At 49.2% G+C, this 72,089-nt stretch overlaps 1 protein-coding gene across 1 annotated transcript; it reads left to right on the forward strand.

Moving 5' to 3' along the window:
• Positions 1-23,607: 23,607 nt before the first annotated feature.
• On the forward strand, positions 23,608-40,346 carry LOC122548349 (uncharacterized; the record flags this gene model as incomplete). Its single annotated transcript, XM_043686886.2, has 22 exons — positions 23,608-23,671; positions 26,429-26,521; positions 26,955-27,082; positions 27,842-27,991; positions 28,512-28,589; positions 29,388-29,567; positions 31,191-31,287; positions 31,442-31,662; positions 32,392-32,542; positions 32,973-33,187; positions 34,038-34,155; positions 34,844-35,049; positions 35,147-35,270; positions 35,571-35,740; positions 36,411-36,508; positions 36,645-36,766; positions 36,846-36,890; positions 37,644-37,830; positions 38,853-38,988; positions 39,074-39,161; positions 39,857-39,958; positions 40,213-40,346. Coding segments are annotated over 22 exons (2,883 nt in total), but the record flags the coding sequence as incomplete, so codon positions are not given.
• Positions 40,347-72,089: the final 31,743 nt, after the last annotated feature.

Here is a 72,089-nt window from a genome sequence, read left to right on the forward strand (position 1 = left end):
TCACATCCCCACACCCTCACACCTCCACACCCCCACACCCTCACCCTCACACCCCCACACCCCGACACCCTCACACCCCCACACCCCCACACCCTCTCACCCCCACACCCTCACACCCCCCCACGCCCTCACACCCACACACCCTCACACCCCCACACCCCACACCCACACACACCCACACCCTCACACCCCGACACCCTCACACCCTCACCCCTCCTACACCCCCACACCCCCACACCCTCACACCCTCACACCCCCACACCCTCACACCCTCACACCCCTACACCCTCACACCCCCACACTCCCACACCCCCACACCCCCACCCCCTCACACCCCCACACCCTCACACCCCCACACCCCCACACCCCCACACCCCCACACTCTCACACCCACACCCCCACACCCCCACGCCCCCACACCCACACCCCCCACGCCCTCACACCCACACACCCTCACACCCCCACACCCTCACACCCCCACACCCCCACACCCCCACACCCCCACACTCTCACACCCACACCCCCACACCCCCACACCCTCACACCCTCACACCCCTACACCCTCACACCCCCACACTCCCACACCCCCACACCCCCACCCCCTCACACCCCCACACCCTCACACCCCCACACCCCCACACCCCCACACCCCCACACTCTCACACCCACACCCCCACACCCCCACGCCCCCACACCCACACCCCCCACGCCCTCACACCCTCACACCCTCACATCCCCACACCCTCACACCCCCACACCCTCACCCTCACACCCCCACACCCCGACACCCTCACACCCCCACACCCCCACACCCTCTCACCCCCACACCCTCACACCCCCACACCCTCACACCCTCACACCCCCACACCCCACACCCACACACACCCACACCCTCACACCCCCACACCCTCACACCCTCACCCCTCCTACACCCCCACACCCTCACACCCTCACACCTCCACACCCTCACACCCCCCCACGCCCTCACACCCACACACCCTCACACCCCCACACCCCACACCCCCACACCCCCACACCCTCACACCCCCCACGCCCTCACACCCACACACCCTCACACCCTCACACCCCCACACCCCACACCCCCACACCTCCACACCCTCACACCCCCCACGCCCTCACACACCCACACCCTCACACCCCCACACCCCCACACCCTCACCCCTCCTACACCCCCACACCCTCACACCCTCACACCCCCACACCCTCACACCCTCACACCCCCACACCCCCACACCCTCACACCCCCACACCCTCACACCCTCACACCCCCACACCCTCACACCCTCACATCCCCACACCCTCACACCCTCACACCCCTACACCCTCACACCCCCACATCCCCACGCCCTCAAACTCCCACACCCCACACCCTCACACCTCCACACCTCCACACCTCTACACCCGCACACGCTCATACCCACACACCCCCACACCCCCACACCCTCACACCCACACCCCCCCACACCCTCACACTCATACACCCCCACACCCACACACCCCCACACTCACACCCCAAACCCTCACACCCCCACACCCCCACACCCACACACCCCCACACTCACCCCAAACCCTCACACTCCCACACCCTCACCCCCACAACCTCACACCCCCACACCCACACACCCCCACACTCACACCCCAAACCCTCACACTCCCACACCCTCACCCCCACAATCTCACACCCCCACACCCCCCACACACACACACACCCACACCCTCACACCCCCACACCCCCACACCCCCACACCCTCACACCCTCACACCCCCACACCCTCACACCCTCACACCCCTACACCCTCACACCCCCACACCCCCACACCCCCACACCCTCACACCCCCACACCCCCACACCCCCACACCCTCACACCCCCACACCCCACACCCGCACACACCCACACCCTCACACCCCCCCACGCCCTCACAACCACACACCCTCACACCCTCACACCCCCTCACCCCACACCCACACACACCCACACCCTCACACCCCCACACCCTCACACCCTCACCCCTCCTACACCCCCACACCCCCACACCCTCACACCCTCACACCCCCACACCCTCACACCCTCACACCCCTACACCCTCACACCCCCACACCCCCACACCCCCACACCCTCACACCCCCACACCCCACACCCACACACACCCACACCCTCACACCCCCACACCCCCACACCCCCACACCCTCACACCCTCACACCCCCACACCCTCACACCCTCACACCCCTACACCCTCACACCCCCACACCCCCACACCCCCACACCCTCACACCCCCACACCCCCACACCCCCACACCCTCACACCCCCACACCCCACACCCACACACACCCACACCCTCACACCCACACACCCTCACACCCTCACCCCTCCTACACCCCCACACCCCCACACCCTCACACCCTCACACCCCCACACCCTCACACCCTCACACCCCTACACCCTCACACCCCCACACCCCCACACCCCCACCCCCTCACACCCCCACACCCTCACACCCCCACACCCCCACACCCCCACACCCACACACTCTCACACCCACACCCCCACACCCCCACGCCCCCACACCCACACCCCCCACGCCCTCACACCCACACACCCTCACACCCTCACATCCCCACACCCTCACACCCCCACACCCTCACCCTCACACCCCCACACCCCGACACCCTCACACCCCCACACCCCCACACCCTCTCACCCCCACACCCTCACACCCCCACACCCTCACAACCTCACACCCCCACACCCCACACCCACACACACCCACACCCTCACACCCCCACACCCTCACATCCTCACCCCTCCTACACCCCCACACCCTCACACCCTCACACCTCCACACCCTCACACCCCCCCACGCCCTCACACCCACACACCCTCACACCCTCACACCCCCACACCCCACACCCCCACACCCCCACACCCTCACACCCCCCACGCCCTCACACCCACACACCCTCACACCCTCACACCCCCACACCCCACACCCCCACACCTCCACACCCTCACACCCCCCCACGCCCTCACACACCCACACCCTCACACCCCCACACCCCCACACCCTCACCCCTCCTACACCCCCACACCCTCACACCCTCACACCCCCACACCCTCACACCCTCACACCCCCACACCCTCACACCCTCACACCCCCACACCCTCACACCCTCACATCCCCACACCCTCACACCCTCACACCCCTACACCCTCACACCCCCACATCCCCACGCTCTCAAACTCCCACACCCCACACCCTCACACCTCCACACCTCTACACCCGCACACGCTCATACCCACACACCCCCACACCCCCACACCCTCACACCCACACCCCCCCACACCCTCACACTCTCACACCCCCACACCCACACACCCCCACACTCACACCCCAAACCCTCACACCCCTACACCCCCACACCCACACACCCCCACACTCACCCCAAACCCTCACACTCCCACACCCTCACCCCCACAACCTCACACCCCCACACCCACACACCCCCACACTCACACCCCAAACCCTCACACTCCCACACCCTCACCCCCACAATCTCACACCCCCACACCCCCACACCCACACACCCCCACACTCACACCCCAAATCCCCACACACTCACACCTTCACACCTCCACACCCCCACACCTCCACACCGCCACTCCCTCACATCCCCACCCCCAACCGCCCACACCCCCACACCTCCACACCCTTACAGCCCCACACCCTCACATCCCCACACCTCCACACCGCACACCCTCACAACCCAACACACCCACACCCTCAATTCCTCACAACCCCACACCCCCACACACTCACATCCCCATCCTCCCAACCCCCACACTCCACGCCCTCACACCCCCACACCCTCACACCCTCACATCCCCACACCCCACACCCTCACATTCCCACATTCTCACACCTTCAAACTCCCATATCCTCACACCTCCACACCTCCACACCGCCACACCCTCACATCCTCGACCCCCATCCCCAACACCCCCACACTCCACACCCCCACACACTCACATCCCCACCCTCCCATCCCCCCATCCCCAACACCCCCACACTCCACACCTCCACACCCTCACAACCCCACACCCCCACACCCTCATACCCTCACACCCCCACACCCTCACACCCCCACACCCCCACACCCTCACACCCCCACACCCCCACACCCTCACACCCCCACACCCCCACACCCTCACACCCCCACACCCCCACACCCTCACACCCCCACACCCCCACACCCCCACACCCTCACACCCCCACACCCTCACACCCCCACACCCCCACACCCCCACACCCCCACACCCCCACATCCTCACACCCTCACACCCCCACACCCTCACACCCCCACACCCTCACACCCTCACACCCTCACATCCCCACACCCTCACACCTCCACACCCCCACACCCTCACCCTCACACCCCCACACCCCGACACCCTCACACCCCCACACCCCCACACCCTCTCACCCCCACACCCTCACACCCCCCCACGCCCTCACACCCACACACCCTCACACCCCCACACCCCACACCCACACACACCCACACCCTCACACCCCCACACCCTCACACCCTCACCCCTCCTACACCCCCACACCCCCACACCCTCACACCCTCACACCCCCACACCCTCACACCCTCACACCCCTACACCCTCACACCCCCACACTCCCACACCCCCACACCCCCACCCCCTCACACCCCCACACCCTCACACCCCCACACCCCCACACCCCCACACCCCCACACTCTCACACCCACACCCCCACACCCCCACGCCCCCACACCCACACCCCCCACGCCCTCACACCCACACACCCTCACACCCCCACACCCTCACACCCCCACACCCCCACACCCCCACACCCCCACACTCTCACACCCACACCCCCACACCCCCACACCCTCACACCCTCACACCCCTACACCCTCACACCCCCACACTCCCACACCCCCACACCCCCACCCCCTCACACTCCCACACCCTCACACCCCCACACCCCCACACCCCCACACCCCCACACTCTCACACCCACACCCCCACACCCCCACGCCCCCACACCCACACCCCCCACGCCCTCACACCCTCACACCCTCACATCCCCACACCCTCACCCTCACACCCCCACACCCCGACACCCTCACACCCCCACACCCCCACACCCTCTCACCCCCACACCCTCACACCCCCACACCCTCACACCCTCACACTCCCACACCCCACACCCACACACACCCACACCCTCACACCCCCACACCCTCACACCCTCACCCCTCCTACACCCCCACACCCTCACACCCTCACACCTCCACACCCTCACACCCCCCCACGCCCTCACACCCACACACCCTCACACCCTCACACCCCCCACACCCCACACCCCCACACCCCCACACCCTCACACCCCCCACGCCCTCACACCCACACACCCTCACACCCTCACACCCCCACACCCCACACCCCCACACCTCCACACCCTCACACCCCCCACGCCCTCACACACCCACACCCTCACACCCCCACACCCCCACACCCTCACCCCTCCTACACCCCCACACCCTCACACCCTCACACCCCCACACCCTCACACCCTCACACCCCCACACCCTCACACCCTCACACCCCCACACCCTCACACCCTCACATCCCCACACCCTCACACCCTCACACCCCTACACCCTCACACCCCCACATCCCCACGCCCTCAAACTCCCACACCCCACACCCTCACACCTCCACACCTCCACACCTCTACACCCGCACACGCTCATACCCACACACCCCCACACCCCCACACCCTCACACCCACACCCCCCCACACCCTCACACTCTCACACCCCCACACCCACACACCCCCACACTCACACCCCAAACCCTCACACCCCCACACCCCCACACCCACACACCCCCACACTCACCCCAAACCCTCACACTCCCACACCCTCACCCCCACAACCTCACACCCCCACACCCACACACCCCCACACTCACACCCCAAACCCTCACACTCCCACACCCTCACCCCCACAATCTCACACCCCCACACCCCCACACCCACACACCCCCACACTCACCCCAAATCCCCACACACTCACACCCTCACACCTCCACACCCCCACACCTCCACACCGCCACTCCCTCACATCCCCACCCCCAACCGCCCACACCCCCACACCTCCACACCCTTACAGCCCCACACCCTCACATCCCCACACCTCCACACCGCACACCCTCACAACCCAACACACCCACACCCTCAATTCCTCACAACCCCACACCCCCACACACTCACATCCCCATCCTCCCAACCCCCACACTCCACGCCCTCACACCCCACACCCTCACACCCTCACATCCCCACACCCCACACCCTCACATTCCCACATTCTCACACCTTCAAACTCCCATACCCTCACACCTCCACACCTCCACACCGCCACACCCTCACATCCTCGACCCCCATCCCCAACACCCCCACACTCCACACCCCCACACACTCACATCCCCACCCTCCCATCCCCCCATCCCCAACACCCCACACTCCACACCTCCACACCCTTACAGCCCCACACCCTCACATCCCCACACCTCCACACCGCACACCCTCACAACCCAACACACCCACACCCTCAATTCCTCACATCCCCACCCCCCATCCCCCCATCCCCTACACCCCCACACTCCACACCCCCACACCCTCACATCCACACCCACACACCTCCACACCCCCACACCCTCACATCCCCCACCCCACACACCCCCCACACGTCCACGCCCCCACACCCTCACATCAACACCCTCCCACCCCCCCACGCCCCCCACACTCCACACCCTCATACTCCACACCCTCACATCCCCACACCCTCACATTCCCACACCCTCACCCCCACAATCTCACCCCCCCAAATCCCCACACCTCCACACTCCACACCCTCACAGCCCACACCCTCACATCCCCACCCCCCCACACCCTCACAACCCCACACTCCCACACCCTCAATTCCTCACACCCCCACACCCACCACACCCTCACACTCCACACCCTCACACCTCACATCCTCACACCCCCACACACTCACACCCCCACACCCTCACAACCCTAAGTCCTCATTCCTCCATAACCCCACACCCCTACACCCTCACACCCTCACCACTCTCACACTCTCACACCCTCAAACTCCCACACCCTCACATCCCCACACCCCCACACCCTCACACCTTCACACCCCCACACTCCACACCCTCACACCCCCACACCCTCACATCCCCACCCTCCCAACCCCCACACCCCCACACTCCATGCCCTCTCACCCCCACAACTTCACATTCCCACCACCCAATCCTCACACCCCACACCCCCACACTCACACCCCCAAACCCTCACACTCCCACACCCTCACCCCCACAACCTCACACCCCCACACCCCCACACCCTCATACCCTCACACTCCCACACCCTCACCCCCACAACCTCACACCCCCACATCCCCACACCCCCACACCCCCATACCCTCACACCCCCACACTCTCACACCCCCACACCTCCACACCCCCACACTCCATGCCCTCACACCCCCACACCCTCACATTCCTACCCCCCCAATCCCCCACACTCCACACCCTCATACCCCACACCCCCACACCCTCACATCCCCACCCTCCCAACCCCCACACCCCCACACTCCATGCCCTCTCACCCCCACAACTTCACATTCCCACCACCCAATCCTCACACCCCACACCCCCACACCCTCACACCCACACACCCCCACACTCACACCCCCAAACCCTCACACTCCCACACCCTCACCCCCACAACCTCACACCCCCACACCCCCACACCCTCATACCCTCACACTCCCACACCCTCACCCCCACAACCTCACACCCCCACATCCCCACACCCCCACACCCCCATACCCCCACACCCCCACACTCCAAACCCTCACATCCCCACCCCCCCACACCCCCACACTCCACACCCTCACACCCCCACACTCCCACACCCTCACATCCCCACCCCCCCAAACCCCCACACTCCACACCCTCACACCCCCACACCACCACACCCTCACATTCCTAGCCCCCCCCACACCCCCACACTCCACACCCTCACACCCCCACACCCCCACAACCTCACATCCCCACCCCCCCAACCCCCAACACCCCCACACCCCCTCACCTCCACACCCTCACACTAATTGCTGGCGAAACTCAGCGGGTTCTTACAATCTCTGTGGAGAGAGAAAACAGAGTTAGTGTTTCGAGTCCGGTGATGGTTCAATTTCAGGTGGTCTCTGGTGAGACTTTGATGTGGACAAGCTGCCCTTTCCCATTCCCATTCCCATTCCCATTCCCATTCACCGGCCGCCTTCCTGGTGTTCCAGGCGAATCCCACCACGGAGTGCTGCGCAAACTGTGGAGCGAGAAACCGTGTGAACACCTTGAGTCCAAAAACTCTTGTTCAGTTCGGAAGGAGAGTCATCCCAGACTCAAAATGCTATCTCTCTCTCTCTCTCTCCCCCACACATGCTGCCAGACCTGCTGAGTTTCTCCAGGACGGTCTATATTTGAACAGAGCAAAAGACACACAGAGCAGTAATAAGGAGAGATCTATGTGCGAAATAGGTGTGAATAGTCAGAGTGAGAAAATACATCAGCTTTACCGAGAGCAAACCCATGCCACAGATACTGTGATTGGGGTTTGGCAGTGGGGTGTTGGGGGCTTTGGGATAGGGGTGGGGGTCTGGCAGGAGGAAGAAGGAAATGGGATGTAATCCAGTTGGAATGGAATCTGCTCAACCTGCCCAATTTCCCCAGCAACTTCAGTGTTAATTTCAGTTCACCATGTACAGGAACTGACCCTGAGAGAGGCACACACACACACAAACACACACACAAACCCTCTCACACACACACACACACACCCTCACTCACACTCACACACACGCACGCACACACACACACACACACACCCTCACTCACACCCTCACACACACACCCTCACTCACACCCTCACGCATACACACCCCCTCACACACAAAATCACTCATTCACATACACACACACACACACACCCATACACATACACACCCATATACGCACACACAAACCCTCACACACACCCTCACACGCACACACCCTCACGCACACACCCTCACTCACACCTTCACACACACACACCCTCACACACACATACCCACACACAAAATCACTCATTCACATATTCACACGCATGCGCGCGCACACACACACCCTCACTCACAGACACACACACACCCTCACTCACACATCCTCACACACACACACAATCACTCATTCACACACACACACCCACACACACACCCACACACACACCCTCACTCAGACACACACACACACCCATACACACACACCCACACACACACAATCACTCATTCACACACACACACCCACACACACACACCCACACACAAAATCACTCATTCACACCCACACACACACTCACACACACACAATCACTCATTCACACACACACATACGCGCACACACCCACACACACAGAATCACTCATTCACACCCACACACACATATCCCTCGTTAATAAAATAATAGCTGCTTTGTGACACTAAAAGCAACATTGGCCAACTCAGTGAGAAAGTGTAAGTGAGGACTGCAGACGCTGGAGCTCAGAGTCGAGAGGGTGGGGCAGGAAAAGCACAGCAGCTCAGGCAGCATCCGAGGAGCAGGAGAGTCGACGTTTCAGGCAAAGAGCCCTTCAGCAGGTAACATAATGAGAAAGCTGGCCAACTCATCGGCATGCTGGGAAGGGATCTATAGCCAGGAAGTTGGCAGAATTTGCTGCCAAATGTATTTTTACAGGTTTTTTATTCAGCCTATTTTTCTGGTCGACCGGTTCAGAGATGTTATTACCCATGTCCGGATTAGGCGGTAATTTAAACCTGACCTAGCAGCCCAGGCGTGAGGACTCTGCAACAGCATCACATTGGATCAGGCCAGAGAGATATACAAGGCAGTTACCTGGGTATTGAATAGGTGTGGTTGGGACAATGCTGTCAGGTTTCCATGCAACAATAGTTCCGTCAGTAAAGTTATTTGAGATGCCTGACACCTATGGTCAACTCATTCAGTGAGGAACTTACAATATCCAATGTTGCCTTTTGTAACACCTCCCCCGGGGACTGGAAACCTGGTGTAACTGTGTTCTGTTATTAAAATTCCTGGATCAAACTGCTGTAACCACAAGGGATGGCATGTTGGTTACCATGCTGACGTTGTAAACAGTAGTAAGTCGCAGTACTTTGGCATGACCTGGAGGAATCAGAGGGGATGGCACTCCAGAGACAGTGAGTTTGAGAGTGTGGTGCTGGAAACGCACAGCATCCGAGGAGCAGGAGAGTCGATTTTTCCGGCATAAACCCTTCATCAGCTGTGGACTGGGGTTGTATAAACTCCTTCACTGGCTTGGGTTTCCAAAGCAGCTTTTAACCCAGTGTGAGAAAGTGTAAGGTAACTTGGGAAAGCAGAGGGAAAGATGGGTTTTGTGGAATTACGTGTCTGCATCTTGTGTTTCAGTGATAACAAACCATGTCTCTTGATAAACCTTGTCTTATTATTGGTGTAAAGTGAGTCCCATTCAGTAAGCGAGTAAATCAGACACACATGAAAACAAAGCTTGCCACTCACACAGGGCTGTACTGTACCAGACAGGACCGAATCATTCCCTTTCACCTGCTGTGAAATCTGTAGACATGCACATTGCCTCTTTGAGGAATTTATACCCCAAAACATCCCTGTTCCCACTATGACATCCCCTGCCTAACATGAACTGAGGCGAATTGCAGCATCGCAACCCAGTCTGAACCAGACCTCCACGCTCATTGAGTGAGTGTTGAGTTGGTTATGTTTTAGAAACTAGCCACTGGGGCCAAACGTTGTTACAGAGGGAAAGAATAGATTGTGAGAACTTTTACAGATGTAGCTTTCCTTTTCTCCAATCAATGACACCCCACTAAGTTGGATTGGGATTGGGTGATGAACCAACCACCCTCATGGTGTACTTCCTCCCATGAATGGTCAGCAAGTGGAATATGGGGTCAGACAATAGGGGATGAAGCCTGAGTCATACAGGCATAGAGTCATAGAGATGTACAGCACGGAAACAGACCCTTCGGTCCAACCCGTCCATGCCGACCAGATATCCCAACCCAATCTAGTCCCACCCGCCAGCACCCAGCCCATATCCCTCCAAACCCTTCCTATTCATATACCCATCTAGATGCCTTAAGGTCCCACAGGCAGCACTGGGACAATGCATCAGACCATCTGCTTATAGTGGTGTTGTTTGAGAGATAGATATTGGCCCAGGACAGACTGGCTGTGTGGAGTTTGCACGTTCTCCCTGTGTCTGTGTGACCTTCCTCCCACAGTCCGAAGGTGTGCAGGTTAGGCGGACTGGCCATGGGAAATGCGGGGGTTACAGGGATAGGTTAGGGAAGTGGAGCTGGCTGGGGTCCTCTGCAGAGGGTCAGTGCAGGCTCTAGGGGCTGAATGGCCTGCCTCCACTCTGTCGGGATTCTAGGATCCAGGGAAAACGCAGGAAAGTGGACGCGAGGAACGCTGGGATTAGCCAAGTGTTATGAAGATGTTCGTGTGAGAGAGAGGAAGCTAGCAAAGACGTTAAGTAGTGACCTCTGGGTTAGTTCTATGACTCTTGAAATGTAGCAGATTATGGCGCAAGGTGAGCTTTTCTGTGTGTCGGGTTTAAATTAGCAAAGGGGTTTACCCCGTGTCGTAACAGTTTGGGGGCTCGTCGCCAGGATTTGAAAAGTCTGCATCTCAGATTTGCGATTTGAACTGGTTTAAACAGATCCAGTTTGGATCTTGGACAGATTTGAATAGATTCAGGGTACGAGAAAAGCCCAGTAGATTTTAACACTCGCCAGTTGGTGTCCGAGATCTTTAAATAAAACATAGCAGACAACTTATTTAGTTTCAGTTACTTGTGGTTGGTTAAATTAAAAGGGAGAGAAATGGCTCTTAAAATTGCTAAAGAGATTCTGCGGTTTGAAGATGATTCTCAAATTTGCCCAGAAAATTTAGAAAGACAGCAAAAGACCATGCTTTGAGAGTTAGCAAAGAGGTTAGATTTGGGTTTAGCCAAGGGTAAAAGTAAAGCTGAAATTGTAGGAGAGTTACTCAAACACTTTGGTGAGTCAGAGAAATGGACAAGCGCAGTGGGGGTAGAAAAACTTAAATTATAATTGAGGAAAATGAAGTTCAAAGATAAACAACAAGAGAGAGAGAGGAAAATGAGAGAGAGAAGGTTCTTAGCTGAGCAAAGAGAGGGAGAAGAAAGGAAGAGAGAAAAAGAGAGAGAAGGGGGGGAAGAGAAAGAGAGTGAAGATTCTTTGCTGAGCAAAAAGAGAGAATTTGAACGTGAGAAATTGTGATTTAATCAGCAAAGTCAACTTAACAGGATGGAGATTAAGAGAGAAGGTAGATATATATATATAAATATGTCAAAACTCTGCCACATTTTGATGAGAAAGATGTTGAAGCCCTTCTTTATTTCATTTGAAAAATTGGCGAGGCAGATGGAGTAGTCTGGGGATTTATGGGTAATACTAAAACCGGTAGGCAGAGCTCATGAGGTATCTGCCGTGCTGTCAGATGAGGGGTCACGGGATTATGAAAAGGTTAAACAGGCGATTTGAAGTGCTTATGAGTTGGTACCAGAAGCGTATAGACAGCGGTTCAGAAACACAAAGAAGGAACCAGGTCTGACTTATGCTGGGTTTGAAAGAATTGAACATTTTGAGGCGTGGGTGTGGGTCTTAAAGATAGCAATGAGGCACTCAGAGAGATTATTCTGCAGGAGGTGTTTAAAAATTCACTTCCAGACATGGTAAGAATTCGTGTGGAGGATCAGAAAGTTCAGGAAGTGAGAAGAGCAGCAGAATTAGCAGATGAGTCGGTGTTGGTGCATAAGACAAGCTTCCAGCCAGAGGTCCATCCTGTGAGGGATAGAAATTGGGAGAAGGGGAGATCCTACACTATGAAACCAACTGTAAAGGACACTGATAAGGGTTTACCACAGGATAAAGACGAAGGCCAAGAGGGTGGAAAAGAGGTAACAGCCTCAGGTGTTTCCACTGCGGTAAAGTGGGACACGTAAAGAAAGGCATTGTGGGAAAAGATGTGGTAACAGAGACTAAGCCAGTGGCCTTAGTGAAGGTAGTAAAGAAGACCCAGAGAAGAGCCGAGGAGCTGCAGGAGAGTGCACAGCCGAGGGAGGGACTGGGGATGGAGTCAGTACCTGATCTCTACAAAGAATTCGCCTCTGTGGGTAAAGTTTACTCAGAAAGAACAGGGGGAGAAGGACAAGAAGTTATAGTTTGAGAGATACAGGATCTAACCAGTCGCTGATAGTAAGGGATGAGTGAATATGCACTCTTTCTGATCTGTTACCCGTGAGTGTGATAATTTGTGGGATAGATGGACAGAAATTTAGCTTTCCCACATGTAAGATCAGGTTGGAGTGCCGACTCACGACTGGGGAGGTTACAGTGGGAGTGATTGACAGACTGTCAGTTCCAGGAATCCAGTTTGTTCTTGGGAATTATTTGGTAGGATCTAAGGTGGGAGTGACACCCCTTTGTTGTGGAGAAGCCCAAGGAAGACCAAGAAACTGAGGAGTTAAATCAGAAATATCCTGGTATTATCCCAGACTGTGTGGTAAACAGATCCCACTCTCATAAAACACAGCACAAAGCAAAAAGTAAAGAGAAAGATGAAGGAGTTGAGGTTCAGTTAGCTGACACCCTGCTTGACGTAATGGTGCAGGGAAAAGCTGACCAGGCAGAGGGTCAGACGGAAGTGTTTAGTCTCGAAAGGCTAAGGGACTTGCAACAGCAAGGCAAGACAATAAAAGATATATGTGTGGATGCGTATTCCGAAAAGGAGGCAGAGAATATTCCGGAGGGTTATTATCTAAAAGATAGAATCCTCAGATGGAAATGGAGACCCCAGCGGGTTAGTGCAGAGGGGAAAAGGGCCAAAGTGCTCCAGATTGTGTTGCCGGTAGCATACAGACAGGAGGTGTTACAGGTAGCACATGAACTACCTGTAAGAGGTCACCTAGGGGTATGAAAGACTCAGGCTAAGGTACAGAAATGGATAGCTTAGGTATACAACACTTTAAATCCAGTGCATATCATCCTGAATCCCAGGGAGCTTTGGAAAGGTGGCATCAGGCCCTGAACATTGCGTTGAGAGCGTACTGTCGAGAGTGAGGTGCTGGAAAAGCACAGCAGGTCAGGCAGTATCCGAGGAGCAGGAGAGTTGACATTTCAGGCCGGAGTCCTTCATCTGTCAGGATTACCCGAACATTAGAGATGCCCCAAATGAATCTACTCGGTTTATTCCCTTTGAGTTAATGTTCGGGCATGAAGTGAGAGGCCCTTTGAAATTAATCGAAGAGAGATTGACAGGACCAAAGCCGGAGATCTCACACTTAGACTAAGTATTGGAGGTGAGGGAGAGACTAAACTGAGTAGGTGAGTTAGCTAAACAGCATCTAAAGAGGGCACAATATAGAATGAAGCAGGTGGCAGATAAAAGCTCTGAGACATGGACATTTTCCTGAGGGGATAATGCGTTAGTACTTGTTACCAGTGATAGGAGATCCCTTCGAAGCCAGGTTTCGTGGTCCCTGTCAAACTGAGAAAAAGTTGAGTCAGGTGGACTATCTAGTAAAGATGCAGTTAGAAAAACACTGTATCGGGTATGTCATGTGAACGTGCTGAAACCGTATTACACTAGAGAGAACGGATTGGAGAACCAGGTGTTAGTTACTGTCCCGCAGAGTGAGGAATCAAATCCAGAGGATGTGGATTTCGGTGTGCCTCAAAATATGAAGAAGTCCTTCAGGAGTGGGATGGGTTTGTAAGGTCTCTGTCTCAGGAGCACAGAATGCAGCTGAAAGATTTGTTACTGCAGTATAAGGGCAAATGTAGGAATCAGATTGGGAGGACAAATGTTATTGTACATGAAGTAGACGAAGGGAATACTGCTCTGATAAAACAACCCCCCCTATCGGCTTAATCCTTTCAAAGCCAGACAGGTCCTGATGGAGGCCATGCTCAATGAGGACATCATCAAACCAAGCCACAGCGAGTGGATTTCGTCGATTGTGGTGCTGGAAAAGCGCAGCAGGCCAGGCCGCATCTCAGTCCCAACCCCCCCGGATTCAGCACCGCCCTCTTGACCTGCAATCTTCTTCCCGACCTCTCCGCCCCCACCCCCTCTCCGGCCTATCACCCTCACCCTCACTTCCTTCCACCTATCGTATTCCCAGCGCCCACCCCACCCCCTCCCCCAAATCCCCTCCCCCCCTACCTTCTATCTCAGCCCGCCTGGCACACCAGCCTCATTCCTGAAGAAGGGCTTATGCCTGAAACGTTGATTCTCCTGCTCCTTGGACGCTGCCTGACCTGCTGCGCTTTTCCAGCGCCACAAAGCCAATTACATCACCAAGTTGGACTTAATGCGTGGTGACTGACAGGTACCTCTATCAGAGACGGCAAAAGGAATTTCTGCGTTTGTAACCCCAAGTGGGCTATATCAATTTAAAGTGATGCCCTTTGGAATGAAGAACGTGCCCATCACCATTCCAAAGACTCATGAACAGAGCTGTGGCTGGGTTAACAAACCGTGCAGTCTAGTTGGACGATGTAGTGATCTTTAGTAAGTCCTGGAAAGATCACTTGGTACATTTGGCAGGTCCTTTCGAACGACTAGGAGACGCAAAACTGGTGATAAACAAAACTGAATTCGCGAAAGCAGAGGGGACGTTCTTGGGACATCACATCGGTCATGGAAGGTTGACCCCGCGGAACACATAGGCAAAGGCCCTCCAGGAATGTCCATGACCAACCTCAAAGAAAGAAGTGCTTCGATTCTTGGGACTCAGCCGACTCTATCGGAAGTTTTTTTTAATAAACATTTTTATTGAAAAGGAAAAGGTTTTTTTTTTACCAAATTACAAAACTAATAGAAAGTATTGTAACCATTTTACAATATAATAACAGCATTGATATACATTAAGAAAACTAACTACTAATTGTGGGCAGCACGGTGACACAGTGGTTAGCACTGCTGCCTCACAGCGCCAGAGACCCGGGTTCAATTCCCGCCTCAGGCGACTGCCTGTGTGGAGTTTGCACATTCTCCCCGTGTCTGCGTGGGTTTCCTCCGGGTGCTCCGGTTTCCTCCCACAGTCACAAAGATGTGCAGGTCAGGTGAATTGGCCATTCTAATTTGCCTGTAGTGTTAGGTAAGGGGTAAGTGTAGGGGTATGGGTGGGTTGCGCTTCGGCGGGGCGGTGTGGACTTGTTGGGCCGAAGGGCCTGTTTCCACACTGTAATGTAATCTAAATCTAATCTAATCTACTCCACAGACTATAGAAACACAAAGAAGACTCTATATATTAAAAAATGGACTAAGTATAGTACATAACTAAACAACAAAAAAGTAAATAAATAAATAAGCATTCAAAATAAAATTATATCAAGTCATAACAAGATCCGTGTTTATACGGGATCCTTCCTCCCAGGGGCCCCTGAACCAACAAACATCATCCTCACGGCTAAACAAAGACCCGAGACAGTATGGCTGATACGTCTGCATCGGTGTAGTCCAAAAAGGGCCGCCGTGTTCTATAAAATAATTCCGTTTTTTTGGTGCACCATGTTCGTAAGGAAGTCCAGGGGGATATGCTCCATAACTATCCTCTGCCAATTCGAACGACCTGAGGGACTTTCCGATGCCCAGCTCGCTAAAAGGAGAGGATAGTGAACAGTTTCTTCCTGAAGGAAGGTTTGGTAAGCCCAAAAGGAGAGACACTGGGTCCAATCCAATCTCCGTTCCCAAAATCTTTGCCAAGGCATTCGCTACTCTGTCCCAATATCTACGCATCTCATGGCATGCCCACAAACAATGAGTGAGGGTACCAACTTCGATTTTACATTTAGGGCACATTGGGGGGGGTGCTCCTGCCTTAACGTTTGGAAGCTGCTCTGGTGCTATATGAGCACTATGAAGTACCCTCAGTTGAGTAGCTTGAGTCCTATTACAGATCGAGATCTTCCTGGCATTTTCCCAGATATCTTCCCACATCTCTAAGGAGATTTCCATCCCTAATTCTTGAGTCCAGGTTTTATATAACCGTTTATATTACCTAGCGAGTGATAGAGTACTGACCGAGGGTGCACCCACCCGCAGAAGCGCTCTCCTTTCCAGATCTGATTTGTAAGGATTAGTCATCAATGTGGTCTTTTTTTGTATGAAGTCCTGTACTTGAAAATATCGAAAGAGATCCTTGCCAGGCATCCAGAACTATCGGACGTTTATTCCAAACTTCAGCAGCGTGGTGGCATCATTAACCGATTTGCTGAAGAACAACACCAAGGTTTGGTGGGCAGAACATCGCCAGGAAGCATTTGACCATTGAAAAGCGATACTAACCACCAAACCAGTCTTAGCTGCACTAAACTCTTCAAAACCTTTCAAAGTTGCCATCGATGTTAGTGACATCGGAGTTGGAGCTGTGCTCCTGCAGGAAGGTGAGGATGGGATTAAACTGCCAGTTGGTTACTTTTCGAAGAAACTCAACATCCACCACAGGAAATACTCCACGATCGAAAAAGAACTATTGAGTTTGGTACTGGCCCTACAACATTTTAATGTGCATGTCACAAACAATGTGTCAGAGATGGTTGTGTACATAGATCACAATCCTCTAATCAGAACGAAGGACCCGATACCCAACATGAGCAAGACGAATGTAGTGTACAAAATCCCATGCAAGGACTGCACTAAACACTATATAGGACAAACAGGAAGACAGCTAACAATCCGCATACATGAACATCAACTAGCCACGAAACGACACGACCAGCTATCCTTAGTAGCCACACACGCAGACAACAAGCAACATGAATTCGACTGGGACAACACTACTATCATAGGGCAAGCCAGACAGAGAACAGCCAGGGAATTCCTAGAGGCATGGCATTCATCCACAAACTCCATCAACAAACCTGGACCCAATATACCAACCACTACAGCAGACAGCTGAAACTGACAACCGGAAGCGGCAGGGACAGACCACTATAAACACTGGAGGAAACATCAAAGAAGCGCTTCGCAGGAGGCTCCCAAGCACTCCTAAGTAGGGCGGCACGGTGGCACAGTGGTTAGCACTGCTGCCTCACAGCGCCAGAGACCCGGGTTCAATTCCCGCCTCAGGCGACTGACTGTGAGGAGTTTGCACATTCTCCCCGTGTCTGCGTGGGTTTCCTCCGGGTGCTCCGGTTTCCTCCCACAGTCACAAAGATGTGCAGGTCAGGTGAATTGGCCATGCTAAATTGCCCGTAGTGTTAGGTAAGGGGTAAATGTAGGGGTATGGGTGGGTTACGCTTCGGTGGGTCGGTGTGGACTTGTTGGGCCGAAGGGCCTGTTTCCACACTGTAATGTAACCTAATCTAATCATGTAATCTAATCTAATCCAATCACTGATGATGTTGCCTAGCCAGGGGACGAAACGTTTGCAACAAAAACTTCCAGCTCGGCGAACAGAACCACAACAAACACAATCCTCTAACATTCTTAGAACACTTTAAAGACAAGAATATGAGACTATTTCATTGGAGTCTTATTTTACAGACATTAATTTACAAATTGTACATGTTGTGGGTCGTAAGAATGAAACGCAGATGCGTTATCGTGAATTTAACCGATAAACCGATGAGATTGATATCTATTCAATGTTATATTTATGTAGGAAGAAGTTATTATGAACTTTGATTAAAGTCATACGTATGTCATGATATTGTGGTTAAGGAATAGAGACAAGAAAAGAAGTCATCTTTTCATTGTGACGGTTTATTTTTTCTTAAGAGGGGAGGTGTTATGAAGGTGTAAGTATGTACTGTACCTTTAAGAGAGAGAGAGGAAGCTAGCAAGGACTGACTCAAAACACAGAGTGTGCTGAACAACTTCAAAATGTAACACTTGGTTAAAACAAATCTGCATTGCCATGGAACAAAACCAAATTCAAGTTCGGCCTTTGGGAAAGGATCTGCCGCCCTGCCAACCCACACTAGGCCCACAAAAGCAAAATTGGCCAAACTGCACCAAAGCACCCAGAATGCCTCAGCAGGGACCGAGCAGACTGACAAGTGAAACCAGACAGTGCTCGCAGACAAGGGAATATTTCAAGCTCCCGCTAACAACGTCAGAGCACCACAGCTACCCCAAAGCCCCGAGGGCAGTTGCACAACCCAGCAATACCAAAGCCACACAGAACAGATCAGACAGTGAAGTCCCAGCAAAGAGCATTGTTCCCAGGACAGGACAATGGAAGCACCTCACCGCTTCAGAGGAGACATTAGCACCGACCTGGGAAGAGGATGGGAAGCTCCTGACCCATTGATACCGTCAGGATGTTGCTTTGTGTAGGGAATTAGGACATTCCTCCGATAACTGGTTTCCAATTAGCATCATTGTAAATAGATTACCTCATTTCTTGATATATTGTATTTTCCCCATTTTTAATTAGCCTCATTGTACAGGATTATTATAAACACTGGTCTCATTCTCAGCTCTGGGAAGAGAAATTCTGATCTACCTGCACAGACTCTCAGTTCTATGTCAGCCTGGTCAATTTCTCTTCCAGCAATATTGCTTGTAATAAACAGCTTGTCAATTTCACCCGAACTGGTTTGTGTGGTCACTGCTTTATTGGGCAAATTTCTCAGGCGCGGCCAATCAGTTTAAATTATGCCCCAGAGACTAAAGTCCAATCAAATTTGAAGTTAATGTTTTGATGACATCAAAACAATGAAATGGCCTGATGTTTTGGGGTGTAAAACCGGACAATTTGAACAGGTGAGGGGAGAACTGCCAAGAATATCAACAAGGATAGACTGCTAGCTGAAGAGCTCTCTGGAAGATCTCTGCCCGATAGGGTTGTTAAGAAGGCATACTGTGTGTTAGCTTTGATTGGAAGCGGGATTGAGTTTCGGAGCCAAGAGGTCACGATGCAGCTGTACAAAACTCTGGTGTGGCCGCACTTGGAGTATTGTGTACAGTTCTGGTCACCGCATTATAGGAAGGAAGTGGAAGTGTTGGAAAGGGTACAGAGGTGATTTATTAGGATGTTGCCTGGTATGGAGGGAAGGTCTTATGAAGAAAGGCTGAGGGACTTGAGGCTTGTTTTCATTAGAGAGAAGAAGGTTGAGAGGTGACTTAATTGAGACACTTAAGATAATCAGAGGGTTAGAAAGGGTGGGCAGGGAGAGCCTTTTTCCTCGGATGGTGATGGCTAGCACGAGGGGACATAGCTTTAAATTGAGGGGTGATAGATATAGGACAGATGTCAGAGGTAGTTTCTTTACTCAGAGAGTAGTAGGGGCATGGAATGCACTGCCTACAACAGTAGTAGACTCGCCAACCTTTAGGGTATTTAACTGGGCATTGGATAGACATATGGATGAGAATGGAATAGTGTAGGTTAGATGGGCTTCAGATTGGTTCCACAGGTCGGCGCGACATCGTACTGCACTGGGATGTTCTGTGTTCTATGTTCTAAATTTGTGCAGCACAACACCGAAGCCAACCTCGAGAAAAGTCTACAGAGGAAGATCTACCAAGGAGAATCGACAAAGCTGACTGACTTTGAAACATATTTTTTGTAAATCTCAATGGGGTTTTTTAAAAAAATTAGACCAGTATTGCAGAGTGGGAGGTAAAAGACAGGTTTAAGAGAAAGGAATTGTAAATTGTTCTTTAATGTTCTCTTTTGGATTTCAAGAATAAAATAGTTAATTTTTAATTTAAATAGTGACCTCTGCGATAGCTAGTTGCCTCTCAAAATCTAACAGGTTACGCCGTGAGGTGGGCTTCTCTGTGTTTCAGGTTTAAGATAGCAGAGAGGTTTTACACCATGTCATAATACAAGCCATAGAGTCATACAGCACGGAAATAGACCCATCCGTCCAAACAGTCCGCACCGACCATGTTCCCAACTAAACTAGTCCCACCTGCACACGCTTGGCCCATATCCTTCCCAAACCTTTCCAATTCATGATCTTATCCTTTAATACCTTTTAAATATTGGAACTCTAATCGCACCTGCCACTTCCCCTGGCAATTCGTTCCACGCACAAAGCACACTCTGTGTCAATAAAAAAATTCCCCTCATGGCCTTATTAAATTTTTCTGACCTCTCACCTTAAAGAATGCTCCCTCCCACCCGCAGTTTTAAACTCCCAACCCTCGGGAAAAGACCTTTGTCATTCACCTCATCTAATGCCCCTCATGACTTACAGAAGAGGCCTCACCAATGTCCTGTACAACCTCAATGTGATGTCCTAACTCCGACACTAAAGGTCTGAGCAATGAAGCCAACACCTTCTTAACCACCCTGACTACTTGTGATGCAAGTTTCAATGATTTATGTGCCTGAACCCCTTGGTCTCTCTGTTCTACAACGCTACCCAATTGTATAAGATCAGTGTGGTGCTGGAAAAGCACAGCAGGTAAGGCAGCATCCGAGGAGCAGGAAAATCGACGTCTCGGGCAGGAGCCCTTCATCAAGAATGAGGCTGGGAGCCTCGGGCATGGAGAGATAAATGGGATGGATTGGGGGAGGGGGGTGGGGTGGGTAGCTGAGAGTGCAATAGGTGGATGGAGGTGGGGGTAAAGGTGATAGCTCTTGACTCTAATCTCCAGCATCTGCAGTCCTCACTTTCATCTATTAACTGTCTAAGCCCTGCCCTTATTTGTATTATCAAAATGCGAGATGTCTCATTGATCCAAATTAATCTCCATCTGTCATTCCTCAGCCCATTGACCCAATTGATCAAGGTCTTTTTGTAATCTTAGACAAACTTCCTCACTGTCCACTATAGCACCAATTTTGGTATCACCTGCAAACTTACTAAATATGCCTTCCATATGCCTGGCACCGATCCCCGTGGAACACCTTTGGTCACAGACCTCCAGTCTGAAAATCAATCCTGCACCTCCACCCTCTGCCTCCTACCATACGCCAATTTTGTATCCAATTGATAAGCTCACCCTGCATCGCATTAGTCCACCATGCAGGACCTTGTCAAAGCCTTTATGGAAGTCCATGTAAACAAAGTTAAAAATCACACAACACCAGGTTATAGTCCAATGGGTTTAACTGGAAGCACACTAGCTTTAGGAGCGACGCTCCTTCATCAGGCGATTGTCACCTGATGAAGGAGCGTCGCTCCGAAAGCTAGCGCTTCCAATTAAACCTGTTGGACTATAACCTGGTGTTGTGTGATTTTTAACTTTGTATACCCCAGTCCAACACCGGCACCTCCAAATCGTGTAAACAATGTCTACTGCTCTGCCCTTATCAGTCGTTACGGTTGCTTTCGTGAAGAAACTTACTCAAGTTTGTGAGATGCAGAGCCATGCTGACTATCCCAAATCAGTCCTTGCCTCTCCAAATGGATGTAAATCCTATCTTTCAGTATTACCTCCAATAACTTCCCCACCACCGATGTCAGACTCACAAGTGTATTAGATTAGATTAGATTCTCTACAGTGTGGAAACAGGCCCTTCGGCCCAACAAGCCCATACTGACCCTCCGAAGAGTAACCCACCCAGACCCATTATCCCCTGACTAATGCAGCTTACACTACGGGGCAATTTAGCACGGCCAATTCACCCTGCCCTGCACATCTTTGTGACTGTGGGAGGAAACCGGAGCACCCGGAGGAAACCCACGCAGACCCGGGGAGAGTGTGCAAACTCCACACAGACAGTTGCCCGAGGCTGGAATCGAACCCGGGTCCCTGGTGCTGTGAGGCAGCAGTGCTAACCACTGAGCCACCCTGAAAATATATTAATAACGAGAGAAAACTCTGAGAGTAGCAGGGAGACATGTACTGCAGATTCTAAACCCAGGTTTGAGACCCCAGCAAACTGAAAAACTAAAACTGAACATTCCTGGATCTATCGGGGAGCTTGACCCCACACTGCTTCTACTGTTCTAGCTTCTAAAATTAAAGCCCCAACAATCTGTTTATTTTATTGGATTCATACAGACAGCTTGCCACCTCGGTCTTAAAACGGGTCCTCGGAAAAAATAACCCAGGACAAAATACACCTCTGAAAGCCACAGTATCATCACAATTGCTCCAGTTGAGTTTGGCCAATGAATGAAGCTTACATTGAAGGCCTGTTACCCAGCACCAATTGGGGGGAGCTAGTCATGTGCTTAATTGGAGGCAAATGGGTTTAAATGACAGAGGAGCTGCTCAGTAAGATTGTGCTTTCTTGGCTGGCTTTTCCTGTGCTGGGCAGTGGTGGTGCATGTGGGGGCTAACTGGTCTGGTTGTGTTTTCTAGGAAGATCAGTGCCATGGATTCTCACCTTTTAGGGTAAGTGGTTTATTCAGGTTGATCTCAGCTTTGGCCTCTGCTGTGCTATGAGCTAATTTGTCTTTTTTTTTTCCCCTCTCTCTAATTTTGTTAGAGTGATATTGCTCCTGGCAGTGTTTACCACACAAGTGAAAACAGACCCACCCCCTGGTAAGCTGGATCTTGCTCTGAATACTTTAACCTCCCAAAAGGAATCTCAGTAAAGCTGAGTGTCTGGGTCAAGGCATCTTCAGGGGCTAGTGACTTCTCAATCATATCATTGTTTTTGTAAAAACGTTTTTAAACTGTGTGCACTTTAATCCACAAGTTTACTTTTATCTAACTCCTTTTTTTTTCATGGTCACTTACTTGTATACTATATCTTTCTCCATATCTAAAATCCCATGGAATCATTATTTTCTAGGCAATCTCAGTTCTGCCCCTAAATTAACCTAACACCCCCCCCCCCCCCCCCCCCTGCCTCCATAGCTTCTAACTCTCCACCCCTCAAATACTCAAGCTAAACTTGTGTCAAGCACTCAATTCTGAGCTGATCTGGTTGTGTCCTCTAGTTTAAAATAGAGCCATGTGATTGCCTGAACAAGTGAAGTGGCCATCAATTAGGTCATGACCTGTCAATTAAACTGACAGTGACTCTCTCATCCCTTAATTTGCTTTTTTTTCCCCTCAAGGAACTTTTATGGCTTGGCCATATCCAACTGACTTCCCAAATCCTCGGGTATAAAGTTACGCTGCCCTGAGTGAAGAAACTCCTCTCAGGCAAAAATGGCCTGTTGTTTGTTTGAGGTAATCCTCTGGTTCTCCCTCTTGCCTGCCCAGCCCACCCCCACCAAAACAGCCTGGAAGACGTTACCCTTTCAACAAACTACCTCTCCAACTCTCGGGGGGGGGGGGGGGGGGGGGGGATTGAAAATGTGGATCCGAAATCTAACCTGGAATGGCAGACCAATCTAATGAACTCTATTGTAATCCCCTTTTTTCTATTGCATAGGAATCAAAACTACACACTAGGTGCATGGGTCAGGACTATCTAACTACAAGACACCTTGTTCCTGCTTTCTAACCCCCTTGTGGTGAATGCTGACCTGCTGGGCTTGCTAATCTGTAGCAAGATGTCTTCAAACAAGCTCACAGACATGCTCTTTAAAAGCTTTTTTTTCCCCAACCCCTTAGAACTTTTTTCCCCTGTCTAATGGCTTTTTAAAAATATCCACATGGGGGCAGAATGTGGCAGCTGGAATGCATTCCATGTCCTTGTGGAAACTGCTTTTTGGCTGGTCTGGGGAAGACCTCCAGAAAGCTGGAAGAGCACAGCAGGCCAGGCAGCATCAGGGGGTGAAGTCACTGGTTAGGTGTAAACTTAGGGGAGCAGCAGAACCTAGTGGGCTTCCTTTGGAAGGGACTCTGCAGGGGAACAAACTTGGTTTGAGACCAACTGCAGATGAAGTTTCTTTTTTTGTCTTGGTATTCCTTGACTTGCATTTCCTACTGACTTTCCCCATTTGGGGAACTATTAAAATTGCCCCTGCAAGTAACTTGGATGACCAACAATATTGTGGCCTCCACAATGTGGACATCCCTTACCTTGAGGTTGAGGGAGTATGCCACCCTACCTTGCAGAGTGCAACCCCAACCTAAACATGACACCATCCCAGAGAAAGCACTAACTGGCACTTGTCCAGTTTCAACTGTGCCACTGGTGGCAGTTGTATACCACTTGAATTTTCTTTACCAAGGCTCTTTCAACCAGCCTAGGTGAAATTCTTGCATTCTCCTTCCCAACCCTATTCCATCTTTCTGACTTGGAGCTACAATATCACCCCTTGACCAGTGAGTTAAAATTCTGACTCTCCCTCTGCTTCAGTCACCATGCAAACATGTAGCTTACCCTTCATCTGAGGGTGGTGGTACCAACTATTTGTACTCTGGCAAGCCTGCCATTGAGAGTGACCAGTTTGCTCTGCCCTTTATCTTGTATTCCATATTGCTGCTGTTAAAAATGGCCCACTTTCAGGGTGGTACTAACTTGGCCATTAGCACTGGTTCCTTACAAGACCAGGAACCCAAGTTTGATTCCAGCCTCTGGCTTGAATTAGTATGCACCCCCATGCCTACACCAGCTGCTGCTTGGTCTGGCTTTATCTCCCCAGCTAAATTACAAGTGGATTTAGATCCCCTTACAATAAGGGGTGGGGGTCAGGGTTGGATTGTCTGTGCTGTTCAGACACACACTTTTCCACTAAGAGCACTGGGTTGTCATAGGAATTTTGTTGCTCCTCTGCAAGTTCAATCCTTAAATGCCATAAGAACATCCACTAGTTTGGTGTTGCATGTAAAAATCCTTCAATTCAAGATTTGCTAAATGAACTTTGCCTTAAACTGTAAAGGCACCACTATCTCGTCACCTTGCTGGTATATTTTAGGGCTCTAATCTCTCTGGCTATGGCCAGCCAGTTCAGTGAGTCCCTGAACTGTGGATTTTTAATCTCTAAAACCCCACAGTAAAGCCAGACAGTGCATATATATTCCCAGCACCCATGTCACCTTTGTAGGACAAAGTGGTGAGTGTAAATCCTAGCTTCCTTCCAGGAAGAAACAAGGGGCACTGCTTGTCACTGGCCATTCTCAAAGGGCAATGCCACCTCGAGGACAGGCTTTAAATGGAGTGGGGACACTCCTTCTCCTGCAGTGCCCACCTCTCTCCCTACAACCTTGAAGGTGTAGGTAGGCACCCTGTACTCCAGGGTCACCTAGGTCTGCCAATCAGCCATAACCCTTTCACCAACCATTCTTACCCCTCTGTTCATCTAGTCTTACAGCCCCTGATCTTGCTCTTAACACCTGGGTATAGTGACTCAGCCCAATGCCTGACTTGATCAAACTCCTCAATCCTTTTATTCCCTAAAGGAACTGTCCAAAGAGAATGTCGTGATCGTTACTTCTACATCTGGATTGAAAGAAGCTTCCTCTTGGGCAGAAACTGGAGCATTGATGCAAGTGGTGAGTTCCCCTGAAGCTGGGTTTGTCAGTGAGGCTCCATGAACAACTTTGAAAGAAACCAATGTAGGTTAGCTCCTACATAGGTAGGAATTTGGGGTCATTAGACCTACATCTGGACTAGACTCCAGGCACCTCTCCTGAAAAGGAGGCAACATCTCTGCTAGAATGAGCTCTAGCTTGCGGGCAGATTACACCAAGGGGGTTTGGATCATGCCACATCTATACCCGATCCACTCTGGGATTGAGCAGTTACTGGAGGGGGGGGTTTGCATGCACAGTGCAGGGAGAAAGTCTAAAGTCGTCTCTCTCATCAGAATGTGGGATGATTCCATAATGGTGTGGGTTACATGATCTTGCATTTAAGCCTAAATGTGTTAATTTGCAATCGCTCACTAGTGCAGATATCCCACTTACACACACCTCTCTCTAACAGATGAATCTCTAGTCCGGATCCCACTGACACCACAGTTTGCAGCAACATGTGGCTTCACTGTCACCTCCGATAAAAGGGGTAATCTTGAGATCCGGGTTTCATTCCTTGCCTGTCTGGTTCAGAATGATGTGAGTATCCTTGCTATCTAACACCTCTAACTTCTAGTAACCACATAGCAAGTGGTGTAAAAGTACACCTCACTAAAGAGTTCACCCTTAGCAAAGTAGACTAGATCTTGTGTCCAATCCCTCGCGCAGAATGTAGTGTATTGTGGTGGTTGAGATGGCCTAACGGTGTGTGCTTGCCTTAGTTGAAGCAACCTTGCCTATTGAAGAAACCAGGGTGGATAGCTAGCCTAGCCAACCCAACCATGTGAATGGTTGGTCAAGGTAAAAGTGGGTAGTGTAGATGCTGGGGACTGGGCCTAATGGGCTTTGGCCTGAAACATCTAGTTTCCTGCTTGTCACCTTGACCTGCACTTTTCCAGCATTACTCTAATATTGAATGGTTGGATTGAGTGACTAGTTCACTCCCTAACAGTAGTGACTCACTTGGTGCTCTTAAGTCAAGGGCTTGTCACACATCAAATCTCCTCCTACTCTTTCAGTTGCAATATCTGCACTGGCCCTTAACTGACCTTACAGGTTTTTCCTAAAGTTCATGTCCTCCAAGTTTACTTTGTTTCCACTTCAGACTCCAAGACCTGGCCAGTTTTAAAATTAAAACTTGGTGCTGTCTGTCCTGCCCTCTACTCTCTGTAGTAACTTGGTTAGCCACTATAGGTGTTATGCCATCTTGCAGACCATTTAAGCTACCAAATTGGCCTTTTTTTTTTCAAGCAAGATCGTCCAGTTTTACTGAGCATCATGAAACACCTCTCATTTCAGAATGATGACACCTTTGCCTTAACCATGCATTTGAGTGTTGAGAACCAGTTCATTCCTCATCACTTCTCCACTTACACTTTCTCAATGACCTGCGGACTTGGTTATCACTGGAGTTCAAGAGAAATAGTTTGTGAAGAAAACTACATGGAGGTAAGACATTGTGGGATTAGCCTGAGTTAACTGCCCTCTCTATGCAAACCATAGCATCAATTGGCCTCTAACCAATGGGTTAGAGAACTTGGGCTTTTTCTCCCCCCTCACTATTTAACTCCAATGTGGGTGTTTATGGCTTGGCAGCATTCATTGTCCACTTCCAAGCCCAATGGAGTGGTGGTGGTCCACCTGAACTGGTTTAGGGATGACTACAGTCTTGGTGTTTGAACTTTGATCTAACATCTGATCCTCTGGCATCCTTCCTTAGAAAGAGCTCTCAACTTGCATTGTTCCTAAACAATCCCACTAATCCTGCTCAATGACCCTAAGCATCTGTCCATGCACTTGAATCTTTCACTGAATTGCTTGTTAGAATTCTTGGGAGGCAATCCAAACTAATATCTATCTGAAGATACTGCCTTATAACTAAAGGCAAGCTCTTCAACTTGCCCCTCAATTGTTCACCCTTGACCTGAACGATTACTCATCTACACACAAACCAATTCTGTTTCAACAGGTCTCCGTTAGGAGGTTGTTTCCTGGTATTGCCGAAGAGCAAATGGAAACTGAGGATTGGGAAGCAGTTATTCCAGCAGTAAGTTTCCTGTTATTTTCCTCTAATGGAAAATGTGAACGTTGTGCCTGCCCTTGCTGACTAAGTATATTTGCTTTAAATATTGACCAGTTGCAAGGTTTTGCATGGGCACAATTAAAGCTACAGAATCTTACAAGATAAGCTGTGTTTTTCTGCAACCTTGTGCTATAGAAAATCACTGTCCACCCAATCTGTAGAAAATTCATCATCTGAACCACATTGAGTTGTTAATAGCTGACTTGTGCTAGTAAAATGCACAAGTGACCTGTAATTTTAATCTTCCATCCCTTATTTCTGCTGTTTCAAACTTAGAGCCAGAGTCACCAATGTTGTACCTAGCTCAGTCCCAGAAATTAAGGTTAGCGCACTTTAGTCTATAGGCCCCTTCTGCAATATGACTGTCCATGGATTAAGACAAACACATTGCTCTTGAATGCATGTCCCCCCCCCCCCCCCCCATACATACTTCAGCCAGTAAAGGACCTTTGCATTGACTTTCCTCATGAGTAATTAAGACCCTCACCTTTCTTGAAGGTGAAGTATTTACAACTCCAGTTGTAATTTAACCTCCATCAGATGGCTGTGACAATGCCAAACTCTAATGCACTGGAGCACCATGGATGCCCTGGTGTCCAGATTGCTGACAGACTCCGACCCAGTAATTGTGTTCATAAATGGCTCAGCTCTTGCACTTTGCTAGCCTTTCCACAATCAAATAGGAGCCAAAACTAATGGAGTTGAAATTTTCAAGTCTAAAAATGGAAGTCAGTTGAGACTAATGTGAGAATTTTGTTCCAGGCTCAAGAGGCTATAACCTCAGTGTGGCAGATTGTATTCCAAATGGGTGAAGGGGAGAATCTGCAGCTGAAGACCATGACCACCACAGAAGCCCACTCCCTTGGCTATGGAGTTAACACCACCGCCTCTCGTGTTGTGTTCCGTGCCCCTTACAATTCCACTGAATCCAGCATCATAATGGTAGGTGATTGTTGTCCCACCGGTCTCTGGTTTTTAAATGGCACTTGACACAAATGATGCCCATTCCCAGTTGGATGGGCAACAGTCCCACTGTCCTGTTACTCCCCTGGAGTAAAGTAACTTGGCCAAACTTCTCAGAACTAGTTACACTTCAGCTCTTTCAACACTTTACACAAACTTAAGTATAAGATGAGCTAGGTTTGGCCATTCAGCCCACTGAACTGGTTCTGTCTTGTGATCACAGCTTTTTTCTCTATCTCTAGCTTGCTGTAAACACTGATCCTATTTCTAATTGAATCATTGTCATAAGTATAAATTGAACTCATGGGGTGACATGGCCTCTAGCAGCCTTTTCTGGGTGAAGAAATGCCTACTAAAGGATTGTGGATCAGTGGTGCTGGAAGAGCACAGCAATGCCCAGCTCCTTTTCCACCTATCCACTCCACCCTCTCCTCCCTGACCTATCACCTTCATCTCCTTCCCCACTGACCTATTGTACTCTATGCCACTCTCTCCCCACCCCCACTCTCCTCTAGCTTATCTCTCCACGCTTCAGGCTCTCTGCCTTTATTCCTGATGAAGGGCTTTTGCCCGAAACGTCGATTTTTGCCTGTCCTCGGATGCTGCCTGAATTGCTGTGCTCTTCCAGCACCACTGATCCAGAATCTGGTTTCCAGCATCTGCAGTCATTGTTTTTACTAAAGGATTGTCCTCTGCCTGACATTATGCCCCCAGGTCATGATCCCATTAGTAGCTGAGAATATCTCATGACTGTGCAAACTCTGCACATTCTCCATGTCTGTGGGTTTCCTCTGGGTGCTCAGCTTTCCTCAGTCCAAAGATGTGCTGGTCAGGGCAATTTAGCATGGTCAATTTGCCATAGGTGCATTAGTCAGAGGGAAATGGGTCTGGGTGGGTCCCTCTTTGGAGGGTCAGTGTGGACTGATTGGGCCAAAGGGCCTGTTTTCACAAGTCTTTAGTCTGCCATATCCAGTCTAAGTTCAAGTCCTTTCCATTCTATAAACTGAGTACAAGCCCAGATTCCTCACTGACTTAAATGACCAGTCAGTCATCCCAGGATCAATTCTGTGTAAACCTCCCCAGGAACCCTGCAATACTGTCCCATCTCTCCTAGATATGGGGGGCCCAAATGGCTCAAGGCATTCTACTTGGAGCCTTATACAGCCTCCACAGTACACCTCTGTTCTTTGTATGCTAGTCCTTCTGGGGGGAAATAAGTTTGTCGTAACTGCCAACAGAACTTGCCCATGAACCTGAAGAGAATCCTGAACCAGGACTCATGTCCCTCCGGGCTTCTCACTTTTTTTTTTTCTGAAGCCTTCATCAATTTTAAATTGGTCTACTCCATGACTCTGTAACCTCTCTATCCCATCTGCCACTTCTTTACCCCACTCTCAGCCTACCTCTTTTAGGCAGAGCCAGTCACATAATAAACTTTGCCTCCAATTTAAAGATATGAATTTAGCTTTTGAGATGTAAGCTGCTCCTGGGGTTAAACCCTTGCTGCAGTCTCAATGTTGCAAGTAATAGGCCTTGATCTAAAAGATGCAAAACTTCCTGAAGTTTGTACAAAGCTTCTAATTCCTTGTTGTCTCTCCTAAGATTGACAACATGCCAGTTGAAAGCATTAAAGCAACAGTATTCTACAAGCAAAGGTGGCTGATCCTGTTAGTTGACAGCTCTACTGCTTGTCCAGTTGGTAAGTTTAACCCACATTTTAAACTTGTGGTGCCTAACTCAGCACAAGTGCAGTGTTTGACCCTCCATGCAGGTCTACTCATGACTTGGTTATTTTCAAGGTCAATTCTGACAAGTTGGTAACTTGTGTCTCTGAACCTCCCTCCCTTCCTTAGGCCCTGGCATCTTAAAAGACGACAGGCTGGTTTGGCCTACACCCAGGGTTTTGGAGCCATTGGTATTCCCTGCCAATATCACTGCTGACATGATCACCATGGGTGTAGAAGGGAAACTCCTTGATGATGAGACTCTTCAGAGAAGAGGTTATGACCTTCATATCAATGCTTCTGTCATTGCCATTGCTGTCCCAGTTGGAGCAGTGGGAGGCTGGAGCAAGGTATGTGGCCTCTAGAAATAAGAACTTTTATTCCCAACTGTTAAACACTGAGCAGCAGTTATATAGCAATAGCTAGACTACACTGAGGCAATTGTCATTCAGACCTACATCCATGTGGCTGAATTTTTTTAAACTAAATCTACTCCAGTTAATTGTCTAATCAACTAAGTTAATAGACGGCCTTCAAGGGCCTGTTACCAAGCATGACCAGATTTTCCTCTTGTAGATTTGTCACCTACAATGACCCTTGAGCTAAATTGCAGTCAGATCAGAGTTCTCAAGGTATGAGAGAATCGGCACTTCTAGCAAGTGCCAACCATCTCCAAACTGCAGTAATCAAATGGAAGTGAAACTGTCAACTTGTCCTGCCCCCAGGCAAGGACAAGATTAGACTCCAAGGAAGAATGACATGCTGTTCAGTAAACCGCATTAGTTCAAAGTAGAATTGTCAACTTGTTGGGCTAAAGGGCCTTGTTTATAGGCTTTGTGCCATCTCATCTGTCAATGGATCAACCCCATGACAAAGCAAACTAATCACTCTGCTTGCGCTAACTTTATTTGCACCTTGGTATCAGTCTCCTTTCAATTGTATATTGGTCATCTTACCACTGGTAAGATTAATACCACTTTAACTCCACCAACGAGTTCCTTTCACAACACGCTGGCTAAGACTTGGATTAACTAATGCATGGCTAAGGGCCTCATCTCCTTGTGTCTCTCTCCTTGCAGAGTCATGCAATCAATAACACCTATGGGATCATCTACAGTATCTACTTGCTTCTGGAACACCAGTGGCTAGACCACCTACAGGAACTGACCCAGCACAGGGTGTATCGCCTGGTATCGACTCCCTTCATCCCCAAGATTCTACATCTCATTGGTGAGAGCACCTTTTTTCAAACTGCAGTGCTAAGGGTTTAGGCTTGTTCTTTAAGCTAGAGGTACTTGAATTCCTGAACCAACTGTCACTAGCAGCCTGTGGTCTCTTCATTCCTGGTTGAACGCTGGATCAGGACCCTAGGCCTCTGAGAACACTCTGGCCTGTTTGAGCATCTGAGGCTGGGGAAAAAATGATTTGGTGTATCAAAAGCTGACCCCAGTTGTCAGTATTGATTTAAAAACTGACTAAATAGCATCCTTGTGCTGATGGGGTTGGGCCCATCTTTATCTTCACCCCTTTGCCCCAACAGCCTGCTGCTCCAGCATAGCTGCCTCCTAATGGAACACTTGTCCCTCCAAGTTCAGGTTGTTTGAACAAATTGAATGAATACTTAATGGCATGCATGACTGATATTCAGTATTCTTTCTAGATACTGACGCTACTCATCCTAAGCAACACTTCAACATCTCAGTGGGGCCATTCCTTCCTGATGTGGAGTTGGTGTCCATTACAGTGGCAGGCAAGAATCTCTCTGTCAATGACATGAAGAAACATGGCTACAACATTTACCCAACCTATTATCCTAACGATACCATGGACTTCATTGTAGTGGCAGATGTTGGGGCCCCATTCATAAAACAGCAGGTATCTTCCAATGTCCATGTTCTTACAGCATATCAAAAATCATGGTTCTTGCTTTTTCTCCAACTTTGATACAATCCTTTTTCATCACACTTTTTTTACTGCAGTAAAGTTGCATGGTACAGCACCCCAACATAACCTTACCTCAACTGAAATCAAGACCCCATGCACAAACTCCACATGGACAGTTGCATGAGGCTTGGATCCAATCTGCTTCTGAGGTAGCAGTGCTAGTCCCCTGAGTTACCATGCTACCCCCCGACTTAAAACTTTATGGGAAACTAAGCTGCTTGCTGAGATGTTTGGCTCGTAGCCCAGGGTGAGCTACATTTGAAGGATGGCCTCCATCTCATACTATATCCTGCACTAACTTTCAACTCCTAGTTAAAACAACCCTGCCACACCCAAGCTCCAATATCTCCATTCTATTCCAGATGCAGTAAAATACAATTATCTCTTTTCTAGATCTTCAGACTAATCTTCCTTTGACCTGTGCTTGTCAACTGTCTAGCAGACTTGGACATGTCCCTAAATCCACCTCCATTTAAGGCCCCAACTCTGATCCTTGTGGCACTAACTACCACTGTCCAAGTGAACAAACCTTTTCTGGCCCTCCTAACACCTGACCAGCTGCATGCAGCTGGTCATCAGCCAACTAAGTTAACATTTCATTTAATCTTTCTAGATCACCAGTATATTCTCTCTCTGCCCCATTCTTTATCCAGAGCACACATCTCCAACAGCAACTGATCAAATGTGATTTTTTTTTCCTTCAACATTGGCCTGTTTTATCTTTCCACCCTGCCATAGGTCTAAGATTCTAACACTAGTCCTGTATTAACATTCCTTCTAGTACCTGTATGATGACATCAGAAGATATACAATGAACATGACATTGAACTTTGCTACAATACCAGACAATGTTACCTTTGCAACACCAGTGGTAATAACAGTTGATGTGCATGATGTTGGTGAGTATTGTTACTCCCTCACTTTATACCATAGACTGAGTTTTCCCAAGGTCCTGGTTACAAATACAATACAATGAACAATCTCCAGGACTCTGATACTGGCTGATCAGTCACCTCCCTATCTCCAGAATGTGGGTCGCTTCCCTATTTAGCTCTAGCTTGGTCAAAGCTCTACTGCAGGGAAACAGCAAGTAGAAGCTGATTTAAACCACAATACCCCATGTATCATCCACTTCCCCTCTCATCTAAATGGATTAGATCCTTGTCTACTTAGTCAGTGTCTTTGGTCATGACTATTCCCACAATTAATCCCTAAAACCAAACCTAATTCCAATATCAGGTTCAAGTCAATAGCAAATTCTTCCAATTCAGTATTGGAGCAATGACAGAACAATCCCCGATCTTGCAGGTTCTGGCTGAGTTAGTAATATTTGCTAGTCTGTAGCACAGCTGAACTCCAGATTCCAATCCTGGCTGAAGTTTACCTCTAATCTGTCCTAGTTCAGTGAATTTAAACTATTGTTTGGCACCCTCCTGGCTTCCTTCCAAGAAGGAATTCTACCAGCCCTTGCCCAGCTCCAGACCCATGGCAACAAGCCAACTGTTCAACTGCCCAATAAGCAGATTATTGCAACTGACAAACATCCTCCATCATCCTGATAACATTCTAGTATCTTATCTCTTTCAGTGCTGCCAGTCATGAAGGGACACTGTCTTAATGATACCCTCTACCTGCTCCTGCAACATGGTGATCTGGATCACTACTGGCTTCCTTATGTAGCTGATGAGCCCCTGACCTATGAGCTCGCTCAGAGCTATGGTTACATGGCCTTGGAGAATGGTACACACTTCTCCTTGGAAGTCCCCTTCCATTCTCCGGGAGTTGTCTACGAGGTAATCTAATGCTTCCATTTCGAGTTACCTATGCTGGCATGGCTGTCACTGGTACCAGTTTCTGTCTAATTCTCTCTCAACTGTGCTCGCCCTGCAGGAAGTCTCTCTGCACGAATTGCAAGCCAGGATTTCCTTCAGTCTGAAGGACAACCAGACACTGAAGGTCTACAGCAGTTTCATAGTCCAATGTAACTTCTCCATCCCTGAGAAGGAAGTGCTGGGTAAGTTGGCTGAGCTTTGGGGGAGCTTACAGGAGGTCACTCAGCCTCTTGGCTAAACTAAAAGCTGATGCCATCAGACTGAAAGCTGCCTCTATTGTGGCTTGCAGGATGTTGCTGTAATGTTAGACTTGTCCAATTTAGATTCCTACAAAAATGTTGGTAACATGAAGGGTCTGGTTTAACTTCATCCAAACAAATTGGATATAAACATATCAGGGGGGTGTGAAAACACCTAGTCTCTGTCTATTAGTCCGGTCTGTTACTTGACTGACTCCAACTTGTCAATCTGGTGTTTTGCAGTGTGTTTCCAGAATGGTACTGTGGCCATCACCGTCAAGCCATCAGTCACCCTCCCAGAGATTGATCTCTCTAAGCTTGTGCTGAAAGATCCCAAATGTGGACCCAAAGAACACAATGCAATGAAGGCACTCTTTGTGTTTGATATCAACTCCTGTGGAACCATTGGAAGGGTAAATAATAAGCCAGCTTTTGTCCTCATCAAGGCAGCTATGACTGAATAGCCAGAAGGCCTCCAACCCTAAAATGGAGCCCATCCTATTCATAAGTGGCTCATTGAAGAGTCCACTGCTTTTTATGCAGTGGAAAAATTAAATGCTACACTCGGGACTAAAATTCAGTCCCAGAGGATCATGGGTTGGTCAAGGCAGCCATCTTACACGAGATCATGGCACCATGCCTTGAGTGAAGTCACTGGCAGAACTTGTGGCAAACTTGCTTTAACTGGGAAGTGAACCCACAGTTAACTGGATAGTAACACTAACTGACCCAAGCTTGGATTCTTTATCTAGAGGCCTAGATAAAGCAAGAAGTTATACTTTTCTGGAGCACTTCTAGTCCAGTGCTCCTTTTAATAGTTGCACCTTGACAATTGAGTCACTCCTAGTGTTATTTCTATTCAGCACTTGCTCCTTCACCTTGGCTCAGTCACAGCTGTCTGCTTTTCCCTCCCGGTTATGTAGCTTTGTCATTGTGGTAGTGATACTTTATTTAAAATTCACTCCCCAGCCCCCACCAACTTTCAACCAAACCTGCCTGAATCCCATGAGTCCCCTCATTTCTAATGCGCACTCTGCAATGTGTATGTTTGCTCTGACTTAACTTCTTTGGTCTCTTTACCAGATCACAAATGACTTTCTCATCTATGAGAATGAGATCTCTTACCTGAGAGAAGCCATCCCAATTGACATCCCCATAATAACCAGAGATCCTGACTACAGGTAGGATTCCTGACAACCTGAGCTGCCCTTGTCTGGGGTGCGCTTCCTCCATTTTAAAATGGGGGCACAGACTAGTGATGTAACAGCTAAAGCATCTCCTCCAGAAGGAGGATAACAGCATCTCTCATCTCTCTAGGTTGACTATTCTGTGTCGCTACCCAATCAATGAGACTCTGACCATCCAAGCACGGTTTGGCCATATCCCCATGGGATTCCAACTGCCTGATAGTGTGTCACTGGTCAGACAGACACTGAAGAGTAAGCAATGATCTCTCTCCAATTTAATTTGGGTTTGAACACGTACAGATCCAATGACACGGTTTTTTCCCTTTTTCAGCTGAAGAGAGGAATGGTCTGAATCTGCATGCAAGGCTGGCACGAGGTATTTGTACAAAATGTCAATGCAATCACTAACCTTCCCTTGTATCTCCATATAATACTAAATGGAGTAAGTTCAGCTGCTCATGATCGGTTTCATAGGAGTAGGCCGCTTGGCCTGAGCCACCACTAAAGAACCTGGCTGATCTAACTATCTCAGCTCCTCCTCCTACTTGCATTACCTCCATAGCTCTTCCCCTGCCAGGCAAAAACTCAACTGTCTGAATGGATTTTAGTGAAGCTGCCTTTCCTTGGGTGGAGAATTCCATGGACTGCCTTTCCCAACAAGTAGTCCATTCCTAAACCTACACCTCCATCTTGAGGCAAAGTCTCCTCCTCATTGCCCACTAGCAGAAACCACTCACCTGCCCCTCATCCCTTAACTTTCTAGATTCCCCCCCCCCCCCCCCGATTGATTCTCAGTACAATCCCAGGTGGCTCCATCTCCCTTCTCAGGGGTAAACCCCCCCCCCCTCATTCTCAAGTCAACCTAGTGAACCTCATTGACTTTGGAGGCAGTACCAATATCCTTGGTCAGGTCAAGACCAGAATTGCATGCTGTTCTTGGTGTGGCCTCACCAACACCTTGTACAACTGCAGCAAAATGATACTCTTCAATCCCTCTAGAAACAAGTCAATATTACTGTCACAGCTGTCTGTAATGGATTCTAGGCCCACCTTGATCCCAGTAGGTCTCCATTTGCCCTTGAAGGTGTATTTCAGACCACTCCTGACTTCCATGATCTCTTCTTGCCAGACTTGTCCTACACTACCTTCTACAAGGATGAAGACTACCCAGTGCCTGTCCACTTGAATCAACCACTCTATTTTGAGATTGAGCTATATAACCAGGATCCCAATGTTGAATTGTTCTTGGAAAACTGCTGGGCCACTCCATCTGAGGAGCTGGCTGGACAGCCACAGTGGGATATCATTGTGGATGGGTAAGTGATCAACACTAATCAGTTAAAACTGGCTATTCCCAAACTCTTGTTGGGGACCAAATACCTTACTTTAAGGCAGCCCTTGGCTTAAAAGTAGTGTGCAGTGCTGTGTTCCACATGTAGAATTGGATTAATCAAATTACATTATTTCAAGAAAAAGGACTAGTTTTTTGCTTAAAGGAACTAAATTCAATTGGGGGACCCAACAGAAATGGGTACTATTATACTGTTCCAATATAACATCCCAAACCAATCAGGAAAATGTCTCTAATCCAACAGAGCTCCATCTTTAATGGAGCATTTTAACCCTCCACTAAAGCTAAACCTAAATTAAAACTCAATCCTGGACTGGAGCTGGCTGCACTCATCCAAGTGGTTTGTTTCAAATTGGCAAGTGCAATGGCTTCCTGCAAACAGCACAGGTCCTCAGTAACCTGTCTCCAGGACAACTCTTAACCCTTCAGATGGTCAGTAGCATGCTGTTAAAGAACTAACCAGAATGTGACCTAATTTAAACTGGCCAACACAGAAGTGGTCATAAACTGATCACCTCTTAAGCAGAGCTTTTTAAAAATGGGATGTGGGGCTACTCTCTAACCTGAACTGATTTTTGGTCCATCTCTTAAACAGCCCTGAAATCTAACTCCCTTAAACTTAATGGGTCATTTTCTCCAAGGTAACACCACTCCATAAGGTTGACCTATCTTCAAATGTGAAGAACCACCCCTGATCTGCTCATGAGGCTTCAGAACGATAAACTTGGCCTCCAACCAACCAGATCCACTCTGGTCATCCAGCACTAACAGACCCTTGTTCAGCATGAACTGGTTGGACCATAAACTAAACCAATCCCACCTGTTTGATCCTAGCCCACATACCTCAAACCTTCTCCAGATTAACTTGACCTTTTAATCCTCTTCCCAATCCTCCTGACTCCATGGCTGTCTGGTAAAGGACTCCTTCATTTGGGGTGAAGGTATTTTTAGTTTTCATCTTGCACTCAGATTTACTTTCCCCTCTAGCTGTGCAAACCACATGGAGACCTACACCAGTACCTTTCACCCTGTCCTTACTAAGGATGTGGAGAACCCTTTCTCTCTGAAGAGGTTTGAAGTCAAGACCCTTGTCTCCAATAACTCTGGTGGATTGGAGGGTCTGGTAAGCATTAGACCAGTCAGCTAAGCTACTGAGGTGTAGTTGACTTAGTCAATGACCTCTCTCTCTCCTCCTTACTTCCTGCTAGGTGTATTTCCACTGCAATGTAGCAATTTGTGACTTGAGCAATCCAGATTCCCTTTGTAGAAGGACATGTTCTCCTAGCAAGAGAGGAGGTAAGCTACCAGATATCAACTAGCAACTGAATTGCTATATTTGGAATGTATTGAGGTGATTTTGCAATGTCTTCACACATGGAGTCAGTGCTTGAATAGAAATGGGTAATGCCATAGTACTTAGTCCCTCCTGAATGGGCACTCAAGATGGCAGCATGGCACCAGCTTCCATCCTGATAGCAGGCAGTGATGTACTTGACTCTGGGGGTGGCTCAGTGGCGAGCACTGCCTCACAGCACCAGGTTCCATTCCAGTCCCTGGGTAAACTCCAGATGCCATTCTCCCCATGGCTTTCCTCCCACAGTCCAAAGGTGTGTAGGTTAGGGTGAATTGGCCTTGCTAAATTGCCCATAGTGTTACCTGCCATAGTCAGGGAAATGGGTCTGGGTGGGGTACTCTTCAGAGGGTTGGTGTGGACTGGTTGGGCCAAAGGGCCTGTTTCCACACTAGCAGGAATCTAATCATTCTATCCAGAGCCTGGATAGATGTCAGGTAGGAGTCTGCCCTGCATGTCATGGGATTTTCCCAAACACTTAGAACATCTGGTTTGGCTGTATCCAGGATCTGGACCATTGATCACTCCCTCATAGTTCAGTCAAATGGATCCTTCCTGGGTTTTTAAGGTAACATCTGGATGGTATTAGCTGCTCATATTCAAGATTTCCTAACTTGGGTCACTTCTCTCTCTCACCCAGGCCACACGATCACTCACTCAACTAGAGAGTTCCATGGTGCTGTATCCTCTGGGCCTATCAACATCCTGACTCGAGTGAGCCAGTCTCCAAATGAGACCACTGGTAAGTGAGAAGCATGCTCCACTAGCAAAGTCAGTACAACTTCCACTTCAATTCAGCAGGTCAATAACTCTTAGTAAAGCCCATTTGGAGGAGGGTTTAAACTAAGATACTAGTGGCTTTAGCTGATGCCTTGCTATTTGGGAGGGTTCTATGAAACTCGCTCCTAGCAAGATTTGAGTCCACTTCCTGGAGAGGAGTGGAATTTCTGAACCCTGTCACCCTTCCTGAAGATGTTGTTTTTTTTCTCTCCCCAGGAGCCCACTGGAAGCTGTCACGGGTAGTGTTACTAGCTGTTGGTATTGCTGTAGTCAGCAGCCTCCTGCTTCTAGCTGTGATTTATCTTGTAAAATCAAGATGCTACTGAACATTTGAATAAACAGAACAAACTCCACCTGCAACTTGTTTTCTTTGTAAGAGCATTCTGCACCATTTTCATTGGCTTCAGGCTATTTGGGAAGTCGAATCCTTCAATGTGATACTGTAGCCACACTAAGCTAGTGGGCTAATGCACTAGGTTAAACCTTCATTGCATCCATACATTCTAATGGGTTAGTGTGGAGACTTTAAATTGGGGCAAGCAAAGATTCAGGCAGATCCAACAGATTGACCCAGAAAGGTTAATAGTTAGACTCTGACTGATGGAAACAACTTGGCAGAATGGCCAAATATCCTCCTTTAAACTGTTCCCTCCAGACTGCCTGCATTCACAAATGGGTTGTGGGTGTCACTGGCAAGGCTAGCCACTTCCTACTTGGGAGGCAGTTAAATAACTGTTCTACAGTAGACTGGCATAGTCCTTACAAGGTAAGGGCAGCTGTAGCTTTCTGAAGCACTCAGTTACCACTATGCTAGCCTCTAATACCAGATTTTTTTAAATGTACAAGTAGTTCTAGAACACTAGTCATTGGTTCTAGATTACTGCTTCACCCCCCCCCCCCCCCCCCCACCCCACCTCCTTCATTCCAGTATGAGTGCCCACACTGGAATATTGTGCAATTCTGGTCTTTTCATATTAGAAACATGTTCTGACACTTAAGGGTACAGACTAAGTATGTTGCCCAGGTTGAAGGACTTCAGCTACAAAGGTTGAACAGGTTGGGGCTATCCCCCAGAGTCTGAGGGGTGACCTTAAGGTCACAAAATGACTGGCATGGATTGGGTAAATACCCAAGGGAATCTTCCCTGGGGTGGGAGTCCAGAACTAGAAGGTGTAGGGCTCATCTTTTCCCTCACCCTAAATCTAAGGGGCAACTTTTTTCTCTATGGAATGAGCTGCCAGAGAAAGTGGAGGTTTGTACAATTACTACCTCTAAAACCCATCTAGATGAGTATATGAATAGGAAGGGTATGGGTCAAGTGCTAGCAAAGGGAATAGGTTGGGTCATCTGGCATGGATTAAAGGCTGTTTCAGCTGTAGACCTCTACTGTAAGTCCCACCAGACTTAAAATATCTGTTTAAAGCAATTAAACAAAACTGACTACTGCTCCAGACTGCTAAGAACATGCATCCTGTTAGTGCTGACTTCAACTCTGGCACCCATCCTGACATTGGCATCTTGGACCAGATGTCCATTCATTCCAAATCTGTCCTATCCTCTTGACCCAGAACCAAAAACAATACAGAACAGGCACTTCATCCTCCCAAGCCCTCTTTGCTACCAGTAGGTACAGTCGGTCATTGGTCCTTGCCCATCAGGTTTTGGTGAGCTATCACTTTTCCAAGCATCCAACCATGTTGGCTAGGTATCACTCACCCCAGGCAGTGATCTAATGCAAGGTAGCATCTTGTGGACAGGCTTGGAGATGATTTGGTTCCCGCCCTCCAAGTTGAGGCAGCTGTGGTTAGCACTGCTGCCTCACAGTAGCAGGGACCCAGGTTCAATTCCTGCCTTGTGACTCTGCAAACTCGACAGACACTTTCCCTGTCTGTGTGGGTTTCCTTGCACAGTTAAAGATGTGCAGGTTGAGTGAATTGGTCAACTAAATTTTCCCATAGTCAGGGTTACTCTCTAGGGCCTGTTTCCATACTGCAGGGAATCTAATCCTTATCTGAAAGTTTGCCTGATCTCTCAGGAGCATAGGAATTTGTTTTGCTGCTTAGTACATGTCATGCAATCACTTTCTGGGGGCTATCAAATAGAGATTTGAGCAGATAAAGTTGCTGAACATACAGGCATCTACCAACACCCCTACTTCCCCTTTTGGCCTCAGCCAAAGTGATTGGCCTGCATAACCTTGCAGAAATGTCAGCACTAAACTGTCTGAATACATACAGCTAATCTCTTTAGTTTGGATTGATAACCTCCATTAGGGTCATTCAGTTTGAAGGTATTGTCTTGATTGAAGTTAGTGAGCTGAAGGCCTTTTAATTGAAGTTAGGTACCTAGTGACAGATGGAACAAACTGTTTCAGTGTGCCATTCTTACAAAGGCTCACTGAACTGATACCAATGATCCATTCCTTCCAGTTTTTTCACCAAGTGGCTAACAGTGTGACTATACTGGTCAAGACACTTCCAGTCATATGAGAACAAATTGGTTCAAGTGAGTTAGTCAAGTTGTACAGCACACAGGCCTTTTGGTTCAAACTAGCCTGCAACTAAAAATAGCTGTCTACAAACCCATTTCCTTGTACTTTAAACCTTTTTTGCCTAGGCATTGTTTTTGTCCAAATGCCTTTTTAAATTGTAACACTTGCTCTAGCCACTTCAGGCAGCTTGTCCAGTGTACCACCCTTAAAAGTTACATCTCAGGCTCCTCCTTTATCTAACCATAAACTGATGCCCTCGTCCTCCACTTTCCCCAACCCTGGGGAAAGTATTTAACCCTATCCATCTTATTATCATATGCACTTCCAAGATCCCAATCCCCTCTGTTTCAATTCTAGAGTCCTTGCTTGTCCAACCCTCCCTATTACTCAGACCTGAGTTCCAGCAATATCTTAAATTTCTTCACTCTTTCCAGTTTAATAACCCCCTGTAGCAAGGTGACTAAAATAAAACAATACTCCCAGTGCAACCTTGCCAACATCCTGTATAACTGCATAACTTCCCAACTTTGACCTTCACTCAGGGCACTGTATAAATGTGCCAACACCACCTTCAGTGCCCTGTCTACCTGGGTCGGGTCTCTACTTTGAACTGGGAACCTGAGGGATAGGTCATGAAACAATCATTCATGACACTCCTATCTTTGACTTTCCAAACTGCAAGACCTCACACTTATCTATATTAAATTTAACCTTTACAAGTGCTGCCTATGTGGAACCACTTAGTCTCTATGAAATCCATAGACTACAGCTACTGCCCTCGTCAACCTTCCTAATCCCTTCAAAGAACTTGAACAAATCTGAGTTGTGCTCTCCCACACTCCAAGCTATGCTGACTGATCAAACCCTAGCTTTCCAAATGCATGTCTCCCTTAAGATAGGGAGACAAGATACACCCTCATTTGGAAAGAGGGTTTGATTAGTCAGCATAGCCCTAAGTAACTTCTCTCCCACAGAGGTGCAGCTTACTGGTCTTTAGTTCCTATTGTTGCAGCCCCCCTTGAATAATGGCACAACATTCACCTACCCCCCCCCCCCCAGTCTTCTAGGACCTGTCTCATGGCTATGATGCAAAAATATCAGTCAGAGCCCCCACTGCCTCTGCTCTCAGATATATTGGTCAGGATCAAGAGGTTTTATTTTGCTTTTGTATATTCTAGTACATATCTCACCACCTCTACTGTGATTATGGACTATCCCCAAGATATCATCGCTATGCCAAGTCTTCATCTTTCTCCACAGTGAACAGAGGGAGAATATTCATTGAGAACCTCCTCCATCTCATGGTTTGATCCATATCCACTTGAGTCCTCAAGGGGTCCTATTCTTTTTTTTTTTTCCTTTAATATAGCTAAAGAACATCTTTTGGATCAACCCTAATCTTCTCAGCAAAGGCTCTTTCATGCCCCCTTTACCCCCATGTATACCTCCAGGGTTCCCCTTTTTACCCTCACAGGAGCATGTAGACCTTTGAACTCTGGCAATTTGAAGATCTCCCACTTGCTGGTGTTTTCTTTGCTTGCAAACAGTCAACTCTACACGCTCCTGTCTAATTCCATTAAAATTCACCTTGCCCCAGTTTAGAACTTGAACCTATGGACCAATTTTGTCACTCTAACTGTTAAGATAGAACTGTGGTCACTGGTTCCAAAGTGCTCTCCCACCCACTGTCATCTCCATCACCTTACATGTCCTATTTTCCAGTGCTATGAGGATGTGGGTGTACTTTAAGAGATAAAAGCAGCAGAACTACCAGACACAGTACCAAGTGTTCCCAATAAGGTAACGACGTAACACTGGGTTGAACAATCGATGTAGATTGCTTGGGGACAAATTCTAATTCAGCCAACAAACAATTTAAATTATACCCAAAACATCAAACCCCAAGTTTGAATTGCGTATAGCGATCATGAGCCAATGATATGCTCCAGAGCATCGGATTGTAAGAGAAAAATTGGACAGTTGAGAGGAGACCTGCCATAACCTAGCATGTAAACTGACTGAAAAATAGTTCTCAAGGCACCTTAAGATCAATCTGTAAAGCAGAAATTCCTAAACACGAGAAGACAGGATGATCTGAAGATTAGAACCAATAGCTGTCTGGTTTTGAGATAGTATTGTTTTATAAATATTAAGTTTTATTGAACTAGTAGTATAGAAGGGAATGTATAGATATTAAAAATTGTAAATAGTGATTAGTTATTCACTACTTTATTTCAAGTTCATTTTTACTTTAAATAGTTCTTGACCACTTGATTTTTACGGATTGCTGCGTGTGATAATTTAAAAACCAGCAACACCAAGGTTTAAGCAGGAGAGTTTACCCTGTGTCGTCACACCAAGAATAGGTCAAGTTTTGCCCCTTCCCAAGTAGGACCTTCTATATACTGCTTGAGGAAACTTTCCTGAATGTAGTTAACAAATTCTACCTCCTCTCAGCCCCTCACGCTATGGCAGTCCCAGTCTAGTTAGGAAAATTAAAATCCCCTACAAAGGCAACCCTATTGCTCCTGCAAGTCTCCCCAATCTCCCTGCGTATTTGTTCCTCTAATGCCTGTTGACTATTTAGGGGCCTGTTGTACAACCCCAATGACATCACCATCCCCTTTAGCTCCACCCACAAAGCCTCATTGGATGACTGTTCAGTTATTTCGCCTCATTACCACTGTGATACTCGCCTTAAAGATGCAACCACCTCCTTCCACCACCCCTAAATTGCCTAAAGCGCCTGTACCCTGGCACATTTATGCTGTCAGTCCTGTCCCTCCCTTAGCCATATTTCTGTAATGGCTATAATCCCAGTCCCACGTACCTATCCATGCCCTGAGTTCATCTGCCCAACCTGTCAGCCCTCTCACGTTGAAATAGTGTGCGATTTAATCCAACAGGCATTGTTTTGCTCCTTGTCGTGTTCAGTCTGACCTGCCTCTTCATTTTACTATTTCTGATTACTGTCTCCCCTTCCCGACTCGCACTTGCCTCCCTACTGTTGAGGATCCCACCTCCCTGCCAGTCTAGTTTAAACCCTCCCTTGTAGCACTCTCAAAGCTGGCCATCAGGATATTGGTACCCTTCCAATTCAGATGCAAGGAGTACAAGGTTACAGACTCTTTACTGGGACCTGTGGTCTTGACAGTATTGACCACTTCACTTCCTTGATTACTAAACTGGTAGCCATCTATTCAGCCTAGTTTTTTTTCTAATGCTGAGATTGTCGTCATGCGTGCAACAGTGGTTAGCACTGCTGCCTCACAGCGCCATTGACCCGGGTTCAATTCCCGCCTCAGGAGACTCTGCAAACTCCACACAGTCATTCGTTCATTCGCCCCGTGTCTGCATGGGTTTCCTCTGGGTGCTCCGGTTTCCTCCCACAGTCCAAAGATGTGCAGGTTAGGGTGAATCAGGCAATTTAGCATGGCCATAGTGTTGGGTGAAGGGGTAAATGTAGAGGAATGGGTCTGGGTGGGTTGCTCTTCGGAGGGACGGTGTGGACTTGTTGGGTCGAAGGGCCTGTTTCCACACTAAGTAATCTGATCGTGGTGATCAATGAAGCCTCTACCTTCAGTGATTTTGTTCCACGCTGCATGAGGTTGGATTGCAGAGCTTGGGTCTGGGTTTAGTCCGCTGTTCGTAATGTTCTAACACGTCCAACACCCCCTCTACTGTGACATGGGCTGTCCCCAAGGTATCACCACTAACTTCCCCCAAGTCTTAATGTCTTTCTCCACAGTAAACATGGGCCGTGTGGGTGGCACAGTGGTTAGCACTGCTGCCTCGCAGCGCCAGAGACCCAGGTTCAATTCCAGCCTCGGGCGACTGACTGGAGTTTGCACATTCTCCCTGTGTCTGCGTGGGTTTCCTCCGGGTGCTCCGGTTTCCTCCCACCATCCAAAGATGTGCAGGGTCAGGTGAATTGGCCGTGCTAAATTGCCCGTAGTGTTAGGTAAGGGGTAAATGTAGGGGTATGGGTGGGTTACGCTTCGGCGGGTCAGTGTGGACTTGTTGGGCCGAAGGGCCTGTTTCCACACTAAGTAATCTAATCTTAAAAAATATTCATTGACCCCTCATTTGCAGTGCGACACAGATATGATCCTTGAGGGGTCCTATCCTGTCTCTGTATTCTTTTTACTTTAATATATGTTTTAAAAAAAAAAACCCTCTGGAGCTTAACTTCCATCTTGCCATGTAAGTATTGCAGCTTGACATTCCTAAAGTGAGGTTGTGCTTAATGCTGTTCCTGGTGTATCTTCCTGCATTCTCCTCTTCAATTGGGATTGTTTTTTTTTCTCCCATTACCATTAAGCTGGAGGGTATATACCAGAGAGGTTGCAGATCAGAGTAAGATTCTGCTGCTGTTGGGGCACTGTGGGCCATCATTGCTCAGCCTTGAGGAAGTGGATCTGTTTTGAAGGCTATCCCAGTACCAGCCAACACAACAGAGGGGCTCTTCCATGTGAAGATTGGATTTCACCTACTTGTGAGCGGCACAGTAGCTCAGTGGTTAGCACTGCTGCCTCATAGCACCAGGGACCCAGGTTCAATTCCAGTCTCGGGCGACTGACCTGGAGTTTGCACATTCTCCTCGTGTCTGCGTGGGTTTCCTCCGGGTGCTCCGGTTTCCTCCCACAATCCAAAGATGTGTAGGTTAGGGTGGATTGGCCGTGCTAAATTACCCCATTAGTGTTAAGGGGTTTGTAGGTTAGGGTGGATTAGTCAGGGGTAAATGTAGAGTAATAGGGGAATGGGTTTGGGTGGGATGCTGTTCAGCGGGTCAGTGTGGACTTGTTGGGCCGAAGGGCTTGTTTCCACACTGTAGGAATCTAGGACTATGTAGGTGCTGGATTTTGACCAATGTAGACTCAATGGCCTCGAGGACCTTTGTCAGTGCTGGAGATCTGACCTCCCCCTGTAACCAGGGTAGCTTAACTTCAAGTAGGTCGTGGTGTCTGAGTCACTTTAGTGTCAATTTTAAGAGACCCACAGCTAATTCCAGTTTTAAATTAATATTCTCCTACTCGTACCCAGTTGACCTTCAGTTTCAGTACAAGGGAATCGGAAAACGTTTTGCACTTGTTTAAATATTTATACTCACTTTTAATGTTTAATGTGAATCCGAATCTCATGAGGGCTCCTCCAGTACTTGAAGTCCCAGTAGGTACAGATGGCTGAAGGTCATGTTGCACCGGTCCTTCAAGCTGGCAACTGTACAATAAGGGTGTTCCGAGACTTGGGCCAATTTTCGGGTAACCTCTCGCTGCTTCCAGAGGAACAGGCGGAAGTCCATATGAGCCAGGCTTGTTAACCTGTAGTCTGACTGTGGTGTTACCACCAGGTTAGATTGCTTTGGAAACGCCCCCAGAACCAGAAGGGTTAACATTTAGCTTTCCAAAGGCTGGAAGCTCCCCCACTGGGGCCTATTCAGGAGTCTGTATGTATCAGTTTCTATTTCATTCAGGGCTGTGATTCCTCAAGAGATGTTCAACGTTTAGCACTTGCGTGTAGCAAGGTTTGATGGATGTTATTAACCCAAGAATGGGAGGTATGTGCTCTGCTACAAAGAGAACAAAGAACAATTTACAGCCCAGGAACAGGCCCTTCGGCCCACTAAGCCTGAGCTGATCCAAATCTACTGTCTAAACCTATCACCCAATTCCTAAGGATCTGTATCCCTCTGCTCCCCACCTCCTCATGCATCTGTCCAGATGCATCTTAAATGAATCTACCGTGCCTGCCTCTACCATCTCTGCTGTCAATGCATTCCAGATGCCCACCACCCTCTGTGTAAACTACTTGCTATGTGTATCCCCCTTAAACTTTTCATCTCTCGGCTTGAAAGTGTGACCTCTTGTTGTTGAATCCTTCACCCTGGGGGGAAAAGCTTATTTCTATCCACCCTGTCTATGTCCATCGCGATTTTGTAACCCTCAGTCAGGTTCCCCCCTCAATCTCCTTTTTTCTAATGAAAACAATCCTAACGGGGCAGCATGGTGGCACAGTGGTTAGTACTGCTGCCTCTCAGCTCCAGAGTACCGGGTTCAATTCCCGACTCAGGTGACTGACTGACTGTGTGGAGTTTGCACATTCTCCCCGTGTCTGCGTGGGTTTCCTCCCACAGTCCAAAGATGTGCAGGTCAGGTGAATTGGCCATGCTAAATTGCCCGTAGTGTTAAGTGAAGGGGTAAATGTACAGGAATGGGTGGGTTACACTTCGGCGGGTCGGTGTGGACTTGTTGGGCCGAAGGGCCTGTTTCCACACTATGTAATCTAATATACTCAACCTCACTTCATAGCTAGCACCTTCCATACCAGGCAACATCCTCGTAAACCTTCTCTGCACATTCTCCAAAGCATCCACATCCTTTTGGTAATGTGGTGACCAGAACTAAATCCCACAGCATTCTAAATGGGGCCGAACCAATGTCGTGTACAATTTTAACATGACCTGCCAGCTCTTATACTCAATACCCCGTCCGATGAAGGCAAGCATATCATACGCCTTCTTGACCACTCTATCCACCTGTGCAGCCACCTTCAGGGTACAATGGACGTGAACTCCCAGACCTCTCTGCTCATCAGCTTTTCCCAAGGCTCTTCTGTTTACAGTATCGTTCGCTCTAGAATTAGACTTCCCAAAATGCATCACCTCACATTTGTCAGGATTGAACTCCATCTGCCACTTCTCTGCCCAACTCTCCAGCCTATCTATATTCTCCTGTATTCTCTGACAGTCCCCTACACTTTCTGCTACCAATCTTCATGTCATCTGTAAACTTGATCAGACCAACAATGCCCTCTGCCAGATCATTGATGTATATCACATACAACGGTGGCCCCAACACTGACCCCTGTGGAACACCACTGGTCACCTTTCTCCATTTCGAGACACTCCCTTCAACTACTACTCCCTGTCTTCTGTTGCTCAACCAGTTCTTTATCCACCGAGCTAGAACACCCTGCACACCATGTGACTTCACTTTCTCCATTAGTCTACAATGGGGAACCTTATCAAACACCTTACTAAAGTCCATGTATATGACATCAACAGCCCTTCCTTCATCTATCAACTTGGTCACTTCCTCAAAGAGCTCTAAGTTGGTAAGGCAGGATCTCCCCCGCACAAAGCCATGTTGCCTATCACTGATAAGCCCATTCTTTTCCAAATATAAATAAATCCTATCCCTCAGTACCTTCTCCAGCAACTTTCCCACCACCGACGTCAGGCTCACTGGTCTGTAGTTACCTGCAGCCTCCGCGATCGCTGCCAAATGACGTCACCTCCGCCCCCACCGACCTCGCAGCCTCCGCAATCGCCGCCAAAACAACCGCCTCCGCGACCGCCGCTCAGACAACCGCCTCCGCGATCGCCATGAAGACAATCGCCGGCAGATTCGCGACCTCCGCGGCTATGGGGAATAACTCTGTCTCTGCGGTTGCCGCAGCCACTTCCGCCCCCACTGACGTCACTGAACTACAGGCCCACAACGCCGCATGTGTCTCCGCCCCCACGCCGATCTCCACACCTAACCCCGCCCCCCCGGCGAGTTCCCTCACCTCGCCTAACCCCGCCCCTTCGCCGATCTCCGACTTCATGCCTAACCCCGCCCCCACGCCCATCTCCGTCACCACGTCTAACCCCGCCCCTTTGCCTATCTCCATCACCACGCCCGACCCCGCCCCCACGCCGATCTCCGTCCCCGCCCCCAGACCTAACCCCGCCCCCACACTCAGCACCAGCCCCACACCAGGTCCTAGCTCCCACCCTGCCGTGTTTTCACCATCCCTCCAGACCGACCCCTCTCTGAGGATGAAAGATCAGTCCTCAGCAGAGGCCTCACCTTCATTCCCCTACGGTCCCGGATTGATGAATTCAACACGCGGCGTGACATCGAACAATTCTTCCGCCGCCTTCGCCTCCACGCCCACTTCTTTAACCAAGACTCCCGCCCACCCTCTGACGACCCCTTCTCCCACCTCCAACACACCCCATCCACCTGGACACCCCGTGCTGGCCTCCTACCTGCCCTCGATCTCTGCATAGCCAACTGCCGCCGCGATATTAACCGCCACCTGAACTCCCCCACCCCTCTCACCCATTCCAACCTCTCACCCTCGGAACGCGCAGCCCTCCACTCCCTCCGTTCCAACCCCAACCTCACTATCAAACCAGCTGACAAGGGAGGCGCAGTAGTAGTTTGGCGCACCGACCTCTACACCGCTGAGGCCAAACGCCAGCTCGCAGATACCTCCTCCTACTGCCCCCTTGACCATGACCCCACCCCCCACCACCAAACCATCATCTCCCAGACCATCCATAACCTCATCACCTCAGGGGACCTCCCATCCACCGCCTCCAACCTCATAGTCCCACAACCCCACACCACCCGTTTCTACCTCCTACCCAAAATCCACAAACCAGACTGCCCCGGCCGACCCATTGTCTCAGCCTGCTCCTGCCCCACCAAACTCATCTCCGCATACCTTGACACCGTCCTGTCCCCCTTAGTCCAAGAACTCCCCACCTACGTTCGGGACACCACCCACGCCCTCCACCTGCTCCATGATTTTCGCTTCCCCGGTCCCCAACGCCTTATCTTCACCATGGACATCCAGTCCCTGTACACCTCCATCCCCCATCACGAAGGACTCAAAGCCCTCCGCTTCTTCCTTTCCCGCCGTACCGACCAGTACCCTTCCACTGACACCCTCCTTCGACTGACTGAACTGGTCCTCACCCTGAACAACTTCTCTTTCCAATCCTCCCACTTCCTCCAAACGAAAGGAGTAGCCATGGGCACCCGCATGGGCCCCAGCTATGCCTGCCTCTTCGTAGGATATGTGGAACAATCCATCTTCCGCAACTACACTGGCCCCACCCCCCACCTTTTCCTCCGCTACATCGATGACTGTATCGGCACCGCCTCGTGCTCCCACGAGGAGGTTGAACAGTTCATCCACTTCACCAACACCTTCCACCCCAACCTCAAATTCACCTGGACAGTCTCAGATTCCTCCCTCCCCTTCCTAGACCTTTCTGTTTCTATCTCAGGCGACCGAATCAACACGGACATCTACTACAAACCGACCGACTCCCACAGCTACCTGGACTACACCTCCTCCCATCCTGCCCCCTGCAAAAACGCCATCCCATTCTCCCAATTCCTTCGACTCCGCCGCATCTGCTCCCAGGAGGATCAGTTCCAAAAACGCACATCCCAGATGGCCTCCTTCTTCAAGGACCGCAATTTCCCCCCCCGACGTGATCGACGATGCCCTCCACCGCATCTCTTCCACTTCCCGATCCTCCGCCCTTGAACCCCGCCCCTCCAACCGCCACCAGGACAGAACCCCACTGGTCCTCACCTACCACCCCACTAACCTCCATGTACAGCGCATCATCCGCCGTCATTTCCGCCACCTCCAAACGGACCCCACCACCAAGGATATATTTCCCTCCCCTCCCCTATCAGCATTCCATAAAGACCACTCCCTCCGTGACTCCCTCGTCAGATCCACACCCCCCACCAACCCAACCTCCACTCCCGGCACCTTCCCCTGCAACCGCAGGAGGTGCAAGACTTGCGCCCACACCTCCCCTCTCACCTCCCTCCAAGGCCCCAAAGGAAACTTCCATATCCGCCACAGATTCACCTGTACCTCCACACATATCATCTATTGCATCCTCTGTACCCGATGTGGCATCCTCTATATTGGGGAGACAGGCCGCCTACTTGCGGAGCGTTTCAGAGAACACCTCTGGGACACCCGGACCAACCAACCCAACCACCCTGTAGCTCAACATTTCAATTCCCCCTCCCACTCCACCAAGGATATGCAGGTCTTTGGACTCCTCCATCGTCAGACCACAGCGAAACGACGGTTGGAGGAAGAACGCCTCATCTTCCGGCTAGGAACCCTCCAACCACAAGGGATGAACTTGGATTTCACCAGTTTCCTCATTTCCCCTCCCCCCACCCTGTCTCAGTCAAATCCATCAAATTCAGCACCGCCTCCCTAACCTGCAATCTTCTTCCCGACCTCTCCGCCCCCACCCCAATCTGTCCTATCACCCTCACCTTGACCTTTTTCCACCTATCACATTTCCGACGCCCCTCCCCCAAGTCCCTCCTCCCTATCTTTTATCTTAGCCTGCTGGACAAACTTTCCTCATTCCTGAAGAAGGGCTAATGCCCGAAACGTCGATTCTCCTGTTCCCTAGATGCTGCCTGACCTGCTGCGCTTCTCCAGCAACACATTTCCATCAGTTACCTGGAATATCCCTACTACCCTTCTTGTACAGGGGGACAACATTAGTAACTCTCCAGTCCTCCGGCACCTCACCTGTATTTAAGGATGCTACAAAGATATCTGTCAGGGCCCCAGCTATTTCCTCTCTCGCCTCCCTCAGCAACCTGGGATAGATCCCATCCGGTCCTGGGGATTTGTCCACCTTAATATCCTTTAACCTACCCAACACATCTTCTCCCCCTTATGTCAACGTGATCCAGAGTAAACAAACTTCTATCTCTAATCTCAGCATTCGTCACCTATTGTTCCTCAGTGAACACTTCGAGGAGAAAGTGAGGGCTGCAGATGCTGGAGATCAGAGCTGAAAATGTGTTGTTGGAAAAGCACAGCAGGTCAGGCAGCATCCAGGGAACAGGAGAATCGACGTTTTGGGTATTCCTGAAGAAGGGCTTATGCCCGAAACGTCAATTCTCCTGTTCCTTGGATGCTGCCTGACCTGCTGCGCTTTTCCAGCAACACATTTTCACCTCTGTGAACACTGTAAAGTAACCATTGAGAATCATTGGGCAGCACCGTGACACAGTGGTTAGCACTGCTGCCTCACAGCGCCAGAGACCTGGGTTCAATTCCTGCCTTGAGCAACTGACTGGAGTTTGCGCATTCTCCCCGTGTCTGCGTGAGTTCCCTCCGGATGCTCCGGTTTTCTCCCTGATCCAAAGATGTGCAGGTCAGGGTGAATTGGCCATGCTAAATTGCCCGTAGTGTTAGGTGAAGGGGTAAATGTTGAGGAATGGGTCTGGCTGGGTTGCTCTTCGGAGGCGCGGTGTGGACTTGTTGGGCCGAAGGGCCTGTTTCCACACTAAGTAATCTAATCTCACTCAGGTTCGACACACTGCCTTCCTTCCTTCTCCTTATCCTTTAGTGGACCAACCCTTTCTCTAGTTACCCTCTTGCTGCTTATATATGAATAAAAGGCCTTGGGATTCTCCTTAATTCTGCTTGCTAAAGTTATGTCATGACCCCTTTTAGCCTGCTTGGTTCATCGTTTAAGATTGGTCCTACTCTTCCGATATTCCTCCAGGGTCTGTTTTGTTCTTAACTGCCTGGACCTTATGTATGTTTCCCTTTTCCTCTTAGCTAGTTGTATGATTTCTCCTGTCATCAAATCTTGCCTTTTCTATCCCTTGTTTTCATGCCTAACCTGTACTATCTTTGAAAGCGTCCACATCTCAAATGTGGACTTCACTTCAAATAGCTGCCCCCAACCCACATCTCCCAGCTCCTGCCTAATTTTGATATAATTGGCCTTGGCCCAGTTTCATACTTGTCCCTTTGGACCACTCTCATCTTTGTCTACGAGTATTCTAAGCCTTACAGAATTGTGGTCACTATTCCCAAATAAATCTCCCACTGCAACTTCTGCCACCTAGCCTGGCTCATTCCCCAACACCAGGTCTATGGATTGTCTAATGGATCTAAGAGTTTAGATTAGATTACTTACAGTGTGGAAACAGGCCCTTCGGCCCAACAATTCCACACCGACCCGCCGAAGCGCAACCCACCCATACCCCTACATCTACCCCTTACCTAACACTACTGGCAATTTAGCATGGCCAATTCACCTGACCTGCACATCTTTGGACTGTGGGAGGAAACCGGAGCACCCGGAGGAAACCCACGCAGACACGGGGAGAACGTGCAAACTCCACACAGTCAGTCGCCTGAGGTGGGAATTGAACCCGGGTCTCTGGCGCTGTGAGGCAGCAGTGCTAACCACCGTGCCACCCACATTAGTTCTTGGCTAATGTTCTGGTGCCATGAGGGCAGGTCATGTTGAGGTATTCGAGATGATAAAACGTGTGGATAAAATAGATGGGGAGCGGATGCTTCCTCTTGTGGGCATTCTAGGTCGAAAGGTCGCAGTCTTGGGATAAGAGGGTAGCAAATTTAAAACCGATTCTCCTCAACTCTTTCTCCCAAAGAGTTGTGAATCTGTGGAATTTGCTACCCCAAAGTGCGGTGGATGCTGGGACAGTGAGCACGTTTTAAGGAGGCGTTTGACAGAATTATAATTGGTAATGGGTTGAAGGGATATGGAGAGAAGGAGGTGAGGAGCATATCAGCCTTGTTGGAGTGACAGAGCAGACTCGATGGGCTAAACGGCCTCATTCTGCTCCCATATTGTATGAACGTGTTCACCATCGCAGTTGGTGAAATTCAGATTCAGTAAAAGTCTGAAAGTTAGCCTCATGACTAGATGGTTGTTGTAAAACCCATCTTAGTCACCGTCCTTTTTAAATGGAGGGACCACAGCCAGTCTTGGTGATTACAGCCTCATTAATGTTGCCTCTTCACTGCTGAAGAAGGATGGGGTGCTGACCCAGCCAACAGAGTCAACGCCCCATGATTAGAAATCAATTTGGTTTTCTGATCTTTGATTGCAAAGCCCACACAGGTAAGGCAGTGTCTAAAATCTACACCACTTGCACCTTTCTGTTTGTAATCAATTTGCATCGTGTTACCTGTAGCCACTTATGAACTTTTCTGGGCCCCTGACCTGAGGAGAGATATACCTAAGGCAGTGAGGTCAGTCCAGAGGAGGTTCACAAGATTGGATTCCTAACATCTGGCTGGCTTTACCCACTCCCTCCTGCTATCGCACCAAACTACTCTCAATCACACAGGCACTCCCTTTTGGGGTTTTGGTTGTACTTTGTTAGGTTTTGTCCAAAGTAGTTAAACTAATTTGCCACAGGCCCACACCAGGTCAGGTCTTAGCTTCAACAGCCTGAGGCTAGAAGGAATGGCATGAGGAGGAGGCCATTCAGCCCCTCGAGCTTGCTCTGCCATTCAATAGGATCATGGTTGATCGGACATTCCTCAGCCCGCTTTCCTGATTTTCTTTATTCCCTCTCTCTCCCCCCCCCCCCCCACCCCCCCGAACTCCGTAACTAATGACCCCTGACTAATGCACCTAACATTGCCTGATGAGCAAAGTTTGAGGAAGTCCTCACTTTCTCCTCATATTAATCTGAAGCCCATCCCACCTACACTATTCCATGTATATCCTGTCCAATGACGACTTAAATGCACTTAAACTTGGCAAATCTACTACCGTTGCAGGCAAAGCATTCCATACCCTTACTACTCTGAGTAAAGAAACTACCTCTGACATCTGTCTTACACCTATCGCCCCTCGCATTAAAGTTGTGTCCCCTCATGTTTGCCGTCCCCATACTTGGAAAAAGGCTCTCCCTGTCCACCCTATCTAACCCTCTGATTATCTAATATGTCTCTATTAAGTCACCTCTCAACCTTCTTCCCTCTAACGAGAACAGCCTCAAGTCCCTCAGCCTTTCCTTGTAAGACCTTCCCTCCATACTAGGAAACATCCTAGTAAATCTCCTCTGCACCCTTTCCAAAGCTTCCACATCCTTCTTGTAATGCAGTGACCAGAACTGTACACAATACTCCAAGTGCGGCCGCACCAGAGTTTTGTACAGCTGCAGCATAACTCCCTGGTTCTGGAACTCAATCTCTCTATTAATAAAGGCCAAAACACTGTATGCTTCCCTAATGACCCTGTCAACCTGGGTGGAAACTTTCAGGGATCTGTGTACATGGACACCAAGATCTCTCTGCTCATCTGCACTCCCAAGAATCTTACCATTAGCCCAGTACTTTGCATTCCGATTACTCCGTCCAAAGTGTATCACCTCACACTTGTCCACATTAAACTCCATTTGCCACCTCTCAGCCCAGCTCTACATCCTATCTATGTCTCTCTGCAACCTACTACATCCTTTGTCACTATCCACAACTCCACCGACCTTAGTGTCGTCCGCAAATTTACTAACCCACCCTTCTAAGTCCTCATCCAGGTCATTTATAAAAATGACGAACAGCAGTGGACCCAACACCGACCCTTGTGGTACGCCGCTAGTAACTGGACACCAAGATGAACATGTTCCATCAACTACAATCCTCTGTTTTCTTTCAGCAAGCCAATTACTGATCCAAACTGCTATGTCTCCCACAATCCCATTCCTCCGCATTTTGTATAATAGCCTACTGTGGGGAAGTTTATCGAACGCCTTGCTGAACGCATTGATGAAGCAGCTAAAGATGGTCTCTCCCCTGAGAGACTCCTGCAGAGACAATCAGTCACACAGATACTGGGTGGAGAGAGTTTACTGAGTGATTATGATTTGGGTACAAATTGCTTTAAATTAGCTCAACTTCCTGAACTGAATTGTGTTCAAGTTTGTGTTCAAACACATTTGTAAAAACGATCCTTGAATCAGCTCAATCTGACCAACTGCCAGTCAATAACATAGAATATTACGGCACAGTACAGGCCCTTATAGAACATTACAGCACAGTACAGGCCCTTATAGAACATTACAGCGCGGTACAGGCCCTTATAGAACATTACAGCGCGGTACAGGCCCTTATAGAACATTACAGCACAGTACAGCTCCTTATAGAACATTACAGCACAGTACGGGCCCTTATTGAACATTACAGCACAGTACGGGCCCTTATAGAACATTACAGCACCGTACAGCTCCTTATAGAACATTACAGCACCGTACAGGCCCTTATAGAACATTACAGCACAGTACAGCTCCTTATAGAACATTACAGCACAGTACAGCTCCTTATAGAGCATTACAGCGCAGTACAGGCCCTTAATGAACATTACAGCACAGTACAGGCCCTTATAGAACATTACAGCGCGATACAGGCCCTTATAGAACATTACAGCACAGTACAGGCCCTTATAGAACATTACAGCACAGTACAGGCCCTTATAGAACATTACAGTGCAGTATGGGTCCTTATGGAACATTACAGTGCAGTATGGGTCCTTATGGAACATTACAGCACAGTACAGCTCCTTATAGAACATTACAGCACAGTACGGGCCCTTATTGAACATTACAGCACAGTACGGGCCCTTATAGAACATTACAGCACCGTACAGCTCCTTATAGAACATTACAGCACCGTACAGGCCCTTATAGAACATTACAGCACAGTACAGCTCCTTATAGAACATTACAGCACAGTACAGCTCCTTATAGAGCATTACAGCGCAGTACAGGCCCTTAATGAACATTACAGCACAGTACAGGCCCTTATAGAACATTACAGCGCGATACAGGCCCTTATAGAACATTACAGCACAGTACAGGCCCTTATAGAACATTACAGCACAGTACAGGCCCTTATAGAACATTACAGTGCAGTATGGGTCCTTATGGAACATTACAGTGCAGTATGGGTCCTTATGGAACATTACAGCACAGTACAGGCCCTTATAGAACATTACAGTGCAGTATGGGTCCTTATAGAACATTACAGCACAGTACAGGCCCTTATAGAACATTACAGTGCAGTATGGGTCCTTATGGAACATTACAGCACAGTACAGCTCCTTATAGAACATTACAGCACAGTACAGGCCCTTATTGAACATTACAGCACAGTACAGGCCCTTATAGAACATTACAGCACAGTACAGGCCCTTATAGAACATTACAGTGCAGTATGGGTCCTTATGGAACATTACAGCACAGTACAGGCCCTTATAGAACATTACAGTGCAGTATGGATCCTTATGGAACATTACAGCACAGTACAGCTCCTTATAGAACATTACAGCGCAGTACAGGCCCTTATTGAACATTACAGCACAGTACAGGCCCTTATAGAACATTACAGCGCGGTACAGGCCCTTATAGAACATTACAGCGCGGTACAGGCCCTTATAGAACATTACAGCACAGTACAGCTCCTTATAGAACATTACAGCACAGTACGGGCCCTTATTGAACATTACAGCACAGTACGGGCCCTTATAGAACATTACAGCACCGTACAGCTCCTTATAGAACATTACAGCACCGTACAGGCCCTTATAGAACATTACAGCACAGTACAGCTCCTTATAGAACATTACAGCACAGTACAGCTCCTTATAGAGCATTACAGCGCAGTACAGGCCCTTAATGAACATTACAGCACAGTACAGGCCCTTATAGAACATTACAGTGCGGTACAGCCCCTTATAGAATATTACAGCACAGTACAGGCCCTTATAGAACATTACAGCGCGGTACAGCTCCTTATAGAACATTACAACGCGGTACAGCTCCTCATAGAACATTACAGCGCGGTACAGGCCCTCATAGAACATTACAGCGCGGTACAGGCCCTCATAGAACATTACAGCTCAGTACAGCCTCTTATAGGACATTACAGCACAGTACAGGCCCTTATAGCACATTACAGTGCAATATAGGCCCTTATAGAAAATTACAGCACAGTACAGGCCTTTACTGAACATTACAGCTCAGCACAGGCCCTTCTAGAACATTACAGCACAGTACAGTCCCTTATAGAATATTACAGCACAGTACAGCTCCTTACAGAACATTACAGCACAGTTTGGCCCTTACTGAACATTACAGCTCAGTACAGGCCCTTATAGAACATTACAGCGCAGTACAGGCCCTTATAGGACATTACAGCACAGTATAGCCTCTTATAGGACATTACAGTGCAATACAGGCCCTTATAGAAAATTACAGCACAGTACAGGCCCTTATGGAACATTACAGCTCAGATTAGCTCCTTATAGAACATTATAGCGCAGTACAGACCCTTACTGAACATTACAGCTCAGTACAGGCCCTTTTAGAACATTACAGCGCAGTACAGCCCCTTATAGAATATTACAGTGCAGTACAGGCCCTTATAGAACATTACAGCGCAGTACAGCCCCTTATAGAATATTACAGCGCAGTACAGGCCCTTATGGAACATTACAGCGCAGTAGAGGACCTTATAGAACATTACAGCGCAGTAGAGGACCTTATAGAACATTACAGCGCAGTAGATGAGGGTAAAGTGGTTGATGTGGTGTGTATGAATTTCAGTAAGATGTTGATAAAGTTCCCTATAGCAGACTATTGCAGAAAATACAGAGGCATGGGATTGAGGGTGATTTAGTGGTTTGGATCAGAACGTGGCTAGCTGAAAGAAGATAGAGGGTGGTGGGAAATGTTCATCCTGAATAAGGATGCAAAAGAAAAGCCTGGCAACTATAGACCAGTAAGCTCAACCTCTGCAGTAGGTAAGTTACTGGAGAAGATTCTGAGAGATAAGACACACCTGTGTTTGGAAAGGCAAGGTTTCATTAGGAACAGTTGTCATGGTTTTGTGCGTGGGAGATTGTGCCTCACAAATTTGAGTTCTTTGATGAAGTGACAAAGAAGGTTGACGAGGGCAGGGTGGTAGACGTAGTCTATATGGGTTTCAGCAAGGCCTTTGATAAGGTTTCACATGGGAGGCTGCTCTGGAAGGTCAGATCCCATGGAATCCAGGGGGAACCTGGCAAATTGGATCCACAATTGGCTTGGTGGTAGGAAGCAGAGGGTAATAGTGGGAGGATGCTTGTCGGACTGGAGGCCTGTGACTAGGGGAGTGCCTCAGGGCTCGGTGCTGGGCCCATTGCTGTTTGTTACCGATGTCAGTGATCTGAATGAGCATGTACAAGGAATGATTAGTGAGTTTGCTGATGACACTAAACTAATCGGCATCGTGGACAGTGAAGAAGGTTATCGGAAATAGCAGCCGGACCTTGATCAGCTGGGGAAGTGGGCCGAGAAATGGCAAATGGAGATTAATATCGATAAGTGTGAGGCCTTGCATTTTGGAAAGTCAAATCAAGGTAGGAGATTTCATGGTGAATGGGAGGGCCTTAAGGAGTGGAGGGGAACAGAGGGACCTTGGAGTTCAGGTGCAGGGTTCTCTGAAAGTGGAGTCCCAGGTAGACAGGGCAGGGAAGGAGGCTTTAGACACACTGGCCTTCATCAGTCAGGGCACTGAGTATAGACATTGGGAAGTTATGTTGCAGTTATACAGGACGTTGGTGAGGCCGCACTTGGAGTACTGTGTTCAGGTTTGGTCACCTTGCTATTGGAAGGACGTTATTAAACTGGACAGTGTGCAGGGGAGGTTTACAAGGATGTTGCCAGGTCTGAAGGGACTGAGTCACAGGGAGAGGTTGGACAAGCGAGGACATGTTTCTTTAGAGAGGAGGTGACTGAGGGAGGATCTTATAGATAGATCATGAGAGGCATGGATAGGGTGAACGCACTCAGTCTGTTTCCCAGGGTTGGGGAATCGAGGACGAGAGGGCATCAGTTTAAGGTGAGAGGGGAAAGAATAAAAGGGAACCTGAGGGAGCAACATTTTTACCCAGAGGGTGGTACGCAGATGGAATGAGCTGCCAGGGGAAGTGGTCGAGGTGGATACATTAAACAACATTTAAAAAGCATTTGGACAAACACATGGATGGGGAAGGATTAGAAGGATATGGCAAAAGTGAGGACTGCAGATGCTGGATGCTGAGTCTAGATTAGAGTGGCGCTGGAAAAGCACAGCAGGTCAGGCAGCATCCGAGGAGCAGGAAAATCGATGTTTCGGGCAAAAGCCCTTTATCAGGATATGGGCCAAGTGCAAGTAGATGGGGTTAGCGTGGACGGACATTTTGGTCGGCATGGACCAGTCTGGGGCAAAGGGCCTGTCTCCGTGCTGTAGGACTCTATGACTCTATGACCACCTCTTCCAAGGGCAGTTACTGATGGAGAGTAAATATCGATCTCGACAGCAACGTCCACATCCTTTGAGCAAATAGAAAAATATTTTGAAGCAACGCTGAGTGTCGAGGGACGTCCAGAGCTCTGACCCGAGGAAGCTCAGACGCTAATGGTAAAACAGTGGGAGTTGGGGGATACTCGAGAGACCGGGACTGGAGGGGCTCAAAGAGATTTCAGAGAGTGGACGGTCTGGATCCGTCTCCTTCCCGTTTAATTCCCTTGAGCCCTCCTTTGGCTGAGCAGGTAGAGAGTCAGGTGGATAATGGAAAGTCTTTCTTCTGCTCCATCTGGGCAGATGGCCAATATCAACAGGAACGTGAGTAAGACAGACTCAGCAGCTGTCCAGGAGGCCCGAATGAGCTCGAGTAATTAGCACCAAGTTTCTCTGAATGGTGGCCAAGTCTCGATGTGGCCAAGAAATGGGTAGAACCATTAACAGCTGCTGGATGGAGAGCTCTCTGAGGTGCAATGTGTTCTGAATTGTTCTGATCTAACCAGCCATTGAGAGCGAAGAACTGAGCGCGACTCTTCAATCAACAGGACTTTGTGAGGCAATGGTTTGAAGGGATAAACGGATAGGGTTCAAGAATTAGGCCGTGGGTCAATTCTTCATCCCTCTTCTCCTTGTTGGATTCAAAAACAAAAGTCAGGGGCTGAAAAGAGAAGGGGCTTGTCAGGTGATCCAAGTATGGTGAATATACTGACCGCAACACCATGTAATGGACCTCACTTTGTGCTCCCCGACCATTCACTCTGGGGACCACCCCAAGGATCCATTCTTTGGGTTTCCCTCTTTAATCATGGTAAACGTTCCTTTATTGGTCAGGGTACCGAGTACAGGAGTTGGGAGGTCATGTTGCGGCTGTACAGGACATTGGTTAGGCCACTGTTGGAATATTGCGTGCAATTCTGGTCTCCTTCCTATCGGAAAGATGTTGTGAAACTTGAAAGGGTTCAGAAAGGATTTACAAGGATGTTGCCAGGGCTGGAGGGTTTGAGCTACAGGGAGAGGCTGAACAGGCTGGGACTGTTTTCCCTGGAGCGTCGGAGGCTGAGGGGTGACCTTATAGAGATTTATAAACTCACGAGGGGCATGGATAGGATAAATAGACAAAGTCTTTTCCCTGGGGTGGGGGGGTCCAGAACTAGAGGACATAGGTTTAGGGGGAAAGATATAAAAGGGACCAAAGGGGCAACATTTTCACACAGAGAGTGGTACGTGTATGGAATGAGCTGCCAGAGGATGTGGTGGAGGCTGGTACAATTACAACATTTAAGAGGCATTTGGATGGGTATATGAATAGGAAGGGTTTGGAGGGATATGGGCCGGGTGCTGGCAGGTGGGACTAGATTGGGTTGGGATATCTGGTCGGCATGGACGGGTTGGACCGAAGGGTCTGTTTCCATGCTGTACATCTCTATGACTCTATGTCAAAGCTGCCCCGCTCTGACCTTGCCCAAAAACACAGCACTGACCCTCAACTATTTGCACTTTGTTTTGGAAACTTGGATGAAGGGACAGAGTGCTACAATGGTGAGATTTGCCGGTGACCCAAGGATGGATTGGAAAGTGAGCTGTGGAGAGGACGAGGAGTCTGTGTAGAGGCGTGGCGACAGGTTGAGCGAGTGGGCAACGTTTTGTGGGATGGAATATCGTGAGGAGAAATGTTTAGCTTGTCCACTTCGGTCATAAAGGTGGTATTTTATTTAAATAGAGAGGGATCGCAGAAGTCTGCTGTGCAGAGGGATCTGGGTGTCCTGCTACAAGAATCGCACAAAGTTGGGCTACAGATTACAGCAAGTGATTGAGGAAGATAACTGGAATGTTTTTATTGCAATGAAAATAAGGGCGTTTTGTTCCAGTTGTACAGAGGATTGGTGTGACGTGTAGTTCCAGTCTCCTCATTTAAGAAAGGGTATAAATGCCTCAGAAATGAAACGTTGGCTCAGCTGATACCGGGAAGGATGAGTTGTCTTGTGAGGAAAGGGTTAGACAGTCTTGACATTGCAGTTCAGAAGAATGAGAGGTGATCTTATTGGAGGAAGTAAGTGAGGTGAGATCGCTGGACTTGAGGAGCAGATAAATAAAGAGGCCTGAGATAGGCAAAAGAGGGACTGATGTAGCACATTGTACATTTTTGGCAGCACAGACTTTTTTAGATGAGGTTAGATTCCTTACAGTGTGGAAACAGGCCCTTCGGCCCAACAAGTCCACACCGACCCTCTGAAGAATAACCCACCCAGGCCCATTCCCCGACCCTATATTTACCCCTGACTAATCCACCTAACACTACGGGTAATTTAGCACGGCCAATTCACCCTGACCTGCACATCGTTGGATTGTGGGAGGAAACCGGAGCACCCGGAGGAAACCCACGCAGACACGGGGGAGAATGTGCAAACTGCACACGGACAGTTGCCCGAGGTGGGAATCGAACTCGGGTCCCATGAGGCAGCAGTGCTAACCACCGTGCTGCTAAAGGGCCTCATCTGAACTGTATGAGCCTACACCTAAACAGGGACTGACTATGGAATTCTAGTTCAAGAGTAATAAACGTCAGTATGCAGGGGCAGCATGTGGTTTACAAAGGCTAATTACTGAGAGGAATTGAGGAATGAGAGGAATTGAACGCAAAAAGTAGGCTGTCATGCTTACACATGTCTTCGGATGCTGCCTAAATTGCTGTGCTCTTCCAGCACCACTGAAAAAGCCGACATTTCCGCCACCTCCAAACAGACCCCACCACCAGGGATATATTTCCCTCCCCACCCCTCTCCGCCTTCCGCAAAGACCGTTCCCTCCGTGACTACCTGGTCAGGTCCACGCCCCCCTACGACCCACCCTCCCATCCTGACACCTTCCCCTACAACCGCAGGAACTGTAAAACCTGCGCCCACACCTCCTCCCTCACCTCTATCCAAGGCCCCAAAGGAGCTTTCCACATCCATCAAAGTTTTACCTGCACATCCACTAATATCATCTATTGTATCCGTTGCTCCCGATGCGGTCTCCTCTACATTGGGGAGACTGGGCGCCTCCTAGCAGAGCGCTTTAGGGAACATCTCCGAGACACCCGCACCAATCAACCAAATCGCCCAGTGGCTCAACATTTCAACTCCCCCTCCCACTCTGCCGAGGACATGGAGGTCCTGGGCCTCCTCCACCGCCGCTCCCTCACCACCAGACGCCTGGAGGAAGAACGCCTCATCTTCCGCCTCGGAACACTTCAACCCCAGGGCATCAATGTGGATTTCAACAGTTTCCTCATTTCCCCTTCCCCTAGCTTCTAACCTCCAGCAACTCGATCCCCTGACCTGTCCGGACTTGTCTGACCTGCCCAGCTCCTTTTCCACCTATCCACTCCACCCTCTCCTCCCTGACCTATCACCTTCATCCCCTCCCCCACTCACCTATTGTACTCTATGCCACTCTCTCCCCACCCCCACCCTCCTCTAGCTTATCTCTCCACGCTTCAGGCTCTCTGCCTTTATTCCTGATGAAGGGCTTTTGCCCGAAAGGTCGATTTTGCCTGTCCTCGGATGCTGCCTGAATTGCTGTGCTCTTCCAGCACCACTGATCCAGAATCTGGTTTCCAGCATCTGCAGTCATTGTTTTTACCTCTGTCATGCTTACACAGGCCATTGGTGAGACCGCCTCGTGAATACTGCATGCAATTGAATCACCTGATGTAAAGGAGGGTGCAAATGCATTGGAACCATTTCAGAAGGGGATTGATGCCTGGAAAATGCAGCTCATCTCACGAGGACAGATTGGACCAACTGGACTTGTTTCCACTTGAGTTTAAAAGAGGGATGTCTCGATTAAAAGCTATAAGATCCTGAATGGTCTCAGCATGGTGGATGGACCAATCCAGAATGAAGGCACAGGGTTAAAAAAAATGACAAGTCGTCCTTTTAGATTAGAGATGAGAGGGTTTTGTCCTTCCTGAGGGTTGCATGACTTTGGGACTTGCTGCGTCAGAGAGTGGAGGAACGGGAGGGGGAGAGAGGCTGGTTATTAAACACACATCGTCAATAGAACTCATGATGGACAGGAGAGTAATCGTGGGTAATCGGAAGTCAACGGGAAACGTGGGTGCAGACCGTAGAGGCTGGGTGGACTATTTCTCATACCATTTCATACAAGATCCCAAAGGAACTTTGCAGGATGGTTGCAGAAAGTGTATCTGCCCTGTTGGGGTAGACCGGAATGAAGGGGGACAGTTTTAGAATGAAGGGGTCTCCCCTTTACAACGGAGGTAAGGGGAAGTGTTCTCCCAGAGGGTGCTGAGAGCATGCGAGAGCTCTCCCCCTGAGCGGTGGGGTCAGTGGGCATGGAGTATTTTCATACCAGAGGTGAAAAGATGGTTCACATTATACAATTGCTTCACGCCATTTACCCATCACCGAGCCTCCTGCCCAGATTTAGCTACACACCTTAACTCCATGGCTAACCCATACATCGCTGAACAATTTAGCACGGCCAATCCACCCTAACCTGCACATCTTTGGACTGTGGGAGGAAATCAGAGCACCCAGAGGAAACCCACGCAGACACGGGGAGAGTGTGCAAACTCCACACAGACAGTCACCCGAGGCTGGAATCGATCGACTGAGTCACCGTGTTGACAAAGGGCTCAAAGGTTTTTGGGAAAGTGGAGTTGAGGCTGCAATCAGATCAGGCATGATTCCGAGAGGCTGAGTTGTGTACTCCTGCTCCTTATTCATAGCTTTGGCCGAGTTATAGAGCCATACAGATGTACAGCATGGAAACTTCGGTCCAACCCGTCCATACGACCAGATATCCCAACCCAATCTAGTCCCACCTGCCAGCACCCGGCCCATATCCCTCCAAACCCTTCCTATTCATATACCCATCCAAATGCCTCTTAAATGTTGTAATTGTACCAGCCTCCACCACATCCTCTGGCAGCTCATTCCATACACGTACCACCCTCTGTGTGAAAATGTTGCCCCTCAGGTCTCTTTTATGTCTTTCCCCTCTCACCCTAAACCTATGGCCAGGGAATAGACCTTGTCTATTTACCCTATCTATGCCCCTCATAATTTTGTAAACCTCTATAAGGTCACCCCTCAGCCTCCGACGCTCCAGGGAAAACAGCCCCAGCCTGTTCAGCCTCTCGCTATAGCTCAAATCCTCCAACCCAGGCAACATCCTTGTAAATCTTTTCTGAACCCTTTCAAGTTTCACAACATCTTTCCGATAGGAAGGAGACCAGAATTGCACACAATATTCCAACAGTGGCCTAACCAATGTCCTGTACAGCCACAACATGACCTCCCAACTCCTGTACTCAATACTGTGACCAATAAAGGAAAGTTTACCAAACAGCAGCTACACTCCCCTGTCTGTGCATGACTCCACTTTCAAGGAGGTAAAAACAATGACTGCAGATGCTGGAAACCAGATTCTGGATCAGTGGTGTTGGAAGAGCACAGCAATTCAGGCAGCATCCGAGGATTTTGCCTGTCCTCGGATGCTGCCTGAATTGCTGTACTCTTCCAGCACCACTGATCCAGAATCCACTTTCAAGGAGCCTGTTTTCCAAGGTCCCTATTCCTAGCCCTAACCCCAACCCCAACCCTTAGTATATTTCCAATTCAGAATTAAAGCAGGGAGGCGAACAGCAGATCTCGTGACTGTGTTGCTCGTGTTTCCTGTCATGGATAGATGTCCCTTTCTGAACAGGGTCAGCGTGGAAGAGAGATGTTAATTGAGAGCATTAATGAACACTGGTGTGGAACGGCTGACAGTGCTGAACGTGACACCTCATGGAGCAGCTGGCAGATTGTGAGGGCTCTGTGGAAGATGCAGCATCGCTGGGGAGAGGGAGCATTAAACTCTCCGGGCTGTGGGTGCAGTTCCTCTCTCTGTCGCGTTCTGCTCTGACAGCCCCACTCCAGGAAAAATCTCAGCACGAATCCGGGGCTAATTGCTCCCAGTTGCCAGTGCCAAGGGAGTGCCACCCGGCCAGAGCTGTCCCCTTTTCAGATGAAACACCAGTCTGAAATGGCCCCTCAGGTAGGAGCAGGAGATCCCCCAAGGCAGGACATCCCTTTCTGGTGTCATAACCAATATTACAAGTGAGAACAAACAATTATAGAGTCATAGAGATGTACAGCACGGAAACAGACCCTTCGGTCCAACCCGTCCATGCTGTCCAGATATCCCAACCCAATCTAGTCCCACCTGCCAGTACCCGGCCCATATCCCTCCAATCCCTTCCTAATCATATACCCATCCAAATGCCTCTTAAATGTTGTAATTGTACCAGCCTCCATCACATCCTCTGGCAGCTCATTCCATACACGCACCACCCTCTGTGTGAAAAAGTTGCCCCTTAGGTCTCTTTTATATCTTTCCCCTCTCACCCTAAACCTATGCCCTCTAGTTCTGGACTCCCCCACCCCAGGGAAAAGACTTTGTCTATTTATCCTATCCATCCCCCTCATAATTTTGTAAATCTCTATAAGGTCACCCCTCAGCCTCCGACGCTCCAGGGAAAACAGCCCCAGCCTGTTCAGCCTCTCCCTATAGCTCAAACCCTCCAACCCTGGCAACATCCTTGTAAATCTTTTCTGAACCCTTTCAAGTTTCACAACATCCTTCCGATAGGAAGGAGACCAGAATTGCACGCAATATTCCAACAGTGGCCTAACCAATGTCCTGTACAGCCACAACATGACCTCCCAACTCCTGTACTCAATACTCTGACCAATAAAGGAAAGCATACCAAACGCCTTCTTCACTATCCTATCTACCTGCGACTCCACTTTCAAGGAGCTATGAACCTGCACTCCAAGGTCTCTTTGTTCAGCAACACTCCCTAGGACCTTACTATTAAGTGTATAAGTCCTGCTAAGATTTGCTTTCCCAAAATGCAGCACCTCGCATTTATCTGAATTAAACTCCATCTGCCACTCCTCAGCCCATGTTACCTGGATTGGAGCGCTGTTTGTAGGAGATTGCTGTGCACTAATGGGTTGTCCTAATCCCTGTATTAAAACAGGGAGCACTCATCAGCTGTGAAAAACCTTAGGGACGTCCCAAGGGCGCTATAGAAATGCAAGCTGTCCTTTTCCCCCTTCCCCATTCCTTTCTTCCATTATATGACTCCTCGCCTCGTTTCCCCCACCCCACACCCAATCCCTGGTAGATCCATTTTCAGTACCGAAGTGTTGAATTTCTCCTGGCCTTCCGGACACAATGAAATAGCGCAATCGGCGAAAGGAATTCGGAAACGTGCACCACATAGTGGCCAGGTCCCGGAATTGCAGCGTGACTGTTGACATGGCAATAGCTACACTCGGCTGCGGGATCTTCCAACACCAATCCTGTTGGTGAGACCCAGAGCGTAAGGGACAAGAGGAGCCTTGAATCTCAAATGAGGTCCTGGCTCATCTGCATCTTAACTACGGCCGGTCCGGCAGCATCAGGAATAAGGTTTGATGAAGGGCCTTTGCCAGAAACGTTGACTCTCCTGCTCCTCAGATGCTGCCTGACCTGCTGTGCTTTTCCTGCACCACCCTCTCGACTCTGATCTCTAGCATCTGCAGCCCGCACTTTCTCCATGTATCTTAACTTCACTGGTCTGTACCCTTCCCCGATCAAGGTGTGATTAATCAGTAGACAGTTTCCTGGACTTTATTAACAGGGGCATTGAGTGCAGAGTAATGAGCTTGATACTAAATTGTGTAAGATACTGGTGTGGTCCTCAGCTGGAGCATTGTGCACCACTTGGGGGTGGGGGAGGGGTAGGATTTAGTATTCCGAACAGAGTCAGAACTTGCATTTCGTATGTGGCAATGTGGATTTCAGCTTACAATCAGACTAGCTCTGGCCTTATTGAATGCAGAGCAGGCCGGAGGGGCTGAATGGCCTCCTGCTCCTGATTCCTGTGTAGCTCTGGGTGGGCAGAGAGAGTGCAGGGAAGGTTCGGGAGATGAGCAACCCCAGCGATGAGGGTAGACAGTCGGGCCTATTTCACTCGGAGGACAAGGAGGTCAAGCGAAGATTGGATCGAGGGGGTCAAAATGGCGGAGGCAGAGTCCAGAGGCAGACACCAACCCCGTTAGAAACGTTCAAACCCCTGGTGGGACTGGACTGGCTAGATGCAGGAAGAAAGTTCCCCATGTCAGGGAAGAATGAGAGGCATGAGAATAAGGAGTAAGGCCTGAGGCGAGGAAGCACTTCCTCACTCAGCGAGTGGTGCAATTCTCTCGTACAGGAAGCTGTTGGGGTCAGTTCGTTTGATGTATTCGAGGGGGAATTGGGCACGGCCCTTACAGCTAAAGGGATCACGGGGTATGGAGAGAAAACGGGAACGGGATACTGAGATTGCATGATCAACCGCCATCGTATTGAATGGTGGGGCAGGCTCGAAGGACCGAATGGCCTACTCCAGCACCTGTTTTCTACGTTTTTTTATGTTTCCACATTTCGGGAAGGATCGAGAATTCGAGGAACTCACATTTAAAGTGAAGTGAAGCCAAGAACTGTGGATGCTGGAGGTCTGGAACGAAAGCAGACATTACTGGAGAAACTCAGCAGGTCTGGCAGCATCTGTGGAGAGAGAGAGAAAGAGAAAGAGAGAAAGAGAAAGAGAGAGATTGAAAGGGAGAGAGAAAGAGAGAGAGAGACACAGAGAGAGAGAGACACTGAGACAGAGAGAAAGAGAGAGAGGAGAGAGGGAAAGAGAGAGAGGAGAGAGGGAAAGAGAGAGAGAACGAGAGAAAGACAGAGAGAAAGAGAAAGAGAGAGAGAGAAAGGGGGAGAGAGAGAAAGAGAGAGTGAGAAAGACAGAGAGAAAGAGAGAGAGAAAGAGAAGAGAGAGTGAGAAAGAGAGAGAGAAAGGGAGAGAGAGAGAGAGAGAGAGAGAGAGAGAGAAAGAGCAATGACCTTTCTTCAGAACTGGACTCAAAAGGCTAACTCTGTTTTTCTCTCTCTGTCAACGGATGCCACCAGACCTGCTGAGTTTCTCCAGCAATTTCGGTTTGTGTTTCAGATTTAAGATGATTGGTAAAGGAAGCGATGGCGACAAAGGGGAGAGAGATTCTGACGAAGGGAATGGTTCAGGTCTGGAGAGAGTGGGATGGCAGTTTGGGCACTGCAGCTTTCAAGAAGGAGTTACAGCTTTAACCTGAAGAGGGAGAAGGAGCAGGATTCTGGGAGTTACGCGGTGGACTGAACCCCCTCCCTCCTTCAGTGTTGCACAGTTCTGGGAATACAGAGGCTGCTGGAAATAGGTGGGGGCGCGGGTGAGGGGAGATGTAGTGACACTGTCAGTGGTCAAAGTAACCCAGGCCCCAGGCTGATCTTATGGGGACGTGAGTTCAATTCCCACCGATGTCGAAATTTAGATATAATTAACATCCGGATTTGATAGTGACCACATGGCGAGGGTTGTAAAAATTCGTCAGGGAGGGAAATCTGCCGTCCTTACCTGACCTGGACCTTTATCTGATTCCAGACCCACAGCAATGTCGTTAACATTTAACTGTCGTCAGGGCAATTAATATTGTGCCCCACTAAATCCCATGAGCAAATTGTATTTTAAAACCCTGAAATGGAAACAGAAAGCCCATGTGTAGAAGTGGGTTAAAAATCACACAACACCAGGTTATAGACAATAGACAATAGGTACTGGAGCAGGCCATCCGGCCCCTTCGAGCCAGCACCACCATTCATTATGATCATGACTGATCATCCACAATCTGTATCCTGTTCCTGCCTTAACCCATAACTCTTGATTCCACTATCCTTAAGAGCTTTATCCATCTCTTTCTTGAAAGTATCCAGAGACTGGGCCTCCACTGCCCTCTGGGGCAGAGCATTCCACACAGCCACCACTCTCTGGGTGGAGAGGTTTCTCCTCATCTCTGTTCTAAATGGCCTACCCCTTATTTTTAAGCTGTGTCCTCTGGTTCGGGACTCACCCATCAGCGGAAACATGCTTCCTGCCTCCAGAGTGTCCAATCCTTTAGTAATCTTATGCGTCTCAATCAGATCCCCCCTCAGCCTTCTAATCTCAAGGGTATCCAAGCCCAGTCACTAGTTACCTGACGAAGGAGCGGTGCTCCGAAAGCTAGTGCCTCCAGGTTGGACTGTAACCTGGTGTTATGTGGTTTTTTTAAACTTCGTCCACCCCAGCCCTACACTGTCGTCTCCCCATCATGTGTCGAACTGGCAGCAGACGCTACCATTGACCTCGGATTACCATTGAGCTCCTTTGTTGGCGGGTTGGGGGGAGAGTTTCCCCCTGCCCTCAGTGCGTCCTCTTCCTGATGCCACTCTTGAACTTCCTTGCTCAGGTGTTGTGCCAGGTGGAATAACCATTTCCCTTCACTCAGTTCAGACCACAGTCGGTGACTCTTCACACCCTTGTGAAGTGTCCTGGAGAGCCCCCTTCAGACTCTCAGCAGCCGCCCCCCCACCACCCCCCGGTGCACAAGGCAATTAGGGATGGGCTGTCTGATTCAGCTCCTGTATTATGTGAAGGTTGTCGGTGCCAGTGAGGTATCCAGGGTGGGCGAGGGGGCATAGAGTCGGGCCTAGCATTCAGTGAACCTGCCCCTTCGGTTTTACACTCCATTTCCCAGTCCCTCCCCATTCTCCCCTTCTCAGTTCCTCCCATTCCTCCTCCCTCAGT

This window comes from Chiloscyllium plagiosum, unplaced genomic scaffold (genome assembly GCF_037043375.1).
Source record: "Chiloscyllium plagiosum isolate Xiang-an unplaced genomic scaffold, Cpla_swu_hap1 HiC_scaffold_44, whole genome shotgun sequence".
NCBI lineage: Eukaryota > Metazoa > Chordata > Chondrichthyes > Orectolobiformes > Hemiscylliidae > Chiloscyllium > Chiloscyllium plagiosum.